Raw genomic sequence first — 72,089 nt, 5'->3', positions numbered from 1 at the left:
AGGGGTCCATATTGTAACCTCAAAATGTAACAAACGTCAACATTAAAGGCATTCAATCATTAAAATGACATTTTTTCACATAGGATTAGCCTTAAGAAAGGCTATTCTTCTCCTACCTTTAGATGTCTTCGTCATTCGGTAGAAATCACGGTTTTCTTCAGTATGTAGATGAGTTTTCTCGCAGCACTGGGGGGCAGTCCCCAGCGCTCAAACAGCACTGGGGGCAACCCCAATGTTTCAAACTTCTAGGCACTCTGCCGTCGGGCCTCGGCAGAGCCGCCTGCGGCCATTTTCTTGTGGCCGCTTCCCCCAGCTTACTGTGTAAGCAGCCACAAGAAAATGGCCGCTTACACAGGAAAACTGCCGCGGGCATGCGCAGTCGGCTCTGCCCAAGGCCCGATGACATAGCCGACTCCGCATGCCTAGAAGTTTAAAGCCAGCACCAGAAGAAGACGCAGGGAGAGGCCATTCCAGGTGAAGATAGAGGCATCGCTGGAGATTTCTCTTGCAGCATTAGGGACGTCCCCAGTACCTTATACAGTTTCCAAGTATGTCTCCATTATTCAGCTTTGGAGCCCCATATTAATATAAATTGCTATTTTATTCATATGAAAATGAGAAGAAAAGTGCTTTGCCTGGAAATTTATAGCTGAGACCAAATTCCTAAACACTTTGTCCCCTCATTTTCATAAGAATAAAACAGTAATTTGCATGAAGTTGGGGTCAAGGCTGAATAGCAGAGGCAAATTTGGAAACTGTAGAATCATCTTTATAATGTACTATGATTAGGTTAATAACAAATTTACTTCTGACAGACTCTCTTTAAATCATCCAGGCCAGAAATTATGTTTTTTGCAGATTCTTGTCCTTATTGATAGAAGCAGGTGAAGGGACTGACCTCCTTGGGTGGCAACATGGTGGCCATGTGCAACATTCATACCCAAGGTGGATTACTATCCCATGAAGAACATTGTTTATTTTGTTTTACTAGGTTTTCTGGATGTTCTGTGATTCTCATTGGAGTTATGTTTCACTGTCTAGATGGGACTGGACTGCAGTGCTGCAATGAGGGGAGGGACCACATGACGTGATGCGACAGGACGGCAGTCATTGGTTGGTTCGTAAAACAACATCAGGTTGCACTAGGGTAGGTTGAGGGGAGGGGCTTATAAGGAAAAGCCCGGGAAGAAGACTGGCAGTTGCCTGAGGAGAACACCACAGACAGTAGCTCCCACCCTTCCTCCCTTAAAAAAACAGACCTTATTGGGCGTCATGTTTTGGTTTTTTTTGAGTGTCTATATATATACATATATACTCATAGGGGTATTGCTAATAATTCACATAATTTAGTAGAGGTTCATTTCAAATGTCACGGCAGTTGGTCAGGGGGTTTTGGTAGTAAATTAGATGGCGGTATGGTTGGGGGGGGAGCTGAAAGGCTCTGGACGCCCCAAGAACAATGGATCGGATTTGAAGTGGGTTTTGGGCTGGCCTAAGATATTGGGGATCCTTAAGGGTGGATCTTTTACCTATGATTGGTAAATGGTGCCTCCGAGCTGGGCATACGGCTGGAGGTAATAATAAATTACAGTTAATGTCATTAATGGGTTAATAGGCCAGTTTTTGTAGGCTTTGAGGACCTCCATAGTTAACTTAACGTTTATGCTATGTTTAACTGTGTTTTGTACTGTTTAATAAAATGGCTGCTGTGGCCAAATCAACTCCATTGCAGTTGTATTGAGTTTTTATTTAGGTGGAAATTAAAAGAAAGACAGAGGACTTGGCGTCACCTCGTCATGTGCTTTCTTGCAGGTACCTTGTGTGGAAGCAGAATGTTGGTTGCGCTAAGAAGTTGTACCTCAAGAGAAGTTCTAGAAAAAATTTCAGTTACACCCAGGCAAAGACACACTGTATAATGACGAAGTCTTTGTGCGTTTGGGGAACTTGCGTGAGTCCAACTGGCTTAGTCAGTCCCACGTGTCCCCAAGAAGCAGCCACCGTGACATAAAATATTGAGGCCTAGTCCGTATTGTCACCTGTGAGAACCGACCGGATAATTCCTGGCTCTTGTGAGTGAGACTCGTGTGTTTTCCTGATATGTATGAAAGTAAAATCTTTCTTCCGGTAACTAGATATTCTGCTGGTTTCTTTGGCAAGAATACACAACACAACATGAAAGAGGAGGATCTGATGGGGCATAGAGGTACAACTGGCACACTGTGCAGGGATGACCCTAAATTGACATGGCGGCTCAATATAATTGCTGCAGATTTATTGGCTGTACATTCATGACTTGAGTCTCCACCATACTCCAAAGTTGCTTTGTTGGTATGAGCTGATGGGAACTGGCCATTACAGTCATGCCTTAATTCATATATGCATAGGAATAATAGAAACTATTACGCTTATCACTTATTTCATATTTTAATATCATCCCAATGACTTTTTATGGATTCACTACAGACAGTGCCAAGTTTTGTTGTCAGATTCAAGCACGGCTGTCATACAACAGTTCTGATTCCATGTCTTTCTTAATTGACATCAGTCATTATGAAAGTTGCATACTTGTGTAACTCATAAAATGAATGTATTCTTATACATTGTAGTTGTAGCACTATGCAAATTCCTATATATCCCATAGAATTCTTATATAAACCCATAGATTTCAGTATTATCTTAATGTTAAACTATGCTCATCTCCCAACCCAAATAATTAATCCCATACTTCATTGTGTAGAATTTAATGGGGGTGGGATGTATTACTTTTCAAGCGGCTTTCTTGGAAGGGGTGGTCTTAAATGGTCTCTAAATGATCTGCTTGAACTTACATGCTCCCATTCTGCATCCTGTGTAATGAATTTAATTATCAACATCAACATTCCTTCGATAATGACATGGTCTCATCTGTAGAGCACATTTATCGTACCTCTCCTTGTACAAATCACGTGTCATAGGCTTTTGAACACATACTAAATAATTTTCCATATAACATTCTCATAATATACTATTCTACTAACATACCAAGTGGTCTATAAGTGGACTCCTCTGGTTCACTTGCTCTATGCTTATTGTGGTTCACATCTGTCCTGACTATTTCTGACCACAGACTTCTTCACGGATATTGCCTCTGCATATGGTATGTGTTGTTTCACCCCAGACTCTGACTCTCGTCTCCATTATTGATTAGGTTTCCATCTCATCTTCTAGCCCGTGGCATCCTCACTGTTCTCCTGGTGATGAAGTTTGGCTTTGTTACGGTCTATGCTACAACTTATGTTATTACCATAAATCTGTGACTATTTAGGGAACTATGACCTGGGAATCTTCTTGCTGCATTATCCATACCCTCTTTAAATGTAACTACCAGGGAATCCCTTATATTTTTTACCTAAGTCTAGGCAATGTACCTGATTCCAATTCATGAACAGTGTCTACACTGAATTTAAGGTTTATAGCTATAGCAATTTCAGTTTGCACTTACATTACTGCCATTACTATTGGTCCAAATGGCACATAACATCAGATTAGAGGAGCTTCGAGGTAAACTGCTGGTGAGGAACCCAGAAGAATGAAAATTAAATTTTTAAAAATTAAATTAATTAAAAAAAAAATGCTGATCCAAAGAGGCGCTTACCCCAAGATATACATTGATCATTTCTATTAGATGACTATTGGACAGTACAAATATTCATTGCAGACACTTCCCGGGATAAGCAAGGACTTTAGATTTGCATATTGAAGTGAGTAAGGTTTAGTAAATCACTAAAAAGATACACTAATACTGACATTTCTATCTATACAACTAAAACAGGATAATGTTACCCAATATGGCTATGGATGATGTATTGTGTGTTCTTGGTACCTTTACCTAGATAAGATATAATAGGCTTTTGACGGCTTTGTGTCATTTCCTCTTTGGAATAAGGACTATCAAATAGGATATAACACAATGCTGCTACACTTGAATGCTAAGTGTTTACTACAACCATATGGTTTTCAGGTCCCCTGCATGTGGCTCTCAATCTACTGACATGTCTAGAAACATTTGTTGACTAGGCACCAGGGAGGTAATAGCATTACTAGAACTTGGGGTCAGAACCATATGACTAGCAGTAAACACTAGAGTAAAAGTCGTCATATCAATAGACCACATATGTAAAAAGATTGCACACTATACGTTAGTACTCAACACCATCCGTCATGTTTGTGATTCTACAAAAAGTTGAGGACTGACATAAATGATAAGACTATTATCTCTGTGACCATACATAGAATTATAGAGCATGAGTCTTTTCAAATAGGGCAAGAATCTCCAGGGTTAGTCTCACAGTCCGTGGATTTTATGTTACAGGGCATATTATTTCTCTACTGTACACCTCCACTGCTATAGAAGGTCTACTAAAAGGAAGCAGGCCTTATATCAATCATTGCCTCAATTACTGGTTCTTCAAAACTGAGTTACTTTTACCTTAATACAGTGTGCCCCTACTTACTGTTCCAGCAACATTGTGCTCCCCAATGCCAGAGAACAGTATGTCCGCCAGGAACAATCAACCCCCATTCCCCCATGTATGCCCAGATTGTTGATTGTAGATTGTTGTCAGATGCTTATCTTTTGACTGACCCATGCCTTTCTCTAGATGCCCCATGCACACTTGGCTTGACTGTGTGTGACTATGTCGTAAATGGAGAGAGACCTGTTGCCAGATACTACTGACACCATCTCATCTCCATGAGAACTAAAGGATTGGCATGTTGAGATCCAACTTGCCTAGCCATTCTCTACTTCATGTCCTGCCACAAGGAGGGAATAAGACACATTAGATTGGCTAGTTCTAGTTGTGATCAGGCCACGTGACTGATGAACATGACGTTACATGGCCTGAGAAGTGGAAGCTGCCATTTCAACCAGGTGGTCCACAGGTCCTAGCTGTCAGATTCCAAGGATCTTCTTAAGTATCAAGTCCTGGAAGTCCCCTTTAAGTGTGAAGGAATATATGACTAAGGCTAAGGCCTCACGGGACGACCACAGTAATAAAGTGTTGCGGAAAAATCGCGTTTCTTCCCGCAGCACTTTAAACAGAATGCTTGCAGAGTTTTCCTCCACAGACTTTCTGTTACAATTATATCTATGGGGAAACTGCCGTGGGCATGGGATTTTCTTGAATCGCATCCACTTTGCCTGTACTGTAAAACGCCACAATTTTCCCATGGCGTTTCTGGCCCGTGGGGCCTCGGCCTAAATATGTATGTTCATGATGACAAGTAGAGATTTCCTATTTACATATATAGTAATACACTGATTTTATCTGATACTTCAGCAGTGAATGTCTTTACCAATAAATATATCAGAACGATGAAACGACTTTATTATGTAGTTTAAAAAAATGTGAAACCATTTTCAAAGTATCTTTGCAAGAATTACTAATGCAAATTCACACCATATGGTACTTAAAATTATTCATTTATTAACTATCATTTAGTGTGTCCTCTATTCAGTCCTTGTAAATAGCTTTTTATAGACCAATACAGTCCTATGAAAAAGTTTGGGCACCCCTATTAATCTTAATCATTTTTAGTTCTAAATATTTTGGTATTTGCAACAGCCATTTCAGTTTGATATATCTAATAACTGATGGACACAGTAATATTTCAGGATTGAAATGAGGTTTATTGTACTAACAGAAAATGCGCAATATGCATTAAACCAAAATTTGACCGGTGCAAAAGTATGGGCACCTCAACAGAAAAGTGACATTAATATTTAGTACATCCTCCTTTTGCAAAGATAACAGCCTCTAGTTGCTTCCTGTAGCTTTTAATCAGTTCCTGGATCCTGGATAAAGGTATTTTGGACAAACAATTCAAGTTCAGTTAAGTTAGATGGTCGCCGAGCATGGACAGCCCGCTTCAAATCATCCCACAGATGTTCAATGATATTCAGGTCTGGGGACTGGGATGGCCATTCCAGAACATTGTAATTGTTCCTCTGCATGAATGCCTGAGGATTTGGAGCGGTGTTTTGGATCATTGTCTTGCTGAAATATCCATCCCCGGCGTAACTTCAACTTCGTCACTGATTCTTGAACATTATTCTCAAGAATCTGCTGATACTGAGTGGAATCCATGCGACTCTCAACTTTAACAAGATTCCCGATGCCGGCATTGGCCACACAGCCCCAAAGCATGATGGAACCTCCACCAAATTTTACAGTGGGTAGCATGTGTTTTTCTTGGAATGCTGTTTCTTTTTGGACGCCATGCATAACGCCTTTTTTTATAACCAAACAACTCAATTTTTGTTTCCAAAATGAAGCTGCCTTGTCCAAATGTGCTTTTTCATACCTCAGGCAACTCTATTTGTGGCGTACGTGCAGAAACGGCTTCTTTCTCATCACTCTCCCATACAGCTTCTATTTGTGCAAAGTGCGCTGTATAGTTGACCGGTGCACAGTGACACCATCTGCAGCAAGATGATGCTGCAGCTCTTTGGAGGTGGTCTGTGGATTGTCCTTGACTGTTCTCACCATTCTTCTTCTCTGCCTTTCTGATATTTTTCTTGGCCTGCCACTTCTGGGCTTAACAAGAACTGTCCCTGTGGTCTTCCATTTCCTTACTATGTTCCTCACAGTGGAAACTGACAGGTTAAATCTCTGAGACAACGTTTTGTATCCTTCCCCTGAACAACTATGTTGAACAATCTTTGTTTTCAGATCACTTGAGAGCGGGCTGTCCATGTTCGGCGACCATCAAACTTAACTGAACTTGAATTGTTTTGTAGAAAGAAATGGTCCAAAATACCTTCATCCAGGATCCAGGAACTGATTAAAAGCTACAGGAAGCGACTATAGGCTGTTATCTTTGCAAAAGGAGGATGTACTAAATATTAATGTCACTTTTCTGTTGAGGTGCCCATATTTTTGCACCGGTCAAATTTTGGTTTAATGCATATTGCGCATTTTCTGTTAGTACAATAAACCTCATTTCAATCCTGAAATATTACTGTGTCCATCAGTTATTAGATATATCAAACTGAAATGGCTGTTGTAAACACCAAAATATTTAGAACTAAAAATGATTAAGATTAATAGGGGTGCCCAAACTTTTTCATAGGACTGTATGTAACCAACATGTAGCAGTAGGAAAATATGACAGTGCTGAGTATATGCTATAAATCTTATATAGTTAAGATAGTAAAATGCAGCAAGATCAGGAAAGAGTAATACAATATTACAAAACAAGAGCCCCCAATAAAGGTTCATCCTACAGAAGAAATCCACTGGTCTTATCAGTCCTCCTTTTTCACCTGCCTTATCTGTAACACTTCCTGATACTATTCTACAGACCACTGATAAATGGAATATAACACACTTCAAAGTGTCAAAGTCTATTGAAGTTTGTGAAGTCTGGTGTTAAAAGACTTACTTACCATATCAGCTAGACTTGACATCTCACCCGCACATATGATGCCATGTTTGACAACAATCTGTGTAAGGCATTTATCAGATCAGCACACATTAGGTTGTCAGAACCCATTTAACTTGTTCCCAGCACAAACCATCATACAGACTAGAATTTGCTATTTATTTACTACTTTTCCAAGACAAAAAAGTAAGCTAAGAACAGTTTTAAGGCTGGGACGCCACTTTGCAAAGTGCCGCAATTTGGTTGTGGCAGAAACGGCACCTATAAAGTGGATGGATTCTTGCTAATCCCATCCAGACATTGCAGAAAAAAAGAATCTGCAGCGGAAATGCAGTGATTTTAAAAACGTTGCTTTATTTTAAATCGCAGCATGTCACTTATACGTACGGAAATGCTGGCGGTTTTTTGTATCGGTGTAATAGGGATAGGATGCTGGCAGAGGAAATTTTTTGGGCTGCGGCTTCCTGTGTGAGGCATTAGCCTAAATGTACTAACCCATACTTAAAGCGTAAGTTCCAGTTTAATTATTTAAATTTTTCCGCTGTTGTGTCTATGGTGTTTGGTGAAAATGTTTGCAATATATTCTGTTAATCTATGATACTTGCTTTTAATAGTGCTTATCACTGTATCCGCTACTACGCCATGTTTGGCTTGAGTTTCTTGAAGGAGCTCTGAAATGTGGAACTGTCCCCTATTTATTAAGAATTCTGCAATATGAATTTTGGTTTTGCTAACCAGACAACCCCTTTAATATAATGTCACAGAATAGGTACCCATACTGTGACAATACTCTTATAATCTGGTGTCCAATTCACCTTTTGTGAACCCCTTTAATATACTTTTATTATCAGGAACGCTCCTCTGAACAGTTGTATTATTGCTTTCATTCCATTTTTAAACTATTTGATTTTCTCAACAGTTATTTTAGGAAATTGCTTTATATACATTTATATACATTTTTATATATTCTAATATATAATTATATTTTCCCTATCTTTTTGCATTAACCCCTTACTACCATAATGACACTATTATAGAGAAGAGTGAATAGTATTCGAAACTGCAGTTTCAAATACCTCGCTTCATAGGAATGAATGGGAGCGGCTGGCGCGCAGCTGGCGCCGGCTGCCAGCGCTTAACCCCTTGCTGTTCGCCCACTCCCATTCATTCCTATGGGAGTGAATTATTCGAATACTATTCGAATCAACTCTAACTATTTACCTTTCTGCTTGATGAAAGAGAAAGTGGAAAAAATCACAATGGGGAGGAATTAAAAAAAAAAGAAAAAGTGTTTACTGTGTAGTAAAAAATAAAATTCTGGGGGTTATTTTTTGCAATGCAAGTTGTAGTTTTTATTGTTTTTATTAATACTGTTTGGGGGATGCATGACTGTTTGTCCGTTTTTGTTCGCTGAGTGTCATCCATTTTGCATCTATTTTTAATAGATGGTTAAAACGATAAAAGGATAACCTAGTTGTTGTTTTTTTTTGACCCAATCGATTGATCTTTTTGAAACGGGCAAGCCATTTTCATGTCTGTATAAAATGAATCAATTGTTTTCTACTTGGTCCATGTGTCTGATGGAACGGACAAATATAGAAACTCAGATTTTTTAACTGACCATTTTTTCTGTCCGACAAATACATAGACATAGGAATACATTCATTCACTCTTGTTTTGTTTTATTTATCACTGTTTTGTGAATAGGTCCTACCCTAGGGGGTATGAATTGTTATATTGCTTATACCTTACCTTCTCAGCTGTTCGGATGCCAGAAATAGCACTGAAAAAAACCACTGAGATGTCATGGTCACAAGAAGGGGGATACAGTTTTAGCAACATTTCACTGTCCATTGAATAGGGGCCCATGTACATAGCCAGATTTTCAGGTGGACAAGCACCAATCATTGATATAACACATCAGCCTTTTACAATGGCAGATGCAAACTACATGGGGGAGGTCCACCATAAAATACTACTGACTGTCAGCAGTACATTTATGTTCACAAATGGCAACGTGTCGCTGTTAGGATAGCAGATGCTGTTCAGAGCCAAAGTGAGAACCAGTACTAGATACACAGATTTAAATACTCAACACGGCGCCATGTGTCCAACACTCCCTGGGCTGCACCAACTCCATCCCCACAATGGTGTTCACCAGAGCCCCAGATGGTGGGGATGGACTTGGTTGCACTGCTGGGCAAAGCAGCACGGGTCGGGAAACACCAAACACACAACGCACCACAAATCAAGATAAACCAGGCACTGAGATCTCTTACCAGCAGATGTTTCAGGTTGCAGTGTAGGTCCAAGAATCCAGAAGGCTTAGGCGAGTGGTAAGCAGGTGGCAGCAGAGCGTAAAGCACAGTCGTACGGTCCGGGTCGTCAGCAAGAGGGCAACGCAGTACAGTGAAAAATCTGAAAGGAACATCAGGTAGGCAGAGTCGGTACCAGGAGAGGTAACGAAGTACTAAACGGTGTTCAGGAAGCAGAGGTCTAGAGGCAAGCCGGGGTCATAAACAGGAACAGGCACAGTACAAAGTTAGGTGGCAAGGTCAAAAGTCAAGGCAAGGGGTCAGAAACACAGCCGATTGGTACAAGGGCACTAGGGCACTAGGTACAACTGAATAACCAGCGGTGGTCCAGAGCCAGAGCCCCCCTTAAAAAGACTCCAGCCCGCCACTAGGCTCAGGAGGAGACCAGCAACCCCCACACATTACTGCGGAATTTCTGGCCTGCCTGGAAGTGGGGACTCAGGAGCATGGCAAGGATAGGGCCAGCAGTCTCTGCACAGCACTACGGAGGATCTGGCCCTAACCACAACGCAAGCAATCTGCCAAATGTTTGCTCATTGGCTTATAAAGGCCAATGACAGGAATAAGCATCCCATATCAACGGCTATACAACCTAAAGACAGCGATATTCTGGTGACTACAACTCACATACAATTGTAGATTGTTCAGCTCTTGCCAAAAAAAAGTATGTGCCACACACAACAGAGGGAGAATAAATTCACATACAATTTGAGGCCAAGTTTTCAAGGTGTTATTCATAGATTTTCTTGGCAATTCCAATTTTTTTTATTACCACTTTAGATGCATTACTGGTTCAGGAACAGTTAACAAATATCACACCCTGAAAAGGGAATTAACTTGCATCTCTTTCATGAATCAAGCGGTTTATAAAATATCAATCAGGTTTCTTCTGAGAAGTTTAAGGAGGACCTGTCACCAAGTAAAGGATACACAATGCTATACATGATGAGGGCTTTAGGTCAAGTTATATGGAATCTTTTCCAAAAACTGGATATCCCTCTTCTCAGCACCTCCTTCTCTATAACCTGCTGCCTGCAGAGCAGACTACGTTTTCAGTGTCATAGTTTGCCTTTAATATCAGGATATGATAGAAACATATCACTGGATACAATGACAGCCTAAAGACATAGTCATCAGGAATTCCTCAAGTGTTCCTTTGTGTGATTCACTGCTAAAAACAGAAACCCTTAACTTGGTCACAAACATGCGATTGCTATCTTCCCTGGTGGCTATTTCTTACCATTAAGATGTTATTTTTATGGAGTGGCCACCAAAAAACTCTGGTGCCATTTATCTCATAATAACAAAAGCAGGGCCAGGTAAAAACTTAACCTATTCAATTGTTATTTTTCCTGGCTGAAGACATCTGGGGATAATAGGATAAGTCCCCACAGACTTTAGACTGCTGATACAGATCATAGAAAATTGGAGGAGTCCCCTGACTCTAATAGTTATAGCAATGGAGAAAAAGCATATTGAGAAAAATTAGTATGTTGTCCAAAGGTATGGCATGTATCTGTAATATAGTCTTCATCTATACAGACCGTGATTGTATTGGCTACAGTGTAGCATATGGGTATTTCAATAAAAAATGGTCTGTTATTTCACGTTTTAGAAAAAAAAAATGATTTTTTTTTTAAATAAAATGTAGCTGCCAAGTTTTGAAATTCACCCATGTCCTGGAAAGCTTTATAGTCTGTTTTTTTTTTTGTTTTTTTTGTTTTTTTTTAGTAAATCCAATATGATACCACACCTGAGTAGCAAATTTGGATAGGCAAATCAGTTTATACCAAGCGGATTTGAACAAAACATACCAAATTGTTAATTTTTTTTACAAAACTGAACAAATGGAGATTAGTCTTGGCTGAAATAAAATGGCCATCGTATTATACTCTGGGGTCACTTCAACTGGTAATTCATAGCTGGAGGCCCAGGGGAGGTGATAAAAATCAAATCAAATATTCATACTCTACTTTACTTACCTCTTTTGGGCCTCCTTGTGGCATCCAATGTTGTTATTGTGATATCATTGGCTAAAAGCTGGGGCCTGTGATCGGGCCACCAGTAGTCACATGGGCATGTCGAGCACCATGACCTAAGACACCGCTTAGATTCAATCTGAAGAGACCTCAGAGTATAATAATATCACCTTCACTTTGACATCATTTGTGGTTGTTTTTGACTTGAAGAGCTAGACATTGTATAAATAGGTTGTTAGGAGCCCTGACAGTGTTATACTCTATGTTTTAAGCCAATTTGAGATGTGGTTCATTTAACCCAAGACAAATTAGGGACCCTAGCCGGCCAAACCTGAAGTGAAACAAATCCTAAGAGGTTTGCCCATCTCTAGTAACAAATACATGGGGTACTGGGTGACTAAAATCACTTAGCAAGGTTACTGCAAATGGACTTTTATCAATCCTATTTCCACTCAACATAAGTAATACATTGAAAGCATAGGGAAAAAAGCCTCCCATTGATTTCGATAGGGAGCGCCCGTATGCCGGCTCCCATTCAAGTCAATGGGAGCTGCTTTTTACGCGCTCATTCTGAACGTGTTTTTACGTATATTTTACAATGGTTGGCTTCTGAGATAGTTACATTAAATGTAACCTAAGTACACGGATGTATATATCATATGATAATTGTTCTGGCGCTTCATCTGGCAGGTAGCACGCAGCCCCCATGTGGGTCTAAAGACTACTTGTTAGGCTCCTGAATGAATCACTTTTCCCACAGCTGCCTTATGCACATATATTTTTGTCTGGCCCAGGTGCTACTGAATAAAGGAATGTGTTCCTGCCAAATAGCTTGCAACCATATAGTACAGCGCGCGCTGAAAATAATGAACTGTGAAATCCCTTTATTGATACAAAAGAGTATTATGCAGATTTTCTAAAGAGTACTAAGCCTTAGCTCGCATTTAATCCTATTAATTTGCATTGGAATTATGGCATGCAAAAGGATAAGTGCAATTTCCGAATGTATTTTATATTAACCATTCACCAACTGAGCAAAACACTGTTCCCACCGCTGACCATGGCACCAGTCCAAACCTAGTGACATTAATTCTCAGTCAATGACCAAGCTGAAGGAGAAAGCTCTGTAAATGGAGAACAATGGTCATACAAACAACCAGAATTTTGTGGGTCGGACACAGACCTATGTAACCAATTGCTGCTTTTACTGTAAATTTATAAACATTAAAATTTGCCCCTTCATTGTGTTTCACACCGGGCAGAATACGCAATATGTGCGGCTGGTAAGAAGTGGCACAAGAATTTTAATACATAGAATACAAAAAAATAAAATATCTTGAAAATGATATCCTGATTTACCACCATTGCACCCATAGATCTTATTTTCTCACTCCTGAGAATGTGTATGGATCTCAACATCCATAAGCTCCTTTGTGCAGAAAGGGATACCAGTGCTTTAACACTGTTCTAAGACTAGGTTCCCACTATTGTTATTTAATGTCTGTTGCTCTCCTCCATTAACTACAGTTAGACTGGTCTTACACGACATTAAGTGTACTCCACAAATGGTCCGCAATTGTGGGTTTTCAATTGTGGACACATTGTATTCAGTGCAGCCTCTTACACCACTAGATATTTTATCCGTGATGAGCCACGCCGTGACCGCGGTCCGCACTGAATACCGCAGGTCCGCAAAGGCTGTGAATTTACGGCACAGCATAAAACTCTATGGGGCGTGTGGCTGGACACGGACATCTGCGGAATGACTTTGTGGAGTGTAATAAAGTGTGGCTGATGAGCAAATTGCGGATTGCAAACACCACTACGGTTGTGTAAGACCAGCCTTAATGTCCGCCCGTGAACTTAGCCTAAAGCTCAAAAACAGTCAGATAGTTATGGCGTATCATCTTGGGGGAGTGGGCTTCGGGTGGGAGCATAATGACTATATCAATAGAGTGGAATACACTGGTGATCAGACATTATTGCTTATCAGTGATTTATTGACAGGCAATATCCTAGAGAACAGATATGTACCAGCAGATGAACTTAGGATTTTGGCTGCTACAGTAACGTATTGGGACATCATGGTTTCATAGCAAGGCACTGGTTGACATAAGTGATACTCCTTCTGACAAACTACTTAGGTTCCTTGGTCATCACCATCACAGCACAGCAAAACAACGCATGCGGCAATGCACTGTGGCTTTTCTGCAGTGCTTTTCACAGAAAATCCGCAGAGGTTTTCTCTGCAGACTTTCTGCTTCTATAAGGAAACCAACGTCATTTTCGTAGATATAATTGACATGCTAGGATTTCCAAAACCGCAACATAGGGTGTTTGCTGCACATATTTTTCTGCAACGTGTGGATGGGATTCACAGTGGGGTGTTGCCTATTCTATACACTCGACTAGCGCAAATAATGGCACAAATCCGTGACTGGCAACAAACTATTACAGTTCAGCATAGAAAGAGATTGAATAAATTACTGAATAAAATATAAAGCGCTGGGAATCCTGCTGTAAAGGAATAAGACACTTAGTACAAGGGGGAAAAAATGTGATCACTCGTCAGGAAAGAATTGTAATACGTAGTTGTGAATATTTGTGTATTAGTATCATGAATGGAAAGTATCATTGTATATATACAATTCTATAATAACGATACCATAAAATAAATGATTTGCTGTAACAGCATAGTTTAGGGGCCGTTCCTATTTACCTGGCAGGTGGTAAAGTGGTACACGCATGAAGAAAGTATTAACTATTACCATAAGGAAGAGATAATGGTCAAGGATGCTGCGGTTACCTGGGACAAACCCTCCTAGGAAATTGTTGTCTTTCCTGACTCCTCTCGTGCATGGGGAGGGCTTGGGGGAGGCCAGCAGACAGTGGGATGTTTAAAAGGAAATTTACAATCATTTCCTCTCTGGCTTGGTTACAAATCAACAACATCCTGTTCTTTTGTTGAAGCTCAGGGGCGCCTGCCAGGCTGGGAAATGAATGCTCTTAAAGAGATAGTACACTAAGCAATTCCATACAAGTAGAAATGACAAAGTACGACATATAAAAGGACAGCGTATACCTTGTAAACGGTTAATTTGTTTCCCTTCATCACAATATGTCAGAAAGTAGAGCATTTATTAGGTATCTTAACCAACCTCCCAAGCCCACATGTGGTTAGTAGGATGAAGTACTTGAGATATTGAGCTGACTATGACAAGACGGTACAATGCATCATCTTAGTTTATTTTGATACAGATACATATTGAGTGATCACATTGAGCTGTGCAGATATTTATTTCGGAACATATTTCAATAGACACTCTGAAATCTCACAGACTGCTGAAACTGTTCACTAAGTGAATACACATGAGGAGGCATGGCTATAATTCCTAAAACATATCAAGGTATAGCAAAAGTTCTCGACGTGCACTGGATGCAAAAAGAAATTCTGCAATGTAATGTGAAGTAGAAGAGCAGAGATAACCGTCAGATCCTTATCTCTATGAGAAGACTTGACATTTGGATTGAGATATTTGGGATTTCTATCTAGAGGTAAAATGTTATGTAATGTTAAATGTTAGATATTATGTTATAACCGTCTGATAATCCAAAATATTAACAATAAAATAAAGTCTAACATTCAATAAAAATGGCAAAATAGGTAAATTTGTGCAAATAAAAAGTAATAGCAGGCAAAGACTAAACTAAGACAAGCAAAGATAAAACATAGAATTACAAGGAAGGAATAGAGATGGGCAAACCACGAGCCAGGGTCGACCCAAATATTCCAAATTGTTTTTTTTTTTTAACAAAACCAAACAGATGGTGAATCATCTCGGATGACCTAAAATGGCAACTGCACTCCAATGACTACATAGAGGCTACCATGGCAGACAGTTTAATACTTCACAAGGCCCCACTGAAATTTTTGGTATGGCATGTCTCTAGAATCTGATCTTCAGGGGTGACAGCCAGTGTCCACATGGATTGTGTTTTTGGGGCTGCGTCCAGTCCCCATCCTATAAACAAAGCCAAGAATACAAGATTCCATTATATTATGGTGAACTGGTATTACTGAAGCTCAGACCAGGAACGAAGTCTGTGCAAGATGGCTGATGATCAATCAACAGTAGCCATTGTGAACAATTGTTTACTGTACTTTTTATAACCAACTGTCAGCTAAAATTCACCATTTTGGCCATCTTAAGTGAATCACGTGTGGCCAGCTTTATTCATATGTATGTAACAGGTTTTTAGTGCATTTGTATAAATAACCTGCCATGTGAATGTACCTAGAACATCAAGCTCTACAAGCTGTATGTCTCCTATAGCTCCCAGGCTCCATTTCCCAGGGACAAAGTGTCTCCCCATACACAAGTAAACCAAGGTTCATACTCCTGAGCTGTACACCACTACGTAAAGAGACATGTCCCAAAGACAAACATCTCTATCACTTAACATGACATAGTAACATGTTGCTTTATTGTGGCTCCAAAATAAGTGTGAACTAGACCTCATAAATTTTACTTTTTTGATTTATTAACTATATAGTTGCCTAAACATCTTATGACAGAGCACTTTGTAGACGAGTACAGTCAGGTAACGGGTTAAAAGGGACAAAGGTAATAGATGCTGTAAATGGAGAAGAGGTCCAGGTAACTGGAGACTATCCAAGGAGATGACACTCGGAAGTAATTACCCTGGGAAGAGAATGGTGAACTTTGAGCAGACTTAGGAGCAGATTTCACAAGTGATCACATCACAATCATTCAGCTGCTCCTTTCTGCTCTCTTGCTCGCTCATTGTGGCTCATGCTAATCTGTTTGCAGTTCATTAGGAAATGGTGCCCCAGCTTTATAGCAAAGCACAACAGCTTGAAGCTGACAGCAGCATTGTGTCCGGCCCGCTGCATTCACAGCCCCAATAAATATGTGTACACTAGCTGTAATAAGCCTGTTGTACCAGGGTAGACAGGTGGGCACACACTAACAGAGGTGAATGAGAGGTCAAAGGCAGGAAAAGAGTGACGGGTAGGGAACACAGACAGGGCATGAAGGAGGGGGCAAAAACAACACAAGGAGAGTCAGGGATTAGAGGCCAACAGCTGAAAAGACAAGTGGGATGGGAGCTCATAAGCATAACGCTAGAAGCAACACACAGATGCACAATGTACGTTCACAGCTCTCCAGTATTACAATGATATAGCTTTGTAGCACTGAGTCTTTCTTAACTCCATCATGGCACAAGCATGTTTTTATTGTCATAAGTTTTTTATTTTTCTGTTCACAGAATCATATGATCACTTCATTTTTGCATAATAATACCATGTAATATTCTGTCCAATGTACTGGGAAACTGGAAAAAAAATTCTCAATAGATTGGGATGGAAGAAAAACTGTGTTTGTGTGACTTTCATATGGGCTTCGTTTTTACGGTGTTCACTGTGCAGCTTAAATGACAGGTCAGGGCGGGTTCACAACAGCGCCCGATCTCCATTTTGCAGGTTTCCGTTTCCTGCCCGAGAAACTGGACAGGAGACGGAAACCTGCAGTCACTTTTCAAACCCATTCATTTGAATGGGTTTGGAAATTGTCTGGCCATGAGCGCCTGTGAGCGTTTTGTGCTCTCCGTGGCGAAACCGTAGGACTTTGTGTCCGGTTAAAAAAAAAAAAATGGTTTCGCTCCGGAGAGCACAAAATGCCCACAGGCACGCACGACCGGACACTGTCTGCCAGGTTTCTGTCGGCAGAAGACAGAAACCTGAAAACGGAGATCGGGCAATGGTGTGAACCCGTCCTCACCTGTATTCTATGGGTCAGTATGATTCAAGGGATACCAAATTTATAACAAAATCGCAAAAACATATTTCCAGCAGACGAAGAATCGGAAGATAAATATAAAACTTAGTTAAGTCATAGCTATGACTAAGTGGATTATGCACTGAAATGCGTAAGTGTTCATACATGTGCTGTTTTCCACCTTATATATTCTTACTTATTACTTTTTCATCGAAATTAAAAAGCTAGGTTTATCTTCCAATTCTACGTTTTCTGGACATATATGGTTTTTTTTTTGCGAGACGCCATATAATGAGCGTGTTATTGGCGTCAATGATCTTCCTCAGCACCGCTTGAGGAGAACTCTGTTGACTTTTGGCTACCTTCATAGCTGTCATTGTTTTAGAATTTTGCAACAAATTAGTTTTTCTTTTTCCCGGCATGTTTAAAAGTAGTAAACTGCCAATTTGGATTAAAGGTGTTTTCCCATCCAGTGTGCCAGCATGTTGCCTGGAGCTGATCAGATAATATGCAAATGCATGTACACTATCCACTGAGGGTTAGCTGAGTGTTTACATAGAGAGATAAAAAGCCTGGCTTTATCTGAACCTGAGATAAGCTGCAGCCAAGAGCAGTGTAATATAGTATGTGAACATAAATTCATAACAGTTGTGAAGCCATGTCATTTACCGGGATAAAAAGTATGTGCCAAACTATGTGCCAAATTTCATTCAAATCCGTTCAGCCGTTTTTGCGTGATTGAGGAACAAACACACAAACATCCAAACACACAAACTTTGACATTTATAATATTAGTAGGATATAATATATAGAGATGAGCGAACAGTGTTCTATCGAACTCATGTTCGATCGGATATTAGGCTGTTCGGCATGTTCGAATCGAATCGAACACCGCGTGGTAAAGTGCGCCATTACTCGATTCCCCTCCCACCTTCCCTGGCGCCTTTTTTGCTCCAATAACAGCGCAGGGTAGGTGGGACAGGAACTACGACACCGGTGACGTTGAAAAAAGTAGGCAAAACCCATTGGCTGCCGAAAACATGTGACCTCTAATTTAAAAGAACAGCGCCGCCCAGCTTCGCGTCATTCTGAGCTTGCAATTCACCGAGGACGGAGGTTTCCGTCCAGTTAGCTAGGGGTTAGATTCTGGGTAGGCAGGGACAGGCTAGGATAGGAAGGAGAAGACAACCAACAGCTCTTATAAGAGCTAAATTCCAGGGAGAAGCTTGTCAGTGTAACGTGGCACTGACGGGCTCAATCGCCGCAACCCAGCTTTCCCAGGATCCTGAATGGAATACACTGTCAGTGTATTCCCGTATACCCGATATATACCCCCGATACCCGTTCCAACGGTGTGCCCCCCCACCTTCACCCCAGAAATACCCTGCAAGTCCCCTAGCAATAGAATTGGGGCTATATACACCCACTATTTTTGCTACTGCCATATAGTGCCATTGTCTCACTGGGAATTCAAAGAATATATTGGGCTTACATATAACTTCAATTCCAGGGAGAAGCTTGTCAGTGTAACGTGGCACTGACGGGCTCAATCGCCGCAACCCAGCTTTCCCAGGATCCTGAATGGAACACACTGACAGTGTATTCCCGTATACCCCATATATACACCCCAAATCCCCGTTCCAACGGTGTGCCCCCCCACCTTCACCTCAGAAATACCCTGCAAGTCCCCTAGCAATAGAATTGGGGCTATATACACCCACAATTTTTGCTACTGGTATACAGTGCCATTGTCTCACTGGGAATTCAAAGAATATATGGGGGTTATGTGCACCCACAATTTTTAATACTGCTATACAGTGCCATTGTCTGACTGGGAATTCAAAGAATATATGGGGGTTATGTGCACCCACAATTTTTAATACTGGTATATAGTGCCATTGTCTGACTGGGAATTCAAAGAATATATGGGGGTTACGTGCACCCACAATTTTTAATACTGCTATACAGTGCCATTGTCTGACTGGGAATTCAAAGAATATATGGGGGTTATGTGCACCCACAATTTTTACTACTGGTATACAGTGCCATTGTCTGACTGGGAATTCAAAGAATATATTGGGGTGACGTGCACCCACAATTTTTGCTACTGCTATACAGTTCCATTGTCTCACTGGGAATTCAAAGAATATATGGGGGTTATGTGCACCCACAATTTTTAATACTGGTATACAGTGCCATTGTCTGACTGGGAATTCAAAGAATATATGGGGGTTATGTGCACCCACAATTTTTAATACTGGTATACAGTGCCATTGTCTGACTGGGAATTCAAAGAATATATGGGGGTTATGTGCACCCACAATTTTTAATACTGGTATACAGTGCCATTGTCTGACTGGGAATTCAAAGAATATATGGGGGTTACGTGCACCCACAATTTTTAATACTGCTATACAGTGCCATTGTCTGACTGGGAATTCAAAGAATATATGGGGGTTACGTGCACCCACAATTTTTAATACTGGTATACAGTGCCATTGTCTGACTGGGAATTCAAAGAATATATGGGGGTTATGTGCACCCACAATTTTTAATACTGGTATACAGTGCCATTGTCTGACTGGGAATTCAAAGAATATATGGGGGTTATGTGCACCCACAATTTTTAATACTGGTATACAGTGCCATTGTCTGACTGGGAATTCAAAGAATATATGGGGGTTATGTGCACCCACAATTTTTACTACTGGTATACAGTGCCATTGTCTAACTGGGAATTCAAAGAATATATTGGGGTGACGTGCACCCACAATTTTTGCTACTGCTATACAGTTCCATTGTCTCACTGGGAATTCAAAGAATATATGGGGGTTATGTGCACCCACAATTTTTAATACTGGTATACAGTGCCATTGTCTGACTGGGAATTCAAAGAATATATGGGGGTTATGTGCACCCACAATTTTTAATACTGGTATACAGTGCCATTGTCTGACTGGGAATTCAAAGAATATATGGGGGTTATGTGCACCCACAATTTTTACTACTGGTATACAGTGCCATTGTCTAACTGGGAATTCAAAGAATATATTGGGGTGACGTGCACCCACAATTTTTGCTACTGCTATACAGTTCCATTGTCTCACTGGGAATTCAAAGAATATATGGGGGTTATGTGCACCCACAATTTTTAATACTGGTATACAGTGCCATTGTCTGACTGGGAATTCAAAGAATATATGGGGGTTATGTGCACCCACAATTTTTAATACTGGTATACAGTGCCATTGTCTGACTGGGAATTCAAAGAATATATGGGGGTTATGTGCACCCACAATTTTTAATACTGGTATACAGTGCCATTGTCTGACTGGGAATTCAAAGAATATATGGGGGTTACGTGCACCCACAATTTTTAATACTGCTATACAGTGCCATTGTCTGACTGGGAATTCAAAGAATATATGGGGGTTACGTGCACCCACAATTTTTAATACTGGTATACAGTGCCATTGTCTGACTGGGAATTCAAAGAATATATGGGGGTTATGTGCACCCACAATTTTTAATACTGGTATACAGTGCCATTGTCTGACTGGGAATTCAAAGAATATATGGGGGTTATGTGCACCCACAATTTTTAATACTGGTATACAGTGCCATTGTCTGACTGGGAATTCAAAGAATATATGGGGGTTATGTGCACCCACAATTTTTACTACTGGTATACAGTGCCATTGTCTAACTGGGAATTCAAAGAATATATTGGGGTGACGTGCACCCACAATTTTTGCTACTGCTATACAGTTCCATTGTCTCACTGGGAATTCAAAGAATATATGGGGGTTATGTGCACCCACAATTTTTAATACTGGTATACAGTGCCATTGTCTGACTGGGAATTCAAAGAATATATGGGGGTTATGTGCACCCACAATTTTTAATACTGGTATACAGTGCCATTGTCTGACTGGGAATTCAAAGAATATATGGGGGTTATGTGCACCCACAATTTTTACTACTGGTATACAGTGCCATTGTCTAACTGGGAATTCAAAGAATATATTGGGGTGACGTGCACCCACAATTTTTGCTACTGCTATACAGTTCCATTGTCTGACTGGGAATTCAAAGAATATATGGGGGTTATGTGCACCCACAATTTTTACTACTGGTATACAGTGCCATTGTCTGACTGGGAATTCAAAGAATATATGGGGGTTATGTGCACCCACAATTTTTAATACTGGTATACAGTGCCATTGTCTGACTGGGAATTCAAAGAATATATGGGGGTTACGTGCACCCACAATTTTTAATACTGCTATACAGTGCCATTGTCTGACTGGGAATTCAAAGAATATATGGGGGTTACGTGCACCCACAATTTTTAATACTGGTATACAGTGCCATTGTCTGACTGGGAATTCAAAGAATATATGGGGGTTATGTGCACCCACAATTTTTAATACTGGTATACAGTGCCATTGTCTGACTGGGAATTCAAAGAATATATGGGGGTTATGTGCACCCACAATTTTTACTACTGGTATACAGTGCCATTGTCTAACTGGGAATTCAAAGAATATATTGGGGTGACGTGCACCCACAATTTTTGCTACTGCTATACAGTTCCATTGTCTGACTGGGAATTCAAAGAATATATGGGGGTTATGTGCACCCACAATTTTTACTACTGGTATACAGTGCCATTGTCTGACTGGGAATTCAAAGAATATATGGGGGTTATGTGCACCCACAATTTTTAATACTGGTATACAGTGCCATTGTCTGACTGGGAATTCAAAGAATATATGGGGGTTACGTGCACCCACAATTTTTAATACTGCTATACAGTGCCATTGTCTGACTGGGAATTCAAAGAATATATGGGGGTTACGTGCACCCACAATTTTTAATACTGGTATACAGTGCCATTGTCTGACTGGGAATTCAAAGAATATATGGGGGTTATGTGCACCCACAATTTTTAATACTGGTATACAGTGCCATTGTCTGACTGGGAATTCAAAGAATATATGGGGGTTATGTGCACCCACAATTTTTACTACTGGTATACAGTGCCATTGTCTAACTGGGAATTCAAAGAATATATTGGGGTGACGTGCACCCACAATTTTTGCTACTGCTATACAGTTCCATTGTCTGACTGGGAATTCAAAGAATATATGGGGGTTATGTGCACCCACAATTTTTACTACTGGTATACAGTGCCATTGTCTGACTGGGAATTCAAAGAATATATGGGGGTTATGTGCACCCACAATTTTTAATACTGGTATACAGTGCCATTGTCTGACTGGGAATTCAAAGAATATATGGGGGTTACGTGCACCCACAATTTTTAATACTGCTATACAGTGCCATTGTCTGACTGGGAATTCAAAGAATATATGGGGGTTACGTGCACCCACAATTTTTAATACTGGTATACAGTGCCATTGTCTGACTGGGAATTCAAAGAATATATGGGGGTTATGTGCACCCACAATTTTTAATACTGGTATACAGTGCCATTGTCTGACTGGGAATTCAAAGAATATATGGGGGTTATGTGCACCCACAATTTTTAATACTGGTATATAGTGCCATTGTCTGACTGGGAATTCAAAGAATATATGGGGGTTACGTGCACCCACAATTTTTAATACTGCTATACAGTGCCATTGTCTGAGTGGGAATTCAAAGAATATATGGGGGTTATGTGCACCCACAATTTTTAATACTGGTATATAGTGCCATTGTCTGACTGGGAATTCAAAGAATATATGGGGGTTATGTGCACCCACAATTTTTAATACTGGTATACAGTGCCATTGTCTCACTGGGAATTCCACAAATAATTTGGGGATTCATTCACCCTACATCTCAGGCTCTTGCCATATTCACCCAGGTTGTCAGTGCTGCACCAGCTCGTTCCCAGACAGCTCGGCCCGAAAAACGCGTTACCTATATAGAGGATTTGGACAATGAAGACAACATGTTCTAAATCTAATGTCTGCACCTTCTCCAGAATTAAAATAAAGGCAGCGTTTAACTTTCAAATAGCACTGCACAAAGGAAGAGCTTATCAGCTTGTCTCATGACATGCTACTGAAAAGTTTCATTTGTGTATCTTAATGTAAATATAGTTGTATAAGCTTTTTGGGTTTTAGGCACTGCCAAGTTATTTATTACCACCCACTCCCTTATAATGATGATGACGCCAAAGTCACTGTGGGTGTTCAGAGCTCACAGCTTTGGGTGACATTTGTCTTGCTCTCTGTCGGTACCAGCTGTCTTTTTGGATACCGTAAAGTTATGTTGACTTTATTAACAGCTATAGAAGCTTTAGCCAGGTTGTGACGGTGTGTAACCCTAACAACACTAAGTGGGATACACATTAATAGTCAGTCTATGTACGCTAAACGTATCACTGAAGTAATTTTTTTTCCCTCTCCCCTAATATAAGAAAGGAACAGACATTAGACCTAGACCGGGGTTCGAGGCTTGAAAAAATCCAGTATTATTTGTTCTTCATGATGTGAAATATGTGTTGAAAAGCAACCCAAGATGAAGTCAGCCATGTGTGCCAGTGTGTTACTTGGCATGCCTTTGCTGGCCCCAACTGTAAGGGTCACTCTCCATTTCCTCCATTTTCCACTCCCCTTCACACCATTTGTGGTGAAGCAATGGGATGCACTGAAGTGCACCCTCTAGCCTCGTGTGGGATAGGGACATCAGATGCCACTCCAACCCCCTCGTCTTCCTCCGCCAGCCAACGGTGCGAAGATGAGAGGAGTGTGCTCTGAATGTTTTCTGCCTAGCAGAGGCTAGTTCTCACTTACGAAAATGGCCCCACTTTGACCTGTATATCAGGCACAATGGTGTAGGTTTCAAAGAAACATGGCACCAACAAGTTGGAAAACGTGGGCCATGCGTGGACCGTGTTTGAGTCTGGCAAGCTCCAGATCTGCTACCAGGTTCCAGCCATTATCACAGGCGCAAAAATGCCAGGCCCCAGGTGTAGCAGGGAAAAAAAAATGCCATCTCAGCCAGGATGGCATCCCTGACCTCGGAGGCACTGTGCTGTCTGTCCCCCAAGCTGATCAGTTTCAGCACGGCCTACTGACATCTCCCCATGCCAGTGTTACAGTGTTTTCCGCTAGTAGCTGGGGTGGAGGTTGCAGCTTCGTAGGGTTTCAGTCTACTCCTGCCATGAATTTTGGCCTGGGAGAGGAGATAGGCCACCCCAGTTTGCACCCGGGGAACAGACTCCACCACATTCACCCTGCCTGTCATTAAAGATAAGCACTGCAGCATCCCTGACCACAGGCGCTTGTCCATGTGTCGGTGGTCAAGTGGACCTTGCAGCAAAGCGCAGAGCTCTGGGCCCGACTGATGTTATGGGACACATGCAGGCGCAAGGCAGAGACAGCACACCAAGAGAAGTAGTAACGGCTAGGCCCAGCATAGGGAGGTGCCCCAGCTGCCATCTGCTGACGGAAGGCCTGGGTCTCCAGAAGCATAAACAAACACCAACATCTCCAGGGCCAGCAGTTTATCGATGAGGCTGTTACAGGCTTGGGCATGGGGGTGGGTTGTATTGTACTTCTGCCTGCAATGAAAAGCTTGGGAAATGTGGAGTGGCTGGGAAGAGGCGCATGATGGTGCAGGCCAAAAGGGCGCATGAGGGTGAACTCCCCAATGTGTCAGAGATAGGTGTGTAGGTGTCCTTGCATCATATACTTGCACCATATTTGGCTTTGGAAGTTAATTTTGTGCCAAAAAGTGGTTAAGACAGCGATCCCTCAGCTACTCCCGTTACACTGTCTATTGAAGTTACCATCTGTGGAAGTGGACCACCATTTCTAAGATCCCAAAGGAAGCAGGCAAGAGATGTGCAGTTCAGAAAAAAAGATGAGAAAATAAGTTTAGGCTGTAGAGCACAGAGGGATCGGAGAGGACAGAGCTGGTGTCGGCCAGGTATTCCCACAACATGCGCCTATACTTGTCCCTCCTGGTGACACTAGGCCCCTGAGTGGCAGTAATTTGTCCAGGGGGGCCATTAACGTGTTCCAGACCTAGGAATAAGTCTTCCAACAGGGTAGAGTTTTGCATGCCTTTGCTTCTACCCACTGTTTTTGCTGCTTAGCTTCCCTCCACATCTACTCTGCTTTCACCCCTAAACATCACCCCAGTTTATGCCTTTGCTTCTACCCAGGTTTTTTGTTGATTTAGCTTCCCTCTACATCTACACTGCTTTAGCCCCTAGACATCACCCCTGTCCATGTGGGGTCGGTGGCCTCGTCATCCACCAACTCCTCTTCCAATTGCGCACTGCCCCCTTACTGCAAACCGCACATGACCACAGCTTGCCTTGATGGCAACTGTGTCTCATGATCCCCACTTAGGTCCAGACAAGTCGGTGGCGGGTCCAAAACCCCAAAATTGGAAGGAAATGGCAGATGCTGCAGTATTTCTAACACCTGTTCCTGGTGCTCGGGCCTGGTCTGTGTTGTACCCTGCACCCTGCTTAACGCATCTGCCATATCCGAAGTTGTGCTGAGCGCATGCTAATGTTTCGTGTCCAGTGCAATGGATGGGATGGGATTTCACATAAGTCTGCCACCCATGGCCACTCATGGTTGAGCAACTGAGGGAGTTGACTTTGACGAACCCGAGGGTTTTGGAGTTGGAACTACATCAAAGGTCTGTGCTGCTCACACACTCTGCTCAACACATGATATGTTTAGTGCCAGCAGTGTGGAGACGTCGCACAACAGCCGTTGTTCCAGCAGGTACAGGCGTTGTAGGAGTGCATAGAGGCTAGCAGCGGCAACTATACACTTTAAAAACTATCCGCACAAGCGCCACACTTTCACCAGTAGCTCAGGAACATTGGGGTACCTTTTTCAAAAGATTAGCAGCAATGAGTTAAAAACGTGGCCCAGGCATGGAATATGTTGCAGGCTGCCAAGCTACAGAGCCAATCCCAGGTTACGGCCATTATCACACATGACAACATGCCTGGGCCCAGGTGCAGTGGCAAAAACCACATTGCCGTCTCATCGAGGATGGCATGACTCACTTTGTAGGCAGTGTGCTGTCTGGCCCCCAAGCTGATGAGCTTCAGCACGGCCCGCTGACGTCTCCCCACACCAGTGTTGCAGCGTTTCCAGCTCGTAGCTGGGGTCAATTTAACAGCGGAGGAGGGTGGTGTTTCAGCCCTCCTCCCAGGAATGTTGTGTGGGGAGACAAGTCAGGCCACCACATTTTGCGACCCGGTCCACGCCTCAACTACATTCAACCACTGTGCCCAAATTGAAAGGTAGCGTCCCTGTCCGCATGCACTTGTCCATTCGTAACTGGTCACATGGAACTTTAGGGCTAAGCGCTGAATTTAGGGACCGCCTCATGTTTGGGGGAAAGTGCTGGTGTGGACGGCACAGTGCGGTGGCGCAGTAGACACTCTGCCCAAAAAGGGCAGAGTGTCCCCCAGCCGGGATTCCAACATCTCCTGGGCCAGATTTCTTGAGATGAGGCCGTTGAAGCCTTGGGCATGTGGGTGGGTTGCGCTGTACTTTAGCATGAAATGAAAGGCTTGGGAGATGGGGAGTTGATGGGAAGAGGCGCATGATGGCGCGGGCAAAAGGAGAAATGGCAGGAAAAGGTGAGGATAAGGGTGAACTCCCCAAAGTGTCAGAGGCAGATGTGGAGGTGTCCTGGCTCCTGGTCTGGACTGCAGCGCCAGCCCTGTCAACAGTGGAAGAGGCAGTGGCCGCCAGGCCAAACGACGATTATCCTGCGCTTGCTCTCACCCACTGAGCCCAGGGCTTGCCTTCCAAATGATGGCACCCGCAAGAGGTGGTGAGATTCCTCTCCGCAGATCTCCAAACCATCTTGGACTTGCAAATTGCACTAAATTTGTCATGTAACTGACATGTATATGATGAGTCTATCCATTGTCTGTTCATTTTGGTGAAAGTCAGCCTGTCAGCTGACAGACAGCTGTGCTTGTCAGTGATGATGTCACCGGCTGCTTGTACCCCCAGTTTTTGCTGCTTAGCTTGCCTCCACATCCACACTGCTTTTGCCCCTACACATCACCCCTATCCATGCCTGTGCCTCTAGCCATAAGTCTGCCACCCATGGAAACTCATGGTGCAGAAAGTGAGGGAGCTGACTCTGAGGAACCCTTGGGTTTTGTAGCTGGTACTCCATCAAAGGTCTCTGCTGCTCACACACCCTGCTGAACATACGGTATCTAGGGTTAGAGCGTGTGGTGACCTCGCACAACAGTAGGTGCTTCAGGCAGATGTAGGCCTTGCTGGAGTGTATTGCGGCTAGCTCCAGGTACTGTAGACTTGGGAAAGTGGGTGTCCAAGTGCCGCACTTTCACCCTTAGCTCAGCTAATTTGGGGTATGTTTTTAAAGATCATTGCACCACTACATTGAACATGTGGGCCAGGCATGGAACGTGTTGGAGGCTGGCAAGCTCCAGAGCCCTCCAACAAGCTAAAAAACCTGGCCCCAGGGGCAGCGGGGATAAACAAATTGCCATCTCATCCAGGATGGCATCCCTGACCTCAGAGGCAGTGTGCTGTCCGTCTCCCAAGCTGATGAGCTTCAGCCCAGCCTGCTGACGTCTCCCCACACCAGTGTTGCAGCGTTTTCAGCTCGTAGCTGGGGTAAATCTAACAGCGGAGGAGGAGGAGGGTGGTGTTTCAGCCCTCCTCCCAGGAATGTTTTGTGGGGAAACAAGTCAGGAAAATTCTTGAAACGGGAGAGTTTTGCATCTTTGCCCTTGCTGCCTATGGACATCCCTTTGCCTCTAGCCACCATTTTCCCTGCTTTGCTTGCCTCCAAATCCACACTGCTTTTGCCCCTAGACATCACCCCAGTCCATGCCTTAGCTTGTACCCCCAGTTTTTCCTGCTTAGCTTGCCTCCACATCCACACTGCTTTTGCCCCTAGACATCACCCCAGTCCATGCCTTAGCTTGTATCCCCAGTTTTTCCTGCTTAGCTTGCCTCCACATCCACACTGCTTTTGCCCCTAGACATCACCCCAGTCCATGCCTTAGCTTGTACCCCCAGTTTTTCCTGCTTAGCTTGCCTCCACATCCACACTGCTTTTGCCCCTAGACATCATCCCTATCCATGCCTCTTCCCCTAGCCATAACTCTGCCACCCCTGGAAACTCATGGTGCAGAAACTTTGGTTGCTGACTTTGAGGAACCCTTGGGTTTTGTAGATGGAACTCCATCAAAGGTCTGTGCAGCTCACACACCCTGCTCAAGATATGGTATTGTAGGGTTTCAGCGTGTGTGAATGACGGACAACAGCCTGTGTTTGGACAGATGTAGGCCTTGCTAGAGTGTTTTTAGGCTAGCAGCGACTCCTGTGCACTTGCAAAAGTGGGCGCACAAGCGCCGCATTTTCAACAGTAGCTTCGGTACATTTGGGTATGTTTTTAAAAAACTTTGCACCACTAGGTTAGACGTGGGCCAAACATGGAACGTGTTGGAGGCTGGCAAGCTCCAGAGCCGCTACCAGGTTCCAGCCATTATCACAGGCGTAAAAATGCCAGGCCCCAGGTGTAGCAGGGAAAAAAAAATGCCATCTCAGCCAGGATGGCATCCCTGACCTCGGAGGCACTGTGCTGTCTGTCCCCCAAGCTGATGAGCTTCAGCACCGCCTGCTGACGTCTCCCCACACCAGTGTTTTAGCGTTTGCCGCTAGTAGCTGTGGTGGAGGTTGCAGCGTCGTAGGGTTTCAGTCTACTCCTGCCATGAATTTTGGCCTGGGAGAGGAGATAGGCCACCCCAGTTTGCACCCGGGGAACAGACTCCACCACATTCACCCTGCCTGTCATTAAAGATAAGCACTGCAGCATCCCTGACCACAGGCGCTTGTCCAAGTGTCGGTGGTCAAGTGGACCTTGCAGCAAAGCGCGGAACTAAGGGCCCACCTGATGTTGAGTGACACGTGCTGGTGCAAGGCGGGGACGCCACACCGGGAGAAGTTGAGACGGCTAGGGACGGCATAGTGAGGTGCCACAGTTGCCATCAGGTCCGGGAAGGCGGGAGTTTCAACAAGCCGGAACGCCAACCTCTCCTGGGCCAGCAGTTTAGCGATGTTGGCGTTCTAGGCTTGCGTGGGTGGGTGGTTAGCGGTGTATTTCTGCCGGCGCTCCAATGTATGAGAGATGGTGGGTTGTTGTAAAGAAGCGCCTGATGGTGCCTTTGATGGTGCAGGAGAAGGAGATAAGACAGAAACAGGGGAGGATGAGGGAGAAGTCAACAAAGTGGCGGAGGCAGATGAAGTGATGTCCTGGCTCGTCCTCTGGAGTGCATCGCCAGCACTGTGAGCAGAGGCAGTGGCATGAACGGCGGGCGACGTTTGTCCTGCCGTTGCTGCCTGCCACTGATTCCATTGCTTGGATTCCAAATGACGGTGCATTGAAGTGGTGGACAGGTTGCTCTTCTCAGGGCCCCTACTCGATTTCGAGAGGCAAATTGTGTAGACAACACTATATCTGTCCTCGGCGCATTCCTTGAAAAAACTCTACACCTTCAAGAAACGTGCCCTCGATGGGGGAGTTTTTCTGGGCTGGGTACAAAAGGGAACATCTTCGGACATTCCGGGTCTGGCCTGGCTTCGGCAAAGCAGCTGACCTCTGCCTCTGGACATGTCTCTGCCTCTAGCTACCCTTTTTGGTGCTGCACCTGCCTCAACATCCACACTACTTTCCCAGCTTGACATCTGCCTTGTCCAGGTGGGGTCGGTGTCCTCGTCGTCCACCACCTCCTCTTCCAACTCCTGTCTCGCCTCCTCCTCCTGCACAATGCGCATGTCAACTGGCTGCCCTGACAGCAACTGCGTCTCATCGTCGTCGATGAGGGTGGGTTGCTGGTCATCCGCCACCAAATCGACCGGAGATGGAATGGAGGAGACTCTAGTGTTTGAGCATCTGGACACAGATACTCGTCTGTTAGGTCCGTGGAATCGCGAAATGGAGGGGCAGGTTGCGGTACAGTCAAAGGAAGGGAGAACAGCTCTGGGGAGCAGGGACAGTTGGGGTTATTGTTCTGAGAAGATTGGGAATTTTGGGTGGAAGGAGGACAAGACTGTTGGGTAAGAGGAGGTAGAGGCTGACTGGCTGGTGGACAATGTGCTTTAAGCGTTATCCGACAGCCATTGCAAGACCTGTTCCTGGTTCTCGGGCCTACTAATCTTTGTACCATTCAGCCTAGTTAATGTGGAACTTTTGTGCAAAGCGCAGAACTTAGGGCCCGCCTGATGTTAAGGGACACACGCTGGTACAAGGCTCAACTCACCCTAAGTGCCAAAAACACTGCTGGTGCAAGGCTCTACTCATGCCAAGGGCCTCAATCTCTGCTGGTAGCTCAGCTTAAGGTCATGTAACTTTGTTTGGAAGGGCTCATGTTAAGGGCTAGAAAAGTGAATTTTGGAAGGTCTTACCACATCACACACACACACACACACACACACACACACACACACACACACACACTCAAAATGACAGTTAAGGGTGAGGGCTTTTGGAATTCCCATTGCCTATTCCATTTGTGGTTGTCATGGGGAACGTGATTTAAAGGGGTGGTTGTTACTGTTTGTTGAGCTTAAATTGGGGTTTGTGTCCATCCATTTGGGGAGTAAAGAAGGTTTCCAGGTATTTTCCCACTTTGATAGAGGTTTTTTTGAATGTGGAAAGTGTGTAGTTGTTAGGCAGTGATGTTGGGGTAATAGAGGGTCTTTGGTGTGTTAGATGCCCCCAGGCATGCTTCCCCTGCTGTCCCAGTGTCATTCCAGAGGTGTTGGCATCATTTCCTGGGGTGTCATAGTGGACTTGGTGACCCTCCAGACACGGATTTGGGTTTCCCCCTTAACGAGTATCTGTTCCCCATAGACTATAATGGGGTTCGAAACCCGTTCGAACACACGAACATTGAGCGGCTGTTCGAATCGAATTTCGAACCTCGAACATTTTAGTGTTCGCTCATCTCTAATAATATATCCTGGAAAATTAAATGCATCACCAAAAATTAGTTCAAAATTTGCTTTATAGAATTAGTCATTTCCTGCGGATTCTTTCCCTTTAAGTGAGTAGAGAACCTCTGACCGTGCTTTTGTAACAAAACTTTTGTCCTTTAGGCCAGGACCCCATGTAGCGTAAATGTCGCAGTTTGGAAATACGTGCAGTAGACTCACTGTGAGCTCTAAAAAATGTTGTTTTGGAAATCGCAGCATGTCAATTATACCTACAGAAACACCGGCAATAAGTTGTGCAAGCAAGACTTTTTCTTCTGTTACAAAAGCAAACATGACAGAAGAAAGTGTCCATCATGTTTTTTACTTTATGGGAATGGATCTGGACAGAGGGTTTCTGTTTGTACCCATCACTCTACTATTGTTAATGTCCGTTGCTCACATCCTATGATGGATAGGAGCAATGGACTATAATACCAGTAGTGTTAACATACCCTTATTTTAATGCTTAGGTCCTCATTACCTGAATTTAGTAAAGATCAAGTGAATCATATAATGGTAATAATAAGAATATTTTTATTTATATGGCACCAACATATTCTGCAGCACTTTACAAATCAGAGACAAAATTCAATGCTTTCTCAAACTACTATCTAGGGGTAAAATCAGTACTATAGTCTTTGCAACATACTTTGGACTCCAATCCTCCACCATCTGGACAGCAGAAGGTTACCTAACACTGGCCACAAGTACAACAAACTGGTCAGTTAATTTGGGTGCATTTGAGGTTGTAGGATGTCGGTCTCATAACCAGTCAATTGTTCCCAATCAAATTCTAATTAGACTTAATTGTGCATATCAGAATATCTGCTCAACACATGTCACCAACATTTCCACCCAGGAAGAGGTACTACAAAACAAAAGTCCCCCTGGTAATGCAACAATCTGATCGGAGTAGTATTCCATTTGGTTAGAAATGGGCACGTCATAAAATACCGTACAGTAGGTGACTATGTTAAAAGAGCGAAACTCGGCCAAATTAAACTCAACCATACAAAGCACCAAAGTTTCCAACCACTGCAAAGACACCCTTAACTGTGGACACTCCAACAGCCTGGGGTATGACACTTTGGATGGAATACTTGCAGATCTTGGGAAGATTTCTTTAGAGAGCAGTAGATATTAGTTGGAGGTGACCTCAGATTCAGGTTATTTGGACTATCAGCAAAATACATTTTCTACTCTATTCAACTGGATCCTGTTTATATGACATTCCAATCACCCTGGACATACTTTGATGGCTGCATATATAACGCTAAGGATATTTAGCTGACAAAGGAGTGTGACATAGTCAAAGCATGTTCAGAAAGGTGAAACGTCATTTACAAATGTCTTTGCTTTATATACCACTTATCCCTTTGTTCTATACAGCCATTCAAAACTGTCAGTTCTAAGCAGAGACCAAAGGATTGTTGTTCTTCAGTGTTCAATAGAAGACATTAGTTAGAGTAACATGAACTGTTCTCCTTCTCTTATAGCATTTTATATTGTGGCTTGTGAAGATAATATCACTCCTGCGTTTCACTCCTGCGTTTGGGTTTCGGTTCTTCATGTTCGCTTGGGGACCCAAAAAATTAAATGCAATCTGCTTAAAAAACAGTTATCCACAGAGACCACATAGACTATAATGGGGTCCGCTGGGTTTACGCCCTAAAAATGTTGAGAGAAAAGCGCTGCTTGCAGCACTTTTCTGTCCACATTTTTCAAGCAGATTTGGATGCAGAATCCCTGAACGGAGATCAAGCCTGGTGCCTTGGGGTATGTTCACATTGAGGAATTTGGGCTGAAATTCAGGCAGATTCTCCCTGAAATTCCAATCGGAAAATATGGGAGGCAGATTTTGGAGTTTTTTTATGCTGATTTTGGAGAAGAAGTTTTCAGAATCAACATCTTAATCTGCTTTAAATTCCTAAGTCTAAGGCCCCACGTTGCGTAAACGCAGCCTTTTTTGTTGCAGATTTTGTTGTGGTTTTTTGATCCAAAGCCAGGAGTGGATATCACAGAAGGTAGAAGTATAAGAACTTCCTATATATTTCCCATTCCTCTTGTAGCCATTCTTGGCTTTTGCTCAAGAAAACACAACAAAAACTGCGTTTCCGCAGTTTGGGGCCGTAGCCTAAAGCAGACATTTTCTGCCTGACAAATTCAGCTCCAAACGCCTCTTTTTTGTCCAATATTGAAAAGGTATGCTTTTCCCCAGAAACAGTAACAGACATCAGTGGTCGTAGCTGGTATTGCAGATTACCTTCCTTTCACGTGACTGAGGCCGCACTGCAATACTGACCTAGGCCATGCTGTTTCAGGATAAAAAAAAGGGACCTTTCTTCTAATCCTGGAAAGCCCCTGTAATGTAAAGGGGCTGCCCAATGATATTTTTTTTTCCTTTTATCAACAGCAATTTAAAGGGAGTCTGTCAGCACAAAATTGCTTATAAATCTAATCCCAGAACATTGTAGAGGTGATTCTACACTTTCCAAATATGCCTTTGTTATTCAGTTGTGGACCCCCATTTTCTGTAAATCGATATGTTATTAATATGCGAATGAGGAGAAAGTACTTTGGGGGATAACACCTTAGCCTACCTGAGGCGGCTGTGGAAAACAACTGGTTACACGTGTCTCCGGATCAGGATATCATCACTGCAGCAGGAAGTACAGACCTGCAGGGGGTCAAACACAATCACAATGGGAATAGGTTTGATGAAGTGGGTGCCTTTTTATATTTTTGTACATAATATCTAATCCTAATTATCCAATTATTAAACAACTGTTTAATTCACTTCTGACTAGTGCAGCAAATGTAGTGCACCAATTTTTGGCTAAGCTTCTCCAGTACAGATCATGTCTGACCAGACAAGTTTGTTCAATAAAACTTTGACCTGGGTTCATGTCCCATAGCAGCAGTGTTTCGTCTCTAACTGGCTGATGTTGTATCTTGCTTCTCTGTACAAAAACTAATCTATCACTATCGGTTATGTAAAGTGAAGCAACAAAAAATAACAGAGGACAGAAGAAGGAGCCTTTCCAGAAAGATGGCATACAGTCATAGTGAAAAATCCCCTGGGCACGTCACAATTATAGAAAGCACCCTCAACGAAGAAGGATTAAGATCAGAATTAAAGTCACCTTTGTGTATTGGTGAGCAACTGTATATGGACTTATTTATTAATAATTATTTCTAAACTAAGGCCAGGTCCACATCTGTGTTTGGGACCCCCCTTCTCTCCCCCCGAACGTAATATCGAATGCATTAAAAAGTGGTTGGCAAAGCAACCACACGGACCGCATAGACTACTGTTTACTGTCTTCTGTGGGGTGTCCACCCGAATAATGCAGAAAGAAAAGTACTTCAAGCAGCACTTTTCTCTTCACATGATTCGTGCGGTCACCCCACGGAAAACACACGGACCCCATTTTATTCTATGGGTTCTGTGTGGTTTCTTTGCTAACCACTTTTTAATGTGTTTGGTATTCCATTCGGGGGGGGGGGGGGACCCAAGCGGAATACCGAATGCAGATGTGAACCTAAAATATTTTTTACATTTTTTATTTTATTAATAGTACTTTTTTATGATTAATATTAAATAATAATAATAATAGAAAATTGTGTATATCAAGCAGTCAGTGACTATAAGCCTGGATATTTCTGCTTCTGGCATTTTGGATGTTGTAAATCTTTGGATCACTTTCCAGTTACCTACGTATCCCTATATCTGCAGCGTTAATACTTCTTTAACATTAGAATAAAAATGGAATCAGCCAACTTTGCCCCAGGCTGTGAGAGGAAAGCTGGAAAGTGCACATTGCCAGGATTTAATCTGGGCTCTTTTGCTTCCGGAACAGAGCAGGAATGTAGCTCAGGCTCGGAAGTGTTAGACAGGTGCTTGTATTGATCTATTGTGTAATGGCTTAACCTCCGGAGCAAGTTACATTAACCTCTTCTCTGACAGGAGCGCACTCTGCTGTACTACAGATTTGGATTGTCTACTATATATTGGTTGGAGCTACAGCTATACACATGAATAAGCTAAAGTCATTGTCTGCATAATGTTACAGTCACGTATTGTCTACATCATGACTAAAAGGGAGTCTACCACGTCCCCCAAGCATATTGAACCTCTACCACCACTTTACAGGGTAGATTCCTGTGATAAATAATATACAACTGTTATGTATGGCATTTTTGTAGATTTTGTGCTTGGGCCTTCTGTTGTTATAGGTTGGGTGACGTCACAGCAATGGAAGTCACTGCAGGCAGGAGGTGGTGGCAGTCTGAGCAACAAGAACATTGCTCCAGGGAGCTGAAGTCCCACCCCTAGTGCACCAACTGCCTCATTTGCATAAGGCTTCAAAGTTGTGTTTGGAACAATTTGTACTTCATAATGGTACCATTTAATATTCCATATGATGTACTGGAAAGCTTGGAAAAAACTCAAAATAGGGTGGAATTAGGAGAAAAACTGCATTTGCACCAATTTCATATGGGCTTTGTTTGTATTGCTTTCATTGAGAAACTAGTAATATGTTTCCTATATTCTACAGGTTAGTACAATTAGGGTGATACCAAATTTATATGGTTTTTGTTATGTTTTAACACCCTAAAAAAAAATTGGAATTTTTTTTTTCTTGAAATCACCATATTCTGACACCCAGAACCTTTATATTTTCATATTTGGTACTGCATAAGGCGTCATTTTGTGGGGCCAGATGTGTTTTCCACTGGTTCTAGTGTGCTTGGAATTGTTTTTAACTTTCCACCAGTCCTGAGTAGAGATGAGCGAACACTGTTCGGATCAGCCGATCCGAACAGGACGCACCCATAGAAATGAATGGAAGCACATGTGACGCCGGCCAGCCGCCGGCAAAGTCAGCATCACAGGTGCTTCCATTCATTTCTATGGGTGCGTGCTGTTCGGATCGGCTGATCCGAACAGTGTTCGGATCGGCTGATCCGAACAGTGTTCGCTCATCTCTAGTCCTGAACATTCAGTGCAGTTAGGTTTGGTGCCTGCTATGCTAATTAGACAAGAGAAGGCTAGGTGACATGATGCGGAGTTCTCTAACACTATCCTATCAGAGTATACAGTATCAGAGCTCAGATTCATGGCCTATATTCTGCCTGACACCACCTACCTGACAGTACAGGGCCTAATGAATATACAGGGCACCAAAAATAACAGCAACAATTGCTCTGGAATGGTGGGAGCTTGAGAAAAAATTTCAACTGTGCCGGAATCTATGGAGCGGTGTCTATCTAAAGATGCAAAGAACTGGCGAAAGGCCTTGTTCAAAAAGCTTACATTGGAAATAGCTCTAGTTTTATATAACACTTGCTCAGACTGATAAATATTATTGTACGAGTAGATTTTTACACTGCACATTTCAATAAGTGTTTACATTGTAAAACTGTGGTCACTCTTATCAGTTTGGCTGCACAACTGACCTTCACAAAGCAAACGTAACTGGCTTCCTGTTCTTGATAAGATACATTTTAACATTAATATAAGCCAAAGCATTCACTGCCTCGCAGTCTAACGGGCCAATGCTAAAAGTTTAATCGTATGCCAGACTGTATCAGGGTCCGTACTGTGAATCACCAACTAACCTTGAGCGGATGTTAAGAAATTAAAATGCCTACATGTCTGATATCTGAAAGAGGGATGTTGACACAGTCTCCCCAGCATCCTAAACATTTACCAAATATTTCATAGGAACATTGAGCTCTCTTCTGCGGTGTTACATAATAGTTACTGTAGGACTGCCAGCTGTCCCTTATCTACATAGAAAGCATTCTCAGCAAGCACAGCAGGTGGTGTTAACCAATAGCCACCCCTCATTAAAATCATTAAGAGGGGTCATAATTGTCACAAACTGTCCTGTTCTTGTAGATAATGTTATCACATACTTTGACTTGTGGACAATCGGACAACACATAACTAAGAAGTAGTTCCAAAACATAAAAGTGAGTTTTCCCTATTTTATAGTGCAGACACTTTGGGTTCTTATACAAGGAAGGGGGTGGCAGTTATCAGAGGGGTGTAAGTGCCCAGATTCTGGCACCTTCAGTCAAGATGGGATTCAAACAATACGCTCAGACCTGGTCACTGTTTTTCAACTCCATCCTCAAGTGGAAGTGACAAGTCCAGGGTGACAGAACATTTGCCCTCCTGGACCTTGTTACTTCTGGGCACCACCACACAGAGTGTTAACACTGACAGGAAGGAGCCAGACAATACACATATGCAAATTACCAATGGTGTCTGATCTGGGGTCTAATTAACTTAGGAGACCTGCTCAGGGATCTTCAAAATTTAGGGTTTCTGTGAAATGTATGGGTTTGGTCTGGGGAAAGATACACTTGGAGGGTCTCATAAAACTAGTGGGTCTAGTCAGATTAATTTAGGGATCCTGTCTAGTATCTGATTATTTAAGGGGTCTCAATAATTTTAGTATCTATTTTTGGGGTCTGATTAAAGTTTTTTTTTTTTTAAAGATTAATTTGTGATGAACTTAAGAACTATGAAATAAAAAAAATACCTCTCCAAGGTCCTCATTTGGACGTTATGTGCTTCTGTTTACAGGCCCCATGGCTGATGTCAGTAGAGCTGTCCTGTTTGTGTTAGGTGACAGCTGCAGTCAATGACAGGTCTCAGCAGTGATCTCTGTGGCGGTTTTGGAAGTTGCAGCAGGTCAATTATGCCTACAGAAATGCCAGCAGTTTCCCTATAGGTATAATTGAAGTTAAAAGTCCGCAGAGGAAAACTCTGAACTTTCTGTGTAAAGCGCTGCAGGAAGAACCCTGATGTATTGCCGCTGCAGTTTTTCCTGTGAAGCTGTTTTGCTGCAGGACGCCATGTGGGCCTTAGTCTAAAGGAGACCACTCCTGTGTAGATCTAGCACGGAGTTCTCCACAACTCCTGGTCCAATAGAGGGGGATTTTAGGCAAGTCAAGAGGAGAAGACCAGGAAGACAATTTTTTCTTATAAGATGCTGATGTACAGTAAGAAAAAACCCATGATACAATAAAACTGATTTCAGCGAATTGACACAGGTAAAGGTAAAATATCTGTTGCCCAGATACATGAAACAAAATGTTTTCCTGCAAACTTTCTGGATAACACACTTGATCCTCTTAAATTTACTAATTTGTGTAGTGACAAAAGGCACAAGCAGTGGTGAAATGTCATCACAAAGACCAGGAAAACAAAAGCTGAAGATATAGCACTTTTTATCTGATGCAAATGAGTTTACAGACTGATGCCCAGACTACAATATGCTGTGAGCATCAAATCATATGAAGCTGTTATATTTGTCACATAGGATCAAATGGATAGATCAAGCAGTTACCCAAAGACACAGAGGAAATGACATAAGATATCAATCATAGTGACATTAAGAGAACCCAAGAGAAATGGTAAAGATATGAAAAAACATGTCTTACAGCATCTGAACAGGAACTATTATTGTGGGAAGTTAGCTCGGTAGCAACAAACGTGCGAAATCAAAAATTCAAAGACTGAGTCATGAAATATGCAGCAAACAGGTTTATTTAGAAAAAAAAACAGGAAAATAAATAAACCTTGGCTTTAGTCACAAAATGAGCAAAATAAAATACAACCTTAACTTCAGGCAAAAACAAAACAAAATCCTGCTTGTCTGAGCGACTAACTTAATAGAAATGATAACCTAACTATACATGTGGCTTACCACCAACCACACAAACAAATCGGGAGCAATATAGTCTCACCAGACTCAGGGTTACAGGACAGACCCAGACACCTCCTCTCACTCCCTGGATCTGCCTTGGAGTGCAGGATCTGCAGCCTTTTCTGGCCCAGTAATGAGCCAAGGACTCACACCAGGAGCTGCAGCCTACTCACGACCCGCACTGGACCACACATAAGTTAAAAACCTGGGGGAGATATAGCATGATTCCAGCACCTTGCCCGTCACCTTCTCACAGTATATTATAGAATAATAAACAACACCACAAATTAAATATTACAAACTGAATAAAACACTGACACGTTACGTTATTCATACCTATTTCCTTTGTTCCTTATCTTACAACTCTCTTTCCACAATGCTCATTCATTTCTTTGGGAGATATAGATACGGTGTAGCATAGCCAGCTCAAATGTTTCTGTAATCCCAGCCACTTCCGGTGACCAAATACAGTCATTCCAATCTTAGCCATCAAAACCTGAAGTGGTAATATCCCTTTAAGTTGATAGAATATATCAGGTTTTACATATGATTTTCCTGTATTTTTAACAATTGGGAATATCACAGTCTGCAAAACTATTATTTCTGTCAAATATACTGAAACTCTGATGGATGTGTGGTCCAGCAGAATTCACACTGCAGGTACCCACTTACAGTCCAAACAAATCTTCTTTATAAAGACTTCTTTATAAAGAGAATACAAGATGCTATTGTGGAAAGAGCCTTAAATCATGTGTCAAAGCAGAAATTAAGCACTATAATATGTGTATTATGGTACAATTGAATCCCAAATAGAAATACTCATATTACAAATATTTTTACATCTGATCCTAAATATGAATAACTATGATTCTTAGGCCCGGTTCACACCTGCACATGGATTTCTGTTCGGGAAGTCTTCTTGGGGACCGCTAGACGGAAAGCTAATCCACATAAAAAAAGCAGTTACCTAACAAAACCTGCGGACCCCATAGACTATAATGGGATTCATGTAATTTCCAGATGAAAAATGCAGAGAGAAGAGTGCTGCTTGCAAGACTTTTCTCTCCGTATTTGTCATGTAGAGAGAGGAACCGAATGGCCCAAATGTAGATGTGAACTGAGCCGTAGGGAATGTTTACACATAGGAATTGGGCACTGAATTTGAGGTGGATTGTGTCACAATATACCCCTTAAATTCAGACTGAAATTCGCCTCCCATTCATATCAATGGGAAGCAGTAGCATATTTTTTTCTGCTGGCTGAAAAATAATCATTCTGCTCGGCCTTCAGATGGATTCCGCCTGAGAAATCCCATTAAAATTAATGGAAGGCGAAAAATATACTTTTTCTGTCGCCGTGGAATTTGACCCAGAATTTGTAATTTGTGCCTGGCCAAAAAGATTAAAATACACTGTCAATCTTCTCCTAATTCTGTGTCAAATCCACTTCAAATTAAGTGTCAAATTCCTCCGCCTGAACATACCCTTAATATGGCAGGGACTGTTTTAAGTACAGAGATGTGGAACGCACATTTTTCATTATAAAGTAGTAAACATAATGAACCACAGGATAAGCTAAAAGTAAACAAGTACACAATCACAGCTAACAATGTAAGGCCGGGTTCACACAATGTCTTTTGGCACATAATGTGCCACGTAGATGCTGCGGGATCTTTTGCGGGCCGTATACGCTCCCATTGTTTTCCATGGAAGCCGGTACCGTATACGAGGCGCTATTTTGCGGCCGCCACAAAATCACGGCCGCAAAATAGTGCCGCATATACGCAGGGGTGAACCTGCCCCTTTCGCCGCCCGAGGCGAACGACAGAAAGCTAAGCGAAGTGGGCGGGACTTAACGGCGTTCGCAGGCAGAGAGCAGGCATGGAGAGGACTTGCTCTCTGCCTGAGCGTGAGGGGAGGCTGCTGGAGCAGCGCTGCTGCAGTGACCTCCCCAATCCACCGCTCGGTGCTAAGCCAGTCCACTGGAGACAACCCAGACAGGGGAACGTGCCCCTTCTGGGTGTGTCCAGAAACATTTGTTTAGGAATTCTTTGGTCTGAGCCCAGATCTGCCCTTACGATGGCATCCCGTAAGTTCTTGGGTCGCCTGTAGCAGGGCATGAACTCTTCCACGTTCGGGAAGGTTCTTTGTAGTATTCCCCAATGTTTCCTTATGATGCGGTGTACTTTATATGTGAAGGGGTGGTAGGTGTGGATGAAAGGTAGTCGTTTGGGCCTAGTTCGATCAACTGTCTGGGTTGTTGTGTTGAGTATGGATTCCTTCAAGATGGACTCTGGGTAACCTCTGTCTCTAAATTTATCACTCATTTCATGGAGTCTGGTTACACGTTTAATGGGGTCCTCCACTATTCTACTAACTCTAGCATACTGGGATTTAAGAAGGGATTTTTTGGTAGCCGGTGGGTGGAAGCTCGAAAAATGTAAAAGGCTGTTTCTATCTGTACTTTTCACAAACAAATCTGTTGTTAAATTGCCCCTCTCGTCTTTGGTGATTTGGGTGTCCAAAAAGCTGATTGAATTCTCACTATATGTCAGAGTGAATTGTAATTCGGGCCAAACATTGTTGATATAATTCCACAATAGTATACCACATAATGGACCTACTATCTAAACTACTATGACGTTGGGACTATATATGAACATACTTCTATATCTTTACAATCACAGTCTGAGACCAAGGACCTTCACAATGAGCCGCCAAAATACTATTTTTTGTACTCTGTTAAAATCAGCATGTACGTCCCAGGAGCTTTCATCTTGGTATTGTTATGAACTATATTGAGTTACCGCAATAACTTTCACATGATGATTTTGTATATAATTATACGTTTTGTCTGCTTGTCATGATTGTACAGTCCTATGAAAAAGTTTGGGCACCCCTATTAATCTTAATCATTTTTAGTTCTAAATATTTTGGTATTTGCAACAGCCATTTCAGTTTGATATATCTAGTAACTGATGGACACAGTAATATTTCAGGATTGAAATGAGGTTTATTGTACTAACAGAAAATGCGCAATATGCATTAAACCAAAATTTGACCGGTGCAAAAGTATGGGCACCTCAACAGAAAAGTGACATTAATATTTAGTACATCCTCATCTTTTGCAAAGATAACAGCCTCTAGTCGCTTCCTGTAGCTTTTAATCAGTTCCTGGATCCTGGATAAAGGTATTTTGGACAAACAATTCAAGTTCAGTTAAGTTAGATGGTCGCCGAGCATGGACAGCCCGCTTCAAATCATCCCACAGATGTTCAATGATATTCAGGTCTGGGGACTGGGATGGCCATTCCAGAAGATTGTAATTGTTCCTCTGCATGAATGCCTGAGGATTTGGAGCGGTGTTTTGGATCATTGTCTTGCTGAAATATCCATCCCCGGCGTAACTTCAACTTCGTCACTGATTCTTGAACATTATTCTCAAGAATCTGCTGATACTGAGTGGAATCCATGCGACCCTCAACTTTAACAAGATTCCCGATGCCGGCATTGGCCACACAGCCCCAAAGCATGATGGAACCTCCACCAAATTTTACAGTGGGTAGCATGTGTTTTTCTTGGAATGCTGTTTCTTTTTGGACGCCATGCATAACGCCTTTTTTTATAACCAAACAACTCAATTTTTGTTTCCAAAATGAAGCTGCCTTGTCCAAATGTGCTTTTTCATACCTCAGGCAACTCTATTTGTGGCGTACGTGCAGAAACGGCTTCTTTCTCATCACTCTCCCATACAGCTTCTATTTGTGCAAAGTGCGCTGTATAGTTGACCGATGCACAGTGACACCATCTGCAGCAAGATGATGCTGCAGCTCTTTGGAGGTGGTCTGTGGATTGTCCTTGACTGTTCTCACCATTCTTCTTCTCTGCCTTTCTGATATTTTTCTTGGCCTGCCACTTCTGGGCTTAACAAGAACTGTCCCTGTGGTCTTCCATTTCCTTACTATGTTCCTCACAGTGGAAACTGACAGGTTAAATCTCTGAGACAACTTTTTGTATCCTTCCCCTGAACAACTATGTTGAACAATCTTTGTTTTCAGATCATTTGAGAGCGGGCTGTCCATGTTCGGCGACCATCAAACTTAACTGAACTTGAATTGTTTTGTAGAAAGAAATGGTCCAAAATACCTTCATCCAGGATCCAGGAACTGATTAAAAGCTACAGGAAGCGACTAGAGGCTGTTATCTGTGCAAAAGGATACTAAATTTGTACTAAATATTAATGTCACTTTTCTGTTGAGGTGCCCATATTTTTGCACCGGTCAAATTTTGGTTTAATGCATATTGCGCATTTTCTGTTAGTACAATAAACCTCATTTCAATCCTGAAATATTACTGTGTCCATCAGTTATTAGATATATCAAACTGAAATGGCTGTTGCAAACACCAAAATATTTAGAACTAAAAATGATTAAGATTAATAGGGGTGCCCAAACTTTTTCATAGGACTGTATATACACATATGCGATGGTGGGACACTCACTAATTTCATTTTATTTATTTTTGTCTTATATACACACTGTAGAGTCTGATGAAGGCCAGTTTGGCCGAAAACGTTTATTTTCTGCACCAAGCATTGTACATCTTCTTGTGAATAAATAAAACTGCAAGCAATGGATATATTCCTAGTGGGATCTTTATCATACTATATCTATGGATTGGGACCCTATCCCACTATAATCTACCCGAGTATCCATCACACTACTTGGCAATGTACTGGTGATTTAGGGTCCCAAACATGACTAAGTGAAGTCTGTCTGCCCTGAGTTCTCAGATTTGGGATAGTAAACCACAATGCAGAAGACCGTGCCAGTAGTTTAGTGTTCCCCAATTTTCCCTACAGCTTGGGGCTCTGCTAACAGCATACGAAGGAGGTTAACATGTCCCAAAAAAGAAGGTTTGCCTGTCTGCAAGGCCTGGAAATTTTTTAACTCTATGCATCCCAGAGCGCACAGCTTGGAGGGATCAGTGGTGTCCCCACCTGCAGATATCTGATTTATCATCAAAGATGCAATTATTAATATGTGGCAGCCTGTAGTTCTGTTATGTTCCAGAATATATAGACATGTCATACCTAATAAACATCCCCTCCTGTACAGTGCTGTACTGGAATATACAAGCTGCCATAGTCAGCAATGAATCTAGTCATGTAAAGAAGCAGCACAGCAGGATATTGGATGGAGGAAGATGTCTGCCATGTCAGCAGATACACAGGGAGGGGGTCTCACTTCATTCTCATCACCATTCATTCCCTAGGATGTGAATGAAGACAATCTGCTGCGATCTATGTGCGGTTATTGCTGCAGTGTGAGCTCAGCCTGGCATCCACCCACGTATATAGCCTGCAGATGGGGGAGGGTGTCAGCAGGTAGCCTGGCAATGATGGCGGCACACCCTACTCTGCACAGCTCCTGACAGGAGGCGATATTCCTAGCACACTTCTGTACGTATATGAGAATGACTGCAGGAACCCCCTCCCCCTCTCCCCCACTCCCCCCGCCTCCCCCTCTCCCTCCGCCTCCCCCTGCCTCCAGGGCCTGCAATACACGCGTGGTTTATTCAGCTGACTCCCATTCATAAAACGCAGCTCCGCTCTCAGTGAACGCTGCACAGGTTAGGTTCCGGTCTCCATTCATAAAGAAATCAGATTATGCGCAGGCGCATTCGAGCTCTGCGCCCACCCCATTCATAAGAATTGTGCAGAAGGGAGGGGGGGAGCGCGCGTGCGTCCCGGCCTCTTCCCTCCCATTCATAAGAAGTGTGTGGGATTGTGGAGCCTGCGCACTTGGGCTTATCCCTCCCATTCATAAAAAAGCCATTTTCCCAGGGAGTTGCAACATCGAAAGCAAAAAGGGAGCTGACAGCAGAGGAGCTATGTATGCAGCCTGGAACAGCAGGACATTAGCTGAGGATTCCCATCTCCACAGCTACGGACAGACTGACATCTTCTGATCACTGAGACATGAGCCTTCTTGCTGCAGCACTACAAGTAAGAGCATCCTACGAACCATTTCTAGGGATTTCTGCAAGTGCACTTATGGGGGTCTTGTGGTCAGGGCACGGTACCCTCTTATCAGGTAGTCACCCTCGGTCTGGGGGATTCCTCTATGCTGCCAGGCACTGCACTGTATGTGTGACTGGTGATCTGTCAGAGGAGGTGTGTGGGGAGGGGGGGGGGGATGCAGCGCTGCAGAAGATCCCAGATCCCTGCACTGGACCTGCACTGCATACAATCCCATCCTCTGAAGGGGCTTTATGTCAGGCTGAAGGACTGTGCTCTATGATCTCAGTGCCCCCCTTCCCCCCCAGCTGGGTGCCAGCTCTCTACCTTCCCTACCCCTGGGGCTGCTATACCTCGGAGGCTGCACCCGTCTATGTATATGTATATATTTATACATCTGCTATATACATTGTGTCAGAGATGTGCCTCCATGGCCTACACGCACAATGCTGCTTCTTGTCGGAGAAATCCGTCTGCAAGTGTTAATCTTAATGTTTTCCCAATCGATCCGTGAATTGTTTTCGATGTAATTGCACCGATGGGGCTGGGAGATGTAGATGGCATGAGATCGGTGCTGTCAGGCTGCAGATTGCCTCCTGTTCCCATTAGGACTGTTGATGACGCAGGATGCATTATTTCTGGGCAGACGATGGTGGATTTGTTGTGTGCGCAGCCCCAGATCCTGCAGTGTTACATGTCACTTTACATGTATGATGTGTGGCTGTCATGTGTGCACATATGTCATGGCTAGGAGGCAGACATTACACGATTTTAGACTTCTGGTGAGCAGGCCCAGAGCTTGCTTGCCGTAGACACATCGCATATCCAGACGTTGTGCTGTTCTGCTAGTGCTGCAGCCTTTTTCAGCCAGAATTGGGGGCTTCTCCCACCATGATGACCTCATAGATATATATAGATCACTATGATATATAACCTATAGCAATCCTTGTCATGTCTCTATGTATATATCTTCCTATAAAGTATATAGGGTGGATTTGGTGTATATGTATTGGGGATGATGACAGAGCTGCACAGGATTGATGAAATGCTGGCTATTCTGTATGGCAGACCCTAGTAGATGTATGAGCTGAGCTGCCTGGGTCTCTATGATCCTTTCCTCCTTATAAAATCCCCAGCAGATGCTGTTTTTGCAGACCTTATCTTCAGTTAATGTTTAACAAATAGCTGCCTAGCTGCTCATTTAAAGGGATATGGCGTGCTCATGTCGGGGAACCTTGTGTAGGGTGAGAGCTGACGGGGAAGGGTTAATTGCACCATAGCGCATGTAGCTGCTAATGTTATTTATGAGGATTCATATTTTGTTTCTATGGTGCGGTATAGGTTTTCAAAATGCCTGTAAGGCATAGCGCGCTGTCAGTGCCAGGTTGTGCCAGTTGTGGTGTCGTAAGGGAGCCGTCATTGTGCAAAATAAGATCCATGGTAGAAAAAGGAAAAGGAAGGAGATACGGTAAAATTAACACAGAATAACTGGTTGTTATATAGAGATTAGGATTACCGTCGGGGCTAAATTCTGCTACTAATCCATAGATATGGAATGCCATATGCCATGCAGGTCATGGCTGGAACTGTGATATTGATATCTCATTTTGATATTAAATCTCGATGAATGTGTTATTGGAAGGCGGATCTATTGGCAAATCTTAGCCTGCGTTTTCACCATTCGTGATGACAATTGTGTAGTAAGTCATCCATTCAGCATATAGCTAATTATAGCGCCATGGAAGGCATCATTTACTGCAGGCTGCTCTGCCATTATCCCCAGCACTCGCTCATTCATCAGCTTTTACTGGCTTTTTCATAGTAAGCATTTTTCTTTCTTTACTGATGCCAAGAGTTCGCCATGGTGAAATCCCTGGTAAATGATTTAACAGCATGATTTTTTTTCCATTTTATAGGTATGCTGCCAACCAATTACAATTATATTTTACATATGTATTATATATATATATATATATATATATATATATATATATATACTCACACATATTTATATATATCTATATCTATCTATCTAGATAGATAGATAGATAGATAGATAGATAGATAGATATTATAATATATATATATATATATATATATATATATATATATATTTGGTGCAAGTAGCTTTTAGATTTTTATTACACCACTGCAGCTGCTTTTACTATACTGTATTTAATAGTGTATGACGCAGTTTGATGCATGCACTGTGTATTACCAGTAAGGTATGGTAGCTATAACGCTAGGATGGTATTGGTGCAATCCAATTTCATCAACATAACCTGTATGTGGATGTTATGACTAAAAATAAGGTAAAACGCCATGAAATAGCACATCATGAATAAGCGACATTGTGATGTCAATCAGCATATAATATCTAATTTTTTAGGACCCTAAGGACACAGTCTTATTTAGCTTGTAGTTGTATACACTATCATCTGGATGCTGGAAGATGGCTGTGAATTAGGTTTCCATATAGCAGGTAACATGGACGTGACGTTCTGCTCTAGCATCTGCTTTGTGATGAATGACACTTAGCAGATAGTTGCAGTGTGCTAGTTCAATGGGTGATGGTTCAGTCTTATCAATGTCTGGCAGATTATCAGTGATCTGCTAAAAGGATGTTGATGTGTCAAAGCTGTTCTAGCCAGGTGAGAGGAGGAAGTGGTCAGTTAGATAGAAGGCTCCTAATCCTGTGTGACAACCAAGAATCATTGCTGTTAACTGGTTATGTAGATGAGAGCGGCCATAGAGGACATGGCATGCACAACTGTCTATAAATCTATCTCGCTACCATCTGTTCATAGGAGTGAAGTGTCCTGTAAGAGATGGATGCCACGGGTTCACTGCAGTATGTCACTATATGTCATTTACTTCATGTGTTACCAGTACCATTACATAGTTGCCTAATTCTTCTGTATTATTAGTATCTACTCCAGCGGCTAATATTTTGCACATTACAACGGAATAGATTGACTATTAACGTCATTATTCTTTGGGTAAAATCGGTCTTATAATCTATATATGCACAGTGATAAGGATCTACCTGCAATTCTCATTAGTAAAAGCCTTGTTGTTTCACAATGGACATGTATCAGCTGTCTTCAGGATTCTTTAAGAATAAGACTGTCGGTCATTTTTATAAGCCATAAGTTAATAGGTCTTACAGTGACATCTGACGTATCTTTTGTTTTTAAAGGAGGGGGCAACACTTGGGCATTTTATCCAGGGTGAGGGGGTGCCTGGGTTTGTATGCGCTCTGGCTTTAGCAGCTGTGGTTGCAGATGTGGTTGCTGGGGAAGCATCAGCTTGTAAAGGGCTGAAACGCGTTTGAGTCACCTGTTTTGTCATAAGCCCAGCGTGTTGCATATGTAATCGATCAGAACACAGTTGCCTCATAAACATAATGAGAAAGAGCTTCCTGTTTTTGTAGCTCGGTGAAAACCTATTACACTGTTGGCAGCTGAGATCAAGGGTGTTATATTTTGCTATACTCTGAATTATTAATCTCTTGTAAGGTGCAGCTATCAAACAACACCCTGTGAGCCATAGACAGTTTGCTTAGAAGAGTTCTTCTAATTTTCGTAACTGTTTAAGGACCGTTTTAGTTGTTTTTTTTTTTCATAGGGATATCATTCTCTACGGAATTGACACATTTTGTGTTCCTTACCGTAAATTGTTTTGACGCTGGCAAAAACTTGTAAGGTCACATTATTCTTTACTGTGATTGCTTGAAATATTTTCCTATATTAACCTATATGTGCACTTCCCCTTTAAGTGGTGCTCAAACAGTGCTTACAAACAAAAAGTCGCTCGACAAGGAAGCACTACGTCTCATAGAAAACAATGTGCACTTTCTAAATTGGAGCCGGGCCGTATCTGCTCTTTGATTTAAGCTTAGTTGCTTCCTGTGCTCTTTTGACTTGCATAGCTGTTGGGTAACTGGATAGATTCCAGTTCTGAACTGCTCTCTTTCGATGAAATCAGAAACTAAAGCAACACAACGAGTCAGCCATTCTATGGAAATGTGCTTGTTGTTTGAGCTGGTATGAAGAAAATGCTGCATGTTAGATGAGTAAGCGGGCAGCTGTCTCTATGGAAATGTGCACATCTGTACAAAGGTATTGTAACTGTGTGCGTCGGATTTGTTGGAAATGTTACAGATGTCTCTAATTTATTGACTTCTTGTACACGGTATATGATTTTCTGCAGAGTATTCTACCTGTATTATATCTTTAGTCATAGCCATTTGTTGGTGTTGTTTCTATTACGGTTATGTACATATTGTGATATACTTTATAGTTGGTAGACATTGTTGAATAAAGTGTTTTGATTCTGCTGAACTACCAAATGTTATGTAGATGAGAATAATATAATATTTAGTCCTTTAACTGTTTTTAGTTATTGTATTGCAGATGAAACCCTGCAAATGCCATAACATTGAGTGCAGCGTGCTCAATCCAGAAAGTTTCTATCTGGAATCTTGTAAAATTTGTCTAAAGACCACCATGTGAGGACATAGTCATCTCCTAAACTGATCCATAGGCTGTAAGTGCTGACAGTGAGGCCAGATGGACCTATATCTTCTGGCAATGTCTCCAGTCACTCCATTATGTGACCCAGTCCCAGTTTGTAATAGTTAATAATGCAGTGAACCTTTTTGGAGATGAACACCCAACCTTGCAAAGCGGTCTTCTGGGCAGCGAGTTATTAGGTGGCCAGTATGCATAATATGGGGGGGATTGAAATCTGTCTAGATAAGGGAGTGGTCTTTTCGAAGAAGAGGTTTCACAATAACTTTTATTTGTACACTGAATATTCTGGCCAGATTTCATGTGATTCATTCTAATTTTCAAGGCATCTAAGCGTAACAGATTAATTCTGTTTTTATGTGGTCCTTATCCGACAGTGGCTTGCTGAAGAACTTTAGCATGTTGTAAAATGAATGTGTTAATTTTTATTGTTTTGTAAAGTCACATGTTGTTAAAAAAGAATTATTTTTTGGTTTTGCAGATTTTCTAAAAGATACTCATCAGTCAGAGCATAGGCCAATGGATTCCAGGATTCCTCACAGCATCACCGTTGTGCCCAATGCAGTCATGGTGCAGCCTCTACTGGACGGCCGAGTTCCTTATGGAAGGTTACAGCACCCTCTTACCATCCTGCCTATCGATCAGATGAAAACCACTCATCTTGAGAATGATTACATTGACAACCCAGCGCTTAACCAGCTGGCCAGTCAGAAACTCAATAGGGGTCCTCATGAACCGATGCTTGTCAATCAGCATTTGCAGAGGTGTGAAGCTGATATCACCCACCCCTGGATATCTTTCAGTGGGCGCCCCAGCTCCATTAGCAGCAGCAGTAGCACTTCTTCGGATCAGAGACTCTTGGATCACATGGCTCCACCTCCAGTGGTGGATCAATCGCCACCCAGGGCAGTAAGGATACAGCCGAAAGTGATCAATTGCAAGCCACAGGATGTCAAAGGGCCTGTGGCCCAAGAACTAGACAAGCACTATCTACTTTGTGAGGCCTGTGGTAAATGTAAATGCAAAGACTGTACTGCCCCACGGACCTTACCTTCCTGCTGGGTGTGCAACCAAGAATGTCTGTGCTCGGCACAGAATCTGGTCAACTACTCTACCTGCATGTGTCTGGTCAAAGGAGTTTTCTACCACTGCACCAATGAAGATGATGAAGGCTCCTGTGCAGATCACCCATGTTCTTGCTCTCACTCCAACTGCTGTGCTCGCTGGTCCTTCATGAGTGCCTTATCATTGGTCCTTCCTTGCTTGCTTTGCTATCTTCCAGCCACTGGGTGCGTTAAACTTTCACAGAAATGCTATGACCAGGCGAGTCGACCTGGTTGTCGGTGCAAAAATACAAACAGTGTCGTGTGCAAAGCACCGGAAGCAGTCAGCAGACCAGAGAAGCCATTCTGAGACTGTCAGGTTGTTTTATGAATTTTGTTACAAAGATGCATCATGCAGGAAATGAAAAAGACTCCAGACAGAATATTCTCACATGAGGCTTTAATTTCAGATTTCTTAAATAAGGGGTCCGGCAACACTTAGTATTACACAAAGGGAGAGGAGGAGATGCAGATTGTGTATTACTGCTGCTGCTGCTGTGAACCATTTCCAAATCCCTTGTGCTTACTAGACAGCCATGGGAGAGATCTTGAAGCTACTAGCTACCTGTATTTTATCTACGGCTACCATTAGGAAACAAGATTTGTGCTTCTTAGTTAGCATGGAAGCGAGCCAGCTCCAGTTCTTCCTCACAAGCTTCTGTCTTTGTTTTTTAAGCTGAACGTTTCAGTAGGAGCTCGTTCACACCTTCAAGGAGGTGCGGGGCTCTGCCGAGATTTGGTTGTGTAACATTTTTGTGTCTGTGGTTTATTGTTGTTTTTTGTATTTTTTATATACTGTACATGTATTAGTTTCCCTATAAAAGTATTTTTTATATTTTTTTGGCTAATGAAGGCAAGTCGGAGATAAGAGTGCCAAGGGTACTGATGAAATCAACATGGTGGTGACAGGAAGGAATTTACTATCCTTCTTCCTCTGCTATGTGGAGCATGTTCCGCCCTGCCTATTATTAGCCAGCCATGCTACCCTTTTCTAACACTCCTTACTGTTCATGGGAAAACAGTCTTTTCTTCTTTGGCTGAATTGGGGGAGCGCGTTCGAGTGCCCCCCTGTATAAAATGTTCATATCTCAAGAAGAATTTAGTGTTTAACCCTTTAGCGACAAGGGATACAGACCAGCCATGGCAGTACTGGGGCGTCCATCACGTTAAGTAATTTCCATCCTCGCCAGGTTAACCCCTCTCCTGCCACAGTGCATCGCAGGACCTTGTGCTGCTCTCTTTTGGTGTAATAAAAGAGGAAATCTGCTGCACTACAGCTGGGAATATAAGAGCACAATACCCATTTTGTAACTAGAGACAACAAAAGCATAGTGTTCAGGAAAGAGCAAGTGACATGGAGGAACATTAATCCATCACCCCATAACAAAATAACTTCATTTTCATTCATTGCCATTATTATGGGAATTGAAACGTGCATGTTAACTTTATCTATTTCCTTTGCTGCTGCTCTCTACCTTGGCCCTATTGTAAAATAACACCCTGTATATCTGTGTAAATATACATAGAGAGATACAAAAAATGTCTATTTTAGTGTTCTTTATCTACCAGGGAAAGGTCAGTGGAGCTATAGGGAATATCACCCATGTGTGTTGCTGTGGTTGTACTATTTTTATATTTTCTATATAACTTTATCTGTATGGCTAAGTTCACGGTGACTGGTTGCTCACTCATACAAGGGTGAATGTTGGCATCGCTGTACGGCAGCCGGCCATTTTTTCTGGCAACTAATAGGTGCTCGTCTCACTAAAATACCATGTCGTTTCTGTGCTACAGAGGAAACTTCATTCGCATATGGATGTGTCTCATTTCCATAGAATTGTTGCGTTTTACGTGACATATCCCTTTTTTTGTGTCATGTTACAATACCCTTAAGGGTTAATGGTACAGGATGTGACAGCTCTTCTTCATTCATCTTTCCAGCGACAACTCTTTTCCACGTAGCGGCTTTTTATGCAAGTGACGTAAAACCTTTATCAAAAATAATATATATTTTCTAGTGGTTTCTTAACCCGTCACTTTTTTGTTTTTTTCTTGTATACCTTTTCTTCAAAGCTGCTGCAACTTTAGCACTTTGTCATATTAGACGTATTTATTTTTCTCTTTTTTTTTTTATTTAAATGGATGGAAAATTTTGTGTTAAGAAGGTACTGACCCTCTTCATCTCCGACAGTATTGCGTGAAGTTTCCTCTAGAGCAGGTAACTGTCTTGGTAGTGAGATCTTTGCTGAATGTTGATCTGGACATATTTCACTTGGGTTGATGAGTACATATCATTACACCTAACAATAAGCTTATTTACTATCCGGTTATTTTGTGCCAATGATAAACACTAATAGTGATAGGATCTTTGTATAGTCATAGAGGTCTGTGTAGCAGATATGTGGCCGTATGACGCCATACTAAACCTATGACTATATAGCGAATGACAATTGGTACACACCTACAAGGACCCACATCCATGCTATTGGCCATATGAACCATGACATAAGTGATCTTCTAGTGCCAAACTTCAGTATTTCCCTTTTTATGAGTATGCAAACATTTTATGTAACTTATCTAACAATGTGTCATTTACCTGCAATCACCGGTTATTAAATTGTCATAAATTTAAAAAAAAAAATTAAGATTAAGTCAATCACCTCAAGATTATATACAATAAGCTAATCTGTAGAAGTAACAGGAAATCACGTGTGCATCTTAAGTTATTTGTCAACTTCTTAGTCCTCTTTCTGAGGATTTTCAGGATTTGGAAATTTTTTTTAGAGAATTCAATGTATGTTATGCAGTGCCCCAGGTATTGTTGATGTGGAAGTTGTGTTTAGTAAGGTTCGCCCCTGAGATTTCACTGCAGCTTCCAGTAAGCAAAATTGACCAATAATAGCCAAGGCTTTGAAATGATTTCCCTTACCTGTGTTCAGAGGGGCAGATATTTTACGGGTCAAGCCAACATTTCCTTATCCATATGCACAGTTAGGACATGATCGTCCCATGAGTGAATTGGTAAGTTGGTTAAAGGGATTGTCCGGGATTAGAACAACATGACTGATTCCTTCCTACAAGAGCGCCACACTTGTCTACAGGTTATATGTGGTATTGCAGCCATATACTTCAATGGAGCCGAGCTGCACCACCACACACAACATGTAGACAGGTGTTGCAGCTGTGTTTTTCTATTAGTGGACAACCCCTTTAAGCTCTTAAAATAACTGCTCCCCTGTATATAGGTACGCCATGGCCTAACATGGTTTTGGTTTTAAGCTTAAATGAAAGGATGTAATTCTGACTCAAACTCTTTATTTATTGTCGTATTCTGAATATTTTGTTGGTGGCTGGCATAACACTAAGCAGTCCGGGGAAAGAAAATGCCATTGTCCATAACCAATGTGCAATTTGTTCACAAACACCAGTATAAAGTGTCTCTCTTCAAGATGTTTTGTTGAAAGATTCACTCCATGGAAGAAATATATACGCTGAATTGTTTCATTTGTATAGAATATTTATTTTGAAGCTCTATTTTAATAGTATTTATTTTAGAAAGTCTACTATTGTAAGAGTTCTTCTGTTTGTGAAGAAAAACACAAGTTAAAAACTGAATGTACTGATCTAGAAATATATAAATATATATATAAATATAATTATATATTGTTGAATATACCAAATGGCTCCTGTATTTTCTTGGGTTTTATTTGTGGTTGAATGATTTTCACGCACTGTGACAATATTCACACTGTACATACTGGAACCTGCTAAGTAGGAGAGTTGTCACATTTAGATTTGTCACATGACCTTTCCCATCTTTTGGCTGAACTTGATAGACTTATGGATTTGATCAACCATACTAACTATAGAGCTGGGCTTTAAATGGGTTGTCTAACTAAAATGGCCACTGTCGTTATGGACTGACATCATACAGGCAGGTGCCCAGCTCAGGACCACCCTTCATCAGCCTGAAAAAGAAGTACTATACAAGATCATCTCTCATCTTAGCAGATATTTTAGGTCAATCTATTACTTGGTTGACTATTCATTTGTATGGCCAGTGTATGGCAGACAGTTCCTAGCGGGTGAATAGATATTGCTGGGCTGGCTACTATCCACTTAGGGTAATATATACACTATAAATAGGCTTGGACTGGGCCACAGGTGAATAGGTGATTCCCACTGGGCCCCTGAGTCAGGGTGGGCCCCCAGCTTAACCTAGCAGGGCACTGTATACTAACATGACTTCATATAGATACTTAACATACAGGTATACTGGGTAGAATATATATTTAATAAGTATATTCTTACACTGGTTAGCAGAGATTACATTTAGGAGAAAAGTCACGTCAGCCAATATCCTTCTTGCCTGATCCCCAACCACAATGCAGGGGCCCCAATAACAAATCAGAAGCTTGGTGCCATGTGGAAACGTATCCCACAGATCTAATAGGGCCCTAGTTCATGGTAGGAGCCAGACAACAGACTACAGAACCCCAGGAAAGAAACAATCAGAGGCAAGGAATAGGCCAGGGGTCAGCGACTACTGAAAAAAAAATCGATAGCGACTTTGATTTTAACATGAAAACCATTGGTGGCCATAAGTGGTCTCCTCTTGGCCCCACTCAACATTTATAACAAGTTGTCTATTGCCTTAGGACACCACAAGACCACCAGATAACTTTCTGAATTACCTCCACCTTTGTCACATAGGTCTGTCTCCACAATTGGAAATTGGTGGCACTGATGTCTATCCTGAGACAACCCCTGTAAGTTGGTACGTGACAAGAGTAGCCCAGCATTCATTGACATTGACTGAAGGGCTTATTTTATAGCCAGAGAATAACTCGCCATTTTCCATGCTCTTGCTAGTCCTGAATAAACTATGATTTCCGGTATGTGCATAAAGGTTGTCAGGGTCTGAAGTGAACCCCTGGTTTCTCTCATCGTAACTTGTATATTTCCATTGCCCTATACATTTCGCTGAATCCTACATTGAATAGGTTTGTGAATGAGATGTTTCCCAGTCCCTCAGAACCATGTAAGAGTGAACGTATCCAGTCTGAAGGACAACGGCCGATTATATGGAGGCTGCTTAGGGAGATGGTTCCATGTAATCTATGCCGACTCTTTTCACACATAGGGCCTTAAAGTTTAGCACTTAATGACCTTAATTTCCTGACTCCTGAAATACAGGCCCGTAGCTCAGGAAAGTTACTGCCCTGGGGTATCCTATAGTGAATGAATAAAATCCTCTAATAAATGAAAGAAACCTATACATTTATTAGCTTCTACATTTGACAGGTTCCACTACACATCCATTGCCAAGTACATCTTAATATTTAGTATGCAAAGAAGTTATATTTCAGCTTTTACACAAACCACAGTCCTGTTGCTTTTGCAATTTATAAAAATACCTGCCAAATGCTGAGGCCACACGTTTCAGAAAACCTGGGGCTTTGGTTGCAGATTTTGCTGCATTTTTTATTGAGCCAAAACCAAGACTGACTTCAAAGAAAATGGTAAATATAAAGGAAGCTCTTCCTCCTCTCTTAGGGCTCGTGCACACAATGTAACGAGGCATTGATTCTGACACGTAAACTCGTCAGAGTCAGCGCTGCAAAACAGAATCCCATTGACTTCAATAGGTTCCGTTTAGTGTGCATAACACATTGAAATCAAAGGGTTAAAAAGCCTCCCATTGGTCTCAATGTGTTACGCACGCTAAACGGAACCTATTGAAGTCAATGAGATTCTGTTTTGCAGTGCTGACTGCAGAAATTTTTCAACCCAATGAATTGAAGACGTATACTTCTTCAATTGAAGATAAGTGTATCTGAAACTTGGGATTCCCACACTTATATAGGGGCAGTGCTTGGTTTTGCAGTTCAGAGCAGTCAATGATGCCATTTTACAATCACTATGTAGTGGATGGGATTCTAGCGAATAAAATACATTAGTAAGCTGTTGCAGCTTTGGAAATCTACGGAAACGCTGGCAGTTTCACTATAATTATAATTATAGCAGAATGTCCGCAGAGGAAATCTTTGCAAACTTTCTTTTAAAAGCGCTGCAGGAAATACCGCAATGTATTGACACCGCAGTTTTTCACACAGCAATTTTTTTCTGCAGGATGCTACGTGGGGCCTTAGCCTTAGGGAGGATTCACACAGTGTAACGTGCTGCGTGATGTGGCACGTCTATGCCGCAGGAGCTTTTGCGGGCCGTACACGCTCCCATTGATTTCAATGGGAGCGGGGATCGTATGCGATGCGCTATTTTGCGGCCGCAAAATCACGGCCGCAAAATAGCACGGTGCATACGATACTCGCTCCCATTGAAATCAAGGGGAGCGTGTACGGCCCGCAAAAGCTCACGCGGCGTAGACGTGCCACATCACGCGGCACGTTACACCGTGTGAACCCTCCCTTAAGTGGGACTGAGCTGTGAAATCACCATGTTACCAATGAACATGATGTCACATAGCTTGTGAAGTGGAAGTGGCAATCCAGGAGCTGCTTCAAACAGCTGACTCAAGGGGGTCATGGGGTCCAGACCCCTGCTCATTGTCAATAGATAACCGATCCTACAAATAGGTCATAAATTAACAGAGACTAGAAAACCCCTTTAATATGTCATTGATGTAGTTCTTATATATTCAGCAGCGCAATGCTGTAAACTCTACTGTTTGCTGTCACCAGACTGCAGTTTTAAAATCACCAAGAGGGAGACATAAAACTAGTGGGATATCTGACAAACTAATGCATCAATATTTGGTTTGATGGTACAGTTAAGTAGGTAGTTACAATTGTCACCACGGGCACATGTAACGTCTCATGGTGTCGATACTTTTGTCTGCATTTGGAGAATAACACATCAGAAGCCGCATCATTGTAACACTGAAGCCACGCATGCGTGCACATGTGTAGACAGGCATTTGAAATGCAAGGTATTTCGACACATGATCGCAAAAAATGTTTTAAATAAGGTATGGACACCATTGATATAAACATTAACATAGGCAGACCCAGCCTTGGAAATAAATACAAACAACAAATTTCCAATTATAAAAGCAAAGATCTGTATTTCAGCGACTTTGATAGCCTTTGGAATCTATCTATGGTTTCAGGATGACAATCTTTGCCTTAAGGCTGAGGCCCTACGTTGCGGAAACGCAGCTGTTTTTATTGCAGATTTTGTTGCTTTTTTTTAGCCAAAGCCAAGAATGGCTACAAAAGGAACAGGAAATAGATAGTAAATACTTACCAGTTCCTTCTGCTCAATCCACTTCTGGTTTTGGCTCAACAAAACACAGCAAAATCCACAACAAAAAAGCTGCGTTTCTGCAATGTGGGGCCACAGGACATCCCACAACAAAAAAGCGCTGCGGGAAAAAACTCAGTGGAAACACATTGAAGTTCCTCCCATAGTGCTTTAGACAGAAAATTTGCGGAGTTTTCCTCTACGGACTTTGTTACAATTATACCTATGGGGAAACCGCCGGCGTTTACGTAGGTATAATAGACATGCTGCAATTTCCAAAACCCCACCGTTTTTGGAAATCACAGCGTGTCCGCACCATGGTCTTTACTGCAAAGTGGACATGGGATTCGCTAGAATCCCATTCACTTTGCCTTTACTGTAAAACGCCACAATTTTTCCTGCAGTGTTTCCGCCGCGGCCAAATTGCAGCATTTCCGTCCCATGGGTCCTTGCTATAAAGAGGTTTTCCCACAATGCAGGTTACTCCCTATCTGTATAGCACTCATATCTCCACTCACCAGGAGACCATACACTGTTTTGTATGGAGCAGTGGCAGGGCAATGCAATACTTGGGCTATTTCTGGCATTTTTATTGGAATGAACACAGCATTGAGTTTGCTGCCCGACCACCAATTGTTGGTGGGAATGAAAGTCCCTCTTTCTCCTGATGTGCAAGCTAACCCTCACCAGACGGATAGGGAATAAATTGCTTTGTGGCAAAACCCCTTTAAGTATCATGGCAGTAGAAAGGAAACCTCTGCAGACTTTCCATAAAAAGCCCTGCGGGAAAAACAGCATTGCGTTGCTGTCGCGTTTTTCCTGCAGTGCTTTTTTGCTGCGGCCCACTACATAAGAATATTGCTATTTGGATATTTATAGGTATAACCACAGGATACGCCATAAACTCCTGATAGATGCAGGTGACCCTCATCTATGTTGAAAAATGGGTGTCCTCATCTCGCGGCTATAGAAAGTGAGAGATGGCTATGCATACATAGGTCTCTCCATTTACTTAGTTGTACAGGTTTTCTGAAAGTAGGCAAGATTATATATTAGCATTTATGACAAATCGGATCCTAAGAAAATACCCCTTTAAAAGGCCCCAATACTTTTCTCACAACGCTATCCCAAATCAATGTTTTTCAGTTGCATTTCGTCACTCCACAGTACTCTGTAATTGAGTTGCTTGCACCAACCCAAAACTCTCCTCCTGTCCTAACCTGTCTTGAAAGCAGGTGTTAAGTAATTTGTGCACTTGGCCAAGTGTTTTCTTCCTCTCAAAAACATCTTTAAGAACTGAGTTTAAGAATATGATCTGTATCTAATAACTTAATACAATTCTGTTGGAAAAACAGGCAATTATTTCCATTGCCATGGACCATGTACCGTATGCTGAGATGTTTGGGGACTTCAGCTCCTTAGTCCGCTATCATGCTTCTTCTCATTCCCTATGCTAACATTATTACCCTACTACTAACACAGCAGCTAAAATTCCCAAGTATTGGGGAAAAAAAAACTGATTCAGCCATCCTGTCTGGTGACCCTCGCAACCCATATGTACTACCAACTAGCTGTGTAGATGGTTTTTGGTTATTCACTGGCTATAATAAGCAGCTAGTTGATTTCCACCTAAGGCCTGGTTCACATCTGGGTTCGGTATTCCGTTTGAGGAGTCTACTTGGGGACCCCCGAATGGAATACCAAAAGCATTAAAAAGCGGTGAGCAAAGCACACGGATCCCATAAACTATAATTGGGTCCGTGTGTTTTCCGCACGGTGTCCGTATGAGTCATGTGGAGAGAAAAGTATTTCAAGAACTACTTTCCTCTCCGCATGATTCATGCGGACACCGCGCGGAAAACACATGGACCCCATTATAGTCATTGGTGTTCATGTGCTTTATGCTTAATGCTTTCAGTATTCCGTTCGAGGGGTCCCCAAGCGGAATCTCAAACGCAGATGTGAACCAGGCCTTACTATCCTGTTTAAGACATTCTTACCATCGACACCAGTGGTGTGTCTACTCTTGTGGATCCATAACCACTTTGGACAGGGCAACAGGCAACTTTTTGGAACTGAAAGTTTGCCAGTAGTTTATTATAGTTATGCTAAAGAACAAGACCCTACTAATATGAATAACTCTGAACAGTGGGGTGCATGTACTTTTGGTGCCCAAAAACTAATTTGGCAGTGTATATTTTCCCTTGTGCCATTGTTCATGACCTCTTAACCATTATTTGTGTCCCCTAATAGGAGATATTTGATACACATTACTATAATGCTGACTTCCACACCTTATACTGGATACATACCTATCTACAATTCTTGTAGGCTTTTCTGGCTCACCATCCAGTCTGTGAGAACAATTTATTGTATTTTTGACAGCACTGGATATTTTACTCTCCTCCACCGGTCTTGATTGATCAGTATAAAAATGCTGAATATAGGTGTGTGAGAGAAGCGGAAGATTTCCAGTTATGCAGGTTTATCTGTCCAAACCTTAATAAAATAATGTGTACAGGGCCTGAGGCAGGTGTAATTCTGCTTAATTTATGGGTCTCAGACAGGAAGAGAGCTGCTTGCTTCATTGTGTTTGTCTCAATAAATGACATTCCGATTGTGTCTGTGTGTCATTCTAAAGGCTTAGCCTGCCAGAGCACAAGTCACTGCGGAGCCCACCTGCGCCTCGGGCCTTGCTGCACCAGTCAATTATGGAGACATCTGTATCTGCTAAGCACTAGAGGATTCAACAACTAACCTCATTTCCGTATGTCACTCAAACATTCAGGTTTCTTGGGAGAAATAACAAAACAAAAGTAGTGGTACTTAATGCAATCCAAGAAAGTTTACCATCCATGTGTGACTATTCTGTATAAGAGCAGAAAAATGGAAAAACAACATTCCCCCATACTTACCACTATACACACTCACATACATTGTACTACTAGTGTAGAACTAATAATAAGTAAAATAATTTTCATTTTTGTATTGCTACCAACAATGATATTATTATTATTATTATTATTATTATTCCAGGGGACAACAATACCTCACATTTTAAGAATAGAAGGGGGGTCCCCAGTTCAAGATCACTATCTTAGAGCCACAATAGGGGGCAATAACAAGCAATGACACTTGCTGTGTGAACTGCTGCCAACTGTGGCTGCTGCAGGTGAAAAGATCAGGTGACTAAAGCTTATCCTGCAAAAAAAAAAACACAGCAACTAGCTAGAAGTCTCAGAAACTAGACCAGAGGTAGTAAAGAGAGTCTTCCCCTGTCTAAGCATAAATGACTGTCACCATAATTGTCACTGAGATAAACATCAGACCTCTGTTATGTATGTCACCTTTGTAGAGTTGGAGAACATTAATTTGAAAGATTTATGCAAATGAGGCAGTTGGTGCACCGGGGACGGGACTTACTGGATCACTGCTCTTTCCACTCAGACCCCAACCATCTTATGCTTGCACTGTCCTATTTACATAGTTACATAGTTGATGAGGTTGGATAAAGACATTAGTCCATCAAGTCCAACCTATAACCCTACAATCCCTACAGTGTTGATCTCGTCTACCACCTATCCTACTTGAGCAGCAAGAGCAGCCTTCGTAGTGTTGAAGACCCTCCCCCAGTGCATGGACTGACTCATTTCCATACCCTTTAAAGTTGTTTTTCTCTAAAGAAGTGACCTCCATAACATAGGTATGATGTTTAATACTATAAGGTGCCCTGTAACGCAGATACGTATGCCTGGGGAAGCGATAGACTCCCTTTAAGATTATTTATAATCCATTCAATTTCCTACTCCGCCATCCTCACATAAAGTACCAGTAAAGTGTTTGGACAGACCTTTTCATTCCATGATTTTTGTTTTTTATTTTCTACATTGTGAAAGTATGAAGGAACACATATGACAACAAATAGCATCACATGTTATTATTGTGCTGGGAGTCCATGGCCTTCACATGGGCTGTGTTTCATGACCCAGACATGGCCCTGTGGAATGATCCTAAATGGTATTTTGCGTGTGTAAATTTATGTTGGTGTTAAATATTGCTGCCATACTCTTGCCTTCCCATGGCACAACATGGCTCTTAGGGAGCATGGTGTTACAATGGTTACCACTATTATCTTTCAGTACTAAGGCCCTGGGTTCAAACAACATCTTCATGGCGTTTATATGCCCTCCCTGTGTTTGTGGAGTCTCCTCTGGGTACTGTTGCACTTCAAGGTTCATTTAGAATCTAAGGTAAGAGCTCCAATGAGAACAAGGACTGATGTGAGTGATGACAATCTCTATACAGTTCTTTGAACTTGACTAAAATAAAATCAGGCCCCAACTTATATCTAAACCAGTATACTGTCTTTCAACTATTCAAGCACAAGTACTTCCTAGGAGCTTCCTAAGAGTTCTCTATCCTTTTTGCTATTAAGCAGCCAAATTGTGGTTTCCCGATGACTATGGTATTTCCATATGCTAAAGAAAACATTGATCTTTCTTTTTCCAATCTTCTATAATATCCCTACAGGCTAGTTACAGTTTTCCTCCTCCACACCCTAGTGACCCTGCTTGTGGCTTTGACACAAGCAATTTGCCGCTAACGCCCATCTTCCTGCTCATTAAGTGCTTTGCATATTGCAGAGAGTCTCTCGGCTCAGCCCAGCAAGGCCCAGTCATTGCACAGCTTTGACAACTAATATATCCTATTGTCATGCAAAGGTTGAATGCAATATATTGTATTTCATAAGAGAGATGACACCACTCTTTCGTAGTAGCACCCCATACGTAATATAGACAGTAGTAATAGTCTTAATAGGGAATATAATCCAATAGATAAGGATGAGAAGAGGTATAATCCATAAACTTGGTCAATGAACCTTCACTTTTCTGGAGTTACAGTATATGGGATCATGATGTCAGTGGGTACTGTGAGTTATCTACAGCATGCTTATACCATAGAAGTGGATGCAGAGCCTTGTTCTTTCTACCATTACCTCTGATGCATAAAATAGTCATTTTTTTATCGGAAAGTTTGTGCCAGTTGTTACCTGTTTTCATACAGCAAGAGGGTTCATACACATATCCCATAGAATGGTTCCAATCATCCTCCATGGTGTACGAGACTGCTATATAGCACCCAAAGAGGTCTTTACTGTATCCATGTATATTCTGGTTTTACACAAACTTAGTACAAAGTTCTATGTATGCCATATTTACAAAAAATCTACATGGATATATGTGTATTTGCTGCAAGTGCTTTTGTTGTGCATCCAATAAATATCATTAAGGTTGGGGTAACATGGTGGCTCAGTGGTTAGCACTGCAGTCTTGCAGCGCTGGAGTCCTGAGTTCAAATCCCACCAGGAAAAACATCTGCAAGGAGTTTGTATGTTCTCCCCGAGTTTGTGTGGATTTCCTCCCATTCTATAAAAACATACTGATAGGATAAAAAAAAAGTACATTGTAATCCCTATATATGTGGGGCTCACAATATACAAATTAAAAAATAAAAATATATCATTAAGGTTAGGTTCACACCGGTTTCCGTCCCCCATTCTGCTTGAAAAATACAAGCAGGATTTCTCTCCGCGTTTTTTGGGCAGAAACTCAGCAGACTCCATTATGGTCAATGGTGTCCGCAGGATTCCGCAAGTAACTGCTTTTTAAATAGATTGAATTTCCATTTTTCGGGTTACCAAATGGACCTGAAGAGCGCAAATCGGGTGCAGGTGTGAACCTAGAATAATAGAATTTACATTGTCATGCTAAAAAATACATAAATTAAAATGTTGCAATGTACCAGCTGCCACCATGCAACATACTGTTTTCCGAACCCTTCTTCTATATATGTCACATATGACTTTGGGAGCTTTAGGCTAAAGCCTCCATGTTGATGCAGAAACAGAGATTTTGGCTGCTGCAGAAATAAATCAGAAAAAAATGCAGAATTTTACAGTACTGGCAAAGTGAATGAGATTTTGGTTGATCGCAACAACACATTATGTGTTTCCAACTGTGTAATTTTTGCTGTGGAATTGTGAGGGGTTTACCTAAAGATTTAGTATATCATATGAAGGGTACACCGGTTTAAAAGAGTCTCTGTTTTGTAGCAGTACAATGTGTACACCCTGGCCTAGTCATACAATAAACACATACAGTAGCTAAAAGCCTACAAAGGTGCAGGATTCAGAGGATTATACAGACACAGAGGTTTGGACAATTACAAAAGCAGACGGGCAAGTTCCTGCAGGATCTGATATAGTGAAGGCCATTGTTTGCTGACCCAAAAGCACTGAACAATTTAGTGAGTGGGGTACATTCATTTAATCCACAAAAGCAGTAAAAGACAGCGGACTTGTTTTAAGACTTTGTGAACCAATAAAGTAACCTCTCCCTCTATGAAGTGCCATGTTCTCAACACGCAGGCCTTGATCACTGCAACTTTGTAATAACCACATCAGTTCACAACATGTTTTGTCGGTTATTAATATGAGAGCGTGGGACGTTCTCCGCTGTAATTGTTGCCATATGTCAAATCCTCATTTCTCTAAAGGGTGTTTAAATGGCTGCAATGCATTGTTGCAGTTCACATCATGATGATGAGGTCCATGTATGTCTTGGTTATACTGTTAACCTGCATATTTTTGCTGGAATTGGTACAATTCAGGCAAATGTGTCATATTTACTCAAGTACTTCATACTAGTACCTCTCTACCATTATTTTCACTAAGACAAATAGGTCAGTAAAGCGTTAAAGGGATGTTCTGATGTAATAAAATATATAAAACTATTTATATGACTACACAGTGCTCACCAGGGGTATCTCTACAAAGTAGTTATTTTCATTCTGCTGTCCAGATCTGTGCTGTACCTTTGTTTTGATGATACCAAGGCTTGCAGTGGACCGGATTTCCATGCAAAGAACTACAGATTTCATGATTCCTCATTTACCTATAACTGCTTTACTCTATGTTTTGGTCATTGACTCTTCCTTTGATGTACAATCCCTCCAAAGACAGAAAAGGAATGGAGAGAGCCAGGGAGCAGTGAACTAAGAGGTATGTCTAGTATGACGTCTTATACTACAGGTAGAGAAATAGGAGAAGATAGTCCCATGTTTAGAGTATGGGACATACAAGCAGGGGAAAAGCACCAGTAGCATGGTCACAGTCATTTCAGTTACAAACACTAGAACAGTAAGTCATATATTTTATCTTATGTAAGCCATTTGTACATCACTCTTAAGAGTTGAAAAAAACCCTTAGCGCTCGAGTATGTACAATAGTTTCTCTTATTTCGAGGAAAAGTTAGGTCTGTCTTAAATAAGTGCCTGTCACTCACCTTTCTGATTTCCAGATCCTTGTGCTGCAGCTGCTGCCCATTGACGTCAGAAGGAGCTATGGCACCGTGACCCCTAATTCTAACAAGTATCAGCAATTGATCAGCAAGAGACAGTGTACCCAAGTGATATACTGCTGCTTTAAGTGTTATATATGCGTTTATCATAAATTATAATCTCAATCTTTGTTACCTTGTAAACTAAATCTATAAACAAAAGCCAAGTAGCAGTTGCTATCCATTGAGGTTATATTATTGCCCCAGGGACACCCAGCCTTTATATGAAGACAGGATCCCTTTTCTTTCTTCCGCTCTACTCTGTATGTGTCCCCTTCAGGGGCGTAACTACCGCCATAGCAGCGGAGGCAGCTGCCACGGCTGCTATCATTATACTCAGGGGTCTTTGCAGACCTCCGAGTATAATGATCGGCGGACCGGGAGAGGTAATAGAACGTAAAAAACATTGTTACTTACCTCCCCACGATCCTGCCAGGCCTCCTTCCTACTTGTCTGATGTCTCTGACGTCACATGAACCCGGGTCTCCGATTATTATACTCTGGGGTCTGAAAAGACCCCAGAGTATAATAATTGTTTATGGGTGTCCACCATGGGGAATAATACTGTGTGCAGGGGCCACTATGGGGGATAATACTGTGTGCAGGGGCCGCTATGGGGGATAACACTGTGTGCAGGGGCCACTGTGGGGGATAACACTGTGTGCAGGGGCCACTATGGGCTATAAAACTGTGTGCAGGGGACACTATGGGGGATAATACTGTGTGCAAGGGCCACTATGGGGGATAATACTGTGTGCAGGGGACACTATGGGGGATAATACTGTGTGCAGGGGCCACTATGGGGGATAATACTGTGTTCAGGGGCCACTAATGGACATAATACTGTGTGCAGGGGCCACTAATGGGCATAATACTGTGTGCAGGGGCCACTAATGGACATAATACTGTGTGGAGGGGCCACTAATGGACATAATACTGTTCGCAGGGGCCACTAATGGACATAATACTGTGTGCAGGGGCCACTAATGGACATAAGACCATGTGCAGGGCTTACTAAGGGACATAATAGAGTGTGGAGGAGGGGGTCAGTCGAGGTCTTCTGTGTCATTTGGGGGGGGGGGGCATGTCAAAAGTTCGCCACGGGGCCCCGCCATTCCTAGTTACGCCACTGGTCCCCTTATATTGTGTCTTACACTAATGTCCATGCAGTTCTTGGCCGTTTTGCAGCCTAGTGCTTAGAGCCTAGAAGCATCTTCTTAATGCAGGACAGTGTCCGGGTGCACCTTTGTGGTCGCATTTAGCACCATTGATCTGCAGAAGCAGTCTCAGTAAACTCGATGGATATTGGTAAAAGCGCTTTAATGATATTATAATATAGATTTAACGACTTTCCTCCTCCTTCCCTTCAAGGCTTATTGGAAGCCGTAAAATGCAGAAAAAGGAAACTCTTGGCTTGGAACAATTGTAGGAACCTGAGAGCATAGTGTTCCTGCAAATTCCATGGGAAATGTGATGTATAAGGGCTAGAGAACTGTCTGTCTGAGGGGAAGTTGGCAATAAATAGCAGTGCTGTTGTTATCAGGAGGATACAAGCTATTTATAACTTTCGCAGTCCAATTCCATCTGTGCTGATGTGATTTGTAATGCAACTCAATACACCTAGGAAGCCATGAAGAAGGTAAGGTTGTGCAAATACCCTATCAGATTGAAAGAATCTCTATCACTGCAGTGAGTTCGTATAGTTACATTAATCGTAATGAATTCACTTAATAAAGCTCATGTATTATGTAGCGAAAACGTATTCAATCATGTAATCGATGCCTAGGTGTTTGGCCTTTTTACAGGACATTATTCTAAATCCATTCTCAGTGGCATAACTAAAGTCTTATAGGCCCCAGTGCAATCTTTTGTCCCTTTACCTCATCCCAACAGCGAATTTTTGATGGTGATGGTTACAGGTGGTAAGGAGTTTAATCAACCTTAGTGTGGTTAAGGTAATCTTTGGGTCTCCTTGGCTTATGAATCAGATTGAAGCTACATTCTCAATACTGATGCCAGTGCTTATGGACCCCCTAAGGCTCCTGGGCCCTGGTGTGACTGCACCCTCTGCACCCCCTCAAGTTACGCCCCTGCCCATACTGTAACTTCCATTTCCACCCTTCCAGTTTTCATTCACTGGCTAACCCTGGATGAATAGGCCTAATTTGCAGAGTCGCTTGCACTATGGGTTCTGCGGCTAAATTAGTCACTGAATCTGTGGCAACATTGAACAGAACACTTATTTTTTCAGTATCCTGCTCCGATTTTGCTTCTCATTGAGGGCGGAATTTGATTCTGATTTGATCAGCAAAATATTTCGCCATGTGTACCTACCCTACCAATCCTAGACCCCTGTGTTCACAACAAAATTTGGTCAGGCAGCACTCAGATAATGTTTCTCAATAGTTACATTTATAGTACTTACAACATTTCGGGTTCACTATCCCTTTATTAGGCGAGTTCAGTACATTGGAGTACTTCCGATGATAGTAATCAGATGGTCGGTATAATATGAGGGTTTCCTGAATATTGAGTCCGGAGTGTGCAACATGTGGAGAGAAAAGGTCACACAACAGTAGAGACGGAGTATCTGCAGTGGTCTTCAAGAAGCAACCTGTGGCCTTATTTTGCTTAAAATGAAGGATACGGGTCACAAAATGATTACTATGACAGGGAGAACTCCAATTGCCTGATGAAGGGTTGGTGAACCTGAAACATTGCAATTACTATAATTTACACTATTGAGTAGCACAACCCTGTTTGGAGTTCAGACCCTTATGTCCATGATGGCCGGGATTTTTATTCACTGAAAGTTAAAAATGAACGTTCCCACTGAAACCCTGGAGGAATTCATTCATACCATATATTAGAACAGCAGATAACTAGAGATGAGCGAACGGCATTCGATTGAATTGGCATTCGATCGAATATCAGGCTGCTCGAGATATTCGATTCCAATCGAATACCACGCGGCTAGGCCTTTGTGTTAGAGATCCAGGAGTTGTCGGGGCCAAGGCTAGCTTGGGAACAGCTGACCACCACCCGCAGGCAGGGCCTAGCTAGCCACCGTAGCATCAGGGAAAGTTTCCCTCCCCTGTTCCCTTAGCGGTGCAGTCTGCAGTCCAGATTTTGGGTCTGGGCATAGACACAAACGCGACACTAGGATGGTCGAGGCTACAAAATTGCCTTTCCAAACAATGAGAAAATTAAGGAAGCAGCGTAATTGGTTACTAGGGATAAGAGGTTATACCAAGTTCTCAATTTACTATCTTTCCACAGGATCACAAGAAGGGGTTGTTGTGCCCCCTTACATGGAAGAAGCAGCTGGATGAACATGCACTCTTCCATTATATTCATCTCCATGAGACCGCCAAAGAACAGCTGAGTTCAGCCCTTGATATCTTCGTCAGAGATGAATGGGACAGGAGAAAAAGTGCTAGAGCTGCCATGCCAATCTTGTGGTCAGTGAAGCCCCAGCAGTCAGACCCCACTGATCATACACTTTTCACCTATCATAGGATTGATGATCAATTGAAAACTTAGCAAAAAAACCTTAACTGTTCTCCTTTTTCCTAGTATCAGGTTAGACAGAACTCTCTATATAGATGAACTTTAGTCTGCCCATATACTTTCAGAACTGTCAGTCAAACATTTATTCCGCCATTTGTACCAAACACCCCATACGCTCTGCAATGCTGAGAGGGCATGTCTTTTCAATGAGGGAAATGGACTAAGATACAGCTAGAGACATTTGGCGGCCCCTTTTTCACGATTTCGAAGAATCATGCTGAATTGGGCATTAAAATTACATGGTTGGCCAGTACTGTACAGACCCTTTTTCACGATTTCGAAGAATCATGCTGAATTGGGCATTAAAATTACATGGTTGGCCAGTACTGTACAGATACCTGTACAGTACTGGCCAACCATGTAATTTTAATGCCCAATTCAGCATGATTCTTCGAAATCGTGAAAAAGGGGCTGACAAATAATTTAAGGTGTATGGCCACCTTTCCCACCAACTCTAGCAACTCTGTCAGACATCTGATACAGATAGATTAAGGTTAATTGCATAACTAGTGAAAAAGAACCAGCCTTTAGTCCAAGTATAGGGGCCTATTTGTTGAATTCAGATGCGCCCATTGGCTTGTACTTCTTAGGGCTTCTCATAGATACTCCAATACCGGGGTTACAGTATGTCTAGGGACAAAAGTCCTAGATTCTATTCCTTAGATTGTATTTGCAAGGATCCATTGCTCTTTTCTATAACCAGCCAGTCCTATTATCGAATAGAAATCAGTTTCAGACCGGTAAAAGAATCTGTGTCTGACACATTATACCGCATCAGATTGTATCGCTGGAAATGTACTCAAGGGTTAGCTAGGATCACATGCAAGAAACAGAAAACCCCACAGGTTCCAGCATGAATCCCTTTGCTTAACAGCCGGATATCCTTAGAGATTAAATAGGGAAGGATTCAGATGTTGCTTTGGGTAACTTATTGTATTGTGTGAGTCTCAGATGCCACACTACCTTTTTTGGAAGATCTTTTTCTTTATTTTCTGCGGTTTTCTGAAAAGACATTCCTTAATGTGATGGAAGAAAGTGGCGGACGAAACTCATTGGGAGGTCATGTTAGCTTCCTAAAGTCAAAATTAACTTTTGTTCATGTTAAAATGAAGGAATTTACACATTTAATGAACTTTATATATTCATGTTTGCAAAGCTGCATTAGACTAAACTAAGAAAGAAAGTTGTTTACACGTATGCTTGTTGCAAGCGCAAAATCCATCGAAGACCATTCTAGAAGAGGGCTGCTATACAGCGACCCGCTGCATGGAAAATGGAAGCAGAAATAATGTTAACACTTGTATACCTGCAATATACCGTATTTTTCGGACTATAAGACGCACCTAGGTTTTAGAGGAGGAAAATAGGGAAAAAAAATTTTGAAGCAAAAACTGGTAAAATATTTAATATATGGGAGTTGTAGTTTTGCAACAGCTGCAAGGCCACATTGACAGGTGACCCTGCAGCTGTACGGGGATGCATAGAGCGTTTTTTTTGCGGGGCCAGATGTACTTTTTAGTTATACCATTTTGGGGGATATCTATTGCTTAGCTCACCTTGTATTGAAAAAAAAAAAACAGGAGGTGATTTAGAACTTTTATTTATTTCATATTTTTAAAGCTTTTTTTTTTCTTTTTTTTTTTTTTTTTTTTTACTATTTTATTCCCCTCCCGGGGCTTGAACCTGCGGTCACTTGATCGCGAGTCCCATAGACGGCAATACAAGTGTATTGCCGTCTATGGGCCATTCTGTCTATTAGTATTACGGCTGGTCATAGAGACCAGCCGCAACACTAATATAGCCGTGACAGGCCGGGGAGCCTCAGTAGGCTCCCGGCTGTCACCCGAACAGGTCGGCTCCTGCGATATCACCGCGCAGGAGCCGGCCTGCAACGTCACAGGTACGGGGCCGGTGGGGACCGGCCCCGGGGGAGAAGGGGCCACCGATACTGACCCGGCATCCGCTGTACTAGAGAGGCGGATGCCGGGGAGGGATAGACGCCGGGGCCTGAGACATCGCTACGATCCTCTGCTCTGCATGAAGCCAGGACAGGGGAGCGCAGCGATGTCTCAGGCCCCGGCGTCTATCACTTGCCGGCTTCCGCCTCTCTATTACAGTGGATGCCGGGCGCCACCTTCAGACTATAAGACGCACCCTTCTTTTCCCCCAAAATTTTGGGGAAAAAAAGTGCGTCTTATAGTCCGAAAAATACGGTAATAACAGATCTTCAGCATCTGTTCATAAAACGCAGCATTGTACTGTGCGTCTATATACAAATAGACAAATGGGAAATCCCATTCCCATTGTCCCTACATATTGTCTGTGTATTGACTGAACAATGATTGAGTATGGAGGACAGATCCCCAAGTGGTAACACCCAGCCGTCAATTTATTCTGACATTTTTAATAGGAAAAACAGAGGAAAGGCAAAACACCTTGAGGGAAATTTCTCATTCGCTCTAAACTAGTTTTGTGGTGTAGAGGAATAGTATTATGGTACATAACTGGTGTAAGACCCTCTCTTGCATTAAACATGGACCACAACCCCTCGTGAGACGTAAGAGCCAGGAGGGCCAATGCCAAGTCACCTTGGCCCATATTTATTATAGTTGACACCAGATTTACGGCATGAGTCGTGATGGAAATCTATGCCAGTTCCTCACTGGGGTAAATCTCTATTTACATGAGTGTGTGGTCTATTATATGAAGAGGTAAATCAGTCATTCCCTGCGCCAGTCGGAGCCTTTATTAGGACAGATCAGCACAGTGTAAAGATGTGCCAAATTTCTCCAACTGGCTCATACTGATGATATATTCTTTTACTGTCATTGTTACCTTTACATTACATATTGTGTTGGCTTACTTGGTAACAAAATTTTGGAGCATATTGGAGGAGGGGGGGTGGGAGTCATCAAAGCCTATACTTTCAATGCCAGTCTTAATA

The 72,089-nt window shown here is 42.2% G+C and overlaps 1 protein-coding gene across 1 annotated transcript; it reads left to right on the top strand.

The window, feature by feature from the left end:
- The first annotated feature begins 45,109 nt into the window (after window positions 1–45,109).
- SPRY4 (sprouty RTK signaling antagonist 4) lies at window positions 45,110–54,532 on the top strand. The gene is made up of 2 exons (XM_075274969.1): window positions 45,110–45,268; window positions 50,294–54,532. Exon 2 carries the CDS (start codon window positions 50,332–50,334, stop codon window positions 51,223–51,225), a length of 894 nt encoding a protein of 297 aa, XP_075131070.1. The 5' UTR covers window positions 45,110–45,268; window positions 50,294–50,331; the 3' UTR covers window positions 51,226–54,532.
- Window positions 54,533–72,089: the final 17,557 nt, after the last annotated feature.

The sequence above is a fragment of the Leptodactylus fuscus genome, chromosome 5 (assembly GCF_031893055.1).
Source record: "Leptodactylus fuscus isolate aLepFus1 chromosome 5, aLepFus1.hap2, whole genome shotgun sequence".
NCBI lineage: Eukaryota > Metazoa > Chordata > Amphibia > Anura > Leptodactylidae > Leptodactylus > Leptodactylus fuscus.
The sequence above is the reverse complement of the archived record's forward strand: the minus strand, read 5'-3'. Positions and strand labels throughout refer to the sequence as shown.

What these genes read in the sequence shown, in the direction of transcription:
- SPRY4 (XM_075274969.1), top strand. Translation starts at nt 50,332, where the DNA reads ATGGATTCCAGGATTCCTCACAGCATCACCGTTGTGCCCAATGCAGTC.